This window comes from Uranotaenia lowii, chromosome 2 (genome assembly GCF_029784155.1).
Source record: "Uranotaenia lowii strain MFRU-FL chromosome 2, ASM2978415v1, whole genome shotgun sequence".
NCBI classification, from domain to species: Eukaryota; Metazoa; Arthropoda; class Insecta; order Diptera; family Culicidae; genus Uranotaenia; species Uranotaenia lowii.
The window spans coordinates 272,609,314-272,677,339 of NC_073692.1; the positions used below are offsets into that span (position 1 = coordinate 272,609,314).

The 68,026-nt window shown below is 35.5% G+C and overlaps 3 protein-coding genes across 3 annotated transcripts; all 3 read right to left on the bottom strand.

Annotated features, from left to right (window-relative positions):
* Window positions 1-643: 643 nt before the first annotated feature.
* LOC129742659 (peritrophin-1-like) lies at window positions 644-1,404 on the bottom strand. The gene is made up of 2 exons (XM_055734587.1): window positions 885-1,404; window positions 644-823 (listed from the first exon to the last, which is right to left on the bottom strand). Exons 1-2 carry the CDS (start codon window positions 1,368-1,370, stop codon window positions 644-646), a joined length of 666 nt encoding a protein of 221 aa, XP_055590562.1. The 5' UTR covers window positions 1,371-1,404.
* A 15,555-nt stretch (window positions 1,405-16,959) lies between these two features.
* On the bottom strand, window positions 16,960-29,272 carry LOC129742660 (uncharacterized). Its single transcript, XM_055734588.1, has 5 exons — window positions 29,136-29,272; window positions 28,504-29,072; window positions 27,102-28,361; window positions 17,539-17,641; window positions 16,960-17,477 (listed from the first exon to the last, which is right to left on the bottom strand). Exons 1-5 carry the CDS (start codon window positions 29,140-29,142, stop codon window positions 16,975-16,977), a joined length of 2,442 nt encoding a protein of 813 aa, XP_055590563.1. The 5' UTR covers window positions 29,143-29,272; the 3' UTR covers window positions 16,960-16,974.
* Window positions 29,273-48,241: 18,969 nt separating this feature from the next.
* On the bottom strand, window positions 48,242-60,407 carry LOC129745999 (peritrophin-44-like). Its single transcript, XM_055739415.1, has 2 exons — window positions 59,729-60,407; window positions 48,242-48,666 (listed from the first exon to the last, which is right to left on the bottom strand). The coding sequence occupies exons 1-2, from the start codon at window positions 60,368-60,370 to the stop codon at window positions 48,430-48,432; spliced, it is 879 nt and encodes a 292-aa protein (XP_055595390.1). The 5' UTR covers window positions 60,371-60,407; the 3' UTR covers window positions 48,242-48,429.
* Window positions 60,408-68,026: the final 7,619 nt, after the last annotated feature.

Consider the following 68,026-nt stretch of genomic DNA (forward strand, 5'->3'; position numbering starts at 1 on the left):
GAAGTTTATCTTTCAGGAGACTCCGATCCGTTATGTTGAGAGCCTCTGCCAATTTAGTGGCACTACGACGAGAATTTTTCTTAAAGCGCTGCTAGACGATCTTCGCCATGACAGGTCTCCAGGTATCTTTTACTGTGCGGTATACAAAACTTCTGCACACACTTATATCGGACAGCTCACGAACTATGTCCTTTGCCGTTTGCCAGCTACGAACAAAGCAACCACAGCGCTACGTTTCTGTTCGAGATCCGTTTTCCGGATAACACCTGATTACAAAAGTAACACTTACATCCAATGATAGCTAAGACTTTATGTAAACAAAGCGACGAGGGGTCGTTCAATACTGTTTCGTGTGCAACGGAATAATTTGAAGTAATGTAGCAGTTCAATTGCCGGACCCTGTAAAACTAGCATTCAAAAATGATTTTTGCAAACTTCTGGATAAAAAAAACAGGTTTACAGTTTTGGCTCCATCTCTAATAATCAAAATGGAAATTCAGTAAAGAGGATTACCTGTTTGAAGTTTTGTTCAAAATTTCTCTCAAATCATTGATTTCTATTTTTTAACCGAAAAAGTATGCAAATTCTTTGGACGACTTTCGGTTTCAGCAAAAAAAAGGTCTCATTCGTTACTTTTAAAACTTCATTTTAATAAACAACTACTGCCAGCTACACATGACCTTAAGTTTTCATCAAACACTTTGAAGAAAGCACAACTCTGTACCCTAGAAAATCCATCCCGACAGTAAATATATTTGCTGCAACTATCCGGATGCGGTAGAAACAATATTCCCTCGTCAGGACATCCAAAAGGATCGGTTCGCTAAAAAAAGAAAAGGGAAGTGAAAATAAGCTGTCATTCAACAAATCATTTTTAAACTTACTAGACAGGTAACTTTTGATGGGTCATCACAATCAAGTGTTTTGCTGTTCCAAAAAAGATTGTTCGGACATCTTCGAATTATCTCACGCCCGTGAAAGCAAAGAATATAGGCGCCACAGTCATCTCGTACGGGTAGAAATATCGGTTCCTCTGGATCTTCCTTGGGGCAGCTGCTGACTTCTGGTGCTGATGTTGTAGTCGTTGTTGTTATCTCAGGTTCAATCGTCGTGAAATCCGGAGGCAACGGAACATCTCCGCAGTCAACATTTTCCAGAAAATCACACTGTAATGAGTCTGGACTGAACAACATGTTCGGTGGGCAAATCCCTATATCACTCGGCATGCCACCCTCACAAACGAAAAATTGATTGCACTGAATTGGACTAGGTACACGAGCTTCATCTTCCAATCCCACGCACATAAAAGGGTCGATTTGTGCCTTGGTCAAATGCAAGAACGCGCAAACTATCACTAAGGTAACTATCATTTCTATAGCTAGAAGATACAAAATGATGTATAAATTATACAGTATAATCACCAATCTCGTGTAATAAACCGTGTCTGTTCTATTGGTGTCGAAAAATGAAGCCTTAAATGCGTATCTTTCAAAACCGACTTCTGATTATCAAACTTGTTAACGTGTCCCACTAATTGACAGTTTTCCGGTGGCTACTAAATGATTCATGGGTTTTACCTTCAACTTTTTGAATGAACTCCCGCAGGCAGAGTTCGTTCAAAAGCACGTGGTGTTGCGAAAATTTCAGATAGGGTGATACCTAGGGATCCTATCTATACTTTGAAGTACAACGGCATTTAAAAATAATACATTAAACGCTTTTTTTGGATTTAAAATCTTTTAACCTAAATCAGTTTACAAATTAAAATGTAGTACCAATTCAATTTAAATTGTCAATCATAAGACATGATCAATGTCCATTAGAATTAAGATATTCATTCGCTTAGTCAAGTCAGAGAATATTGACTATTGGATTTATGGTGGAAAATCAAACAGAACTTTTTTGAGTTATATCCCGCATCGATAATAACACCATAAATTATTGTAACAGGATCCAGTTTGTATAAACCATCCTAAGAGCTAAGCACCAACTATCAGATTTAGAGAATGTGTGACCAAAAAAAACGAAAGAATTTTTGGTTAAATTTTAGATTGTGTAGCTCAACCCGTTTCACAGCTTCAAATCGATGCTTTTTTCGCAGAAAATTCGCATTTTAGGCAAAACCGCTTACTGATATTTTTTTTAAACTGAAGAATTCAGTACAATGTCTGCTATTTTTGATAACAACTACGTGATCATTCTGGAAATCTGTCAAGCCACCTTGTCTATCAAGTCGATCATTTCGCAAAATTTTTAAGAAAGCATTGCTTTTCAAGTTATTGAGTGGCTTTAAAAAAGTTTCAGTGATGGCAGCAAAATGTATGGTTTGAGTTTTTAGAAATAGCTTTCAAAAGAGCTTTCACTACGTCGTATAAAACAAAATGTAAACAAACAGCTTTATTACGAAAAAAAATACAAAAACTAACATAAACTAGTAGCAACAAGTAGCCTTCCATTTAGAATATTCGTAGCCTGGACAACACAGTCTATGTATGAAAAAAACTTTTTAAGTTGTTTTGATAACTTTTGCAGCAGTTTTCTGTGAAATCTTAAGCTGTTTCATACGAAGTAATGAAAGCTCACGCGAGTAATCATCTTAATTAACCAGCAAAGATCTAGAGTTCTAATTCATAATATTTAAAAAGCTATTTGGATCAATGAAGACTCGCAAAGTCATAACAATTTTGTTAGCATAATTAAAATAAGTTTGGAAAGCTTCAAACATAGAATTTGTTTTCAACATAAGTTGCATCATTTCCATTAAATTTTGATGCAAAAATTTAGTTTTTCATCAGAAATTTTACCCAAGTTGAATTGAAAATTGAAGTAGAAATGTTGTTTAATTTTTTGGGAGTTTTCCAAGCATTCCAAGCATTATTGAAACAAATATACCAGATGGAAAGATTGTATTAAACTTACCAAAATAGCATAAAGCTACAAAAGTCGAGGCGATATATCAACAATGACGAGAATCCAACGATTCGATTTCCCCACAAAATGCAAAATAAACGATTTTAAGTAATTTGAGTAAAAACAAACAAAAATCCTCGACCGAGATTTGAACTCCAGTCCTCCGAGTTCACAGTCCGGTATCTTACCACGATGCCAACTGAACGCTATAGCTCTATAGGAGAGATTTTCTTTTTACCAACCGGTCAAAGGAAGAAAAGGAGAGATCGAATAGACTTCAATCGATAGACCGGCCATTTATCGTAAACTAGTTCACTCAAATCGTAAATGTCGAATAAGCATATTTTTAACTTTTTGGAGACATATTTCCGAATCGAATAAATTGCTATCCGACTCAACTATTTTTGGGCAATGCTTGTCGTAAATGAATGATAGAAAATCACTCAATACAATCTTGTTTACGATAGTTATTGAAAATGTCTTCATAATCTATTTGGATTATCATTTCTACGCTCGAATTTATTTAACCATTTATGTTTAAAAAATAACCATAATGGACCTTTTCCCGCGTTATGTCATTTTATGACTTCTCTTTGAAAACCCATAAAATGACGTTCCGATGAGAAGTTTAAATATGGTTACTTTTCAACCGTAAAGGGTAGCACTCTAGAAGTAGGAAAATGGTTGTTTTTTAACCGTAATTTGGAAAGCAGTTTGACAAATTTTAAAATTTTCGAAATTGAAGATAAAATTCAGAAAAGAAATTCGAGTTTTCAATATTCGTTTCATTGTTTTATTAGTTAGTTGATCGCACGCTTATTGACGGCTTGTTTGAATGTTTTCTAAATTGAATCTAATTACAAAATAAAAAAATTGAAAATCGTGATAGACGGTGAATCGAAATATATGAATATTCGAAGTAATCAGAACCTTTTTCGTTCCCTTGGTCAACATGTGCATCACCCTGCCCCGCTGCCGGAACACCAAAATTAGCCGACCATGTTCCAATTTCGTGCACCTTCTTATCCTTGAACGACACTCCCGTCTCAATGAAGTTCCATTTGATGCGCATCTGGTCCTGCTCGTCTTCCCGATAATGGGCGATGAAGAATTCCTGTTTACATAACTTTGTTTTCTGAATCTCGGCAGCGGCTTCCGGATTGTCCTGTTTCGCATCCCGCTTGATGCGGACCTTCCGTTGTGCCATGAATGGCGTATTTCTAAATTTTCGACTGGGTTTCAAAAACACAAACAAATAGTTACACAAATGAAATGCAAGAAATCGATTACAAGAAAAACTGCCAGTTCCTTTTTTCCTGGGAGGTTCCTGTTGTTGCAGCACAGATTCTATGTTCATCCGAAAAAGTAAAACGCGTTCTGCTTGCTCCACGGTAACTTTCAAAATGGCGAAGAAAAAACGTCAAGTTTTTCAACCGTTTTGTGGTTAATACCTGAGAACTACCAAAAAAAATGGTTAAAATTTCGCATAGAAAAATTCTTAACAGAAAACCATATTGATAGTTTTGGAGTAAAACCCTGAAAATGGTTATTCTCTTACCATAAATGGTTAAATAAAAACGAGTGTGTCTATTACGATTTCATGTTAGCTATGACTTCGAGCATTAACAACACGTGATTCTGAAGAAGACCAAGGCTGACTGCGTACCAACAGATTGTTTGCTGGTTTAGCACTACCAAAAAGGCATTTAGATTTTTTATGATCGAATGTGCCGCAAAGCATGCATCTGGCATTCATTCTAAATTTTTAGTGCCGTGGAAAAAAGCTTGACAACGACGACGAAGAGAATTGGTAGAATATTTTCGAGCCTTTTCGAGAATTTGCAAATTATTAACCTGATTCTCCTTCAAATGAGGAAAAAAAACCAACACGAATAATACCAGTAGGGTGTTGATTGCTCCTGAGCTTTTTTTGATCCATTTTAAAGATCAAAAAAAGCTCAGGAGCAATCAACACCCTACTGGTATTATTCGTGTTGGTTTTTTTTCCTCATTTGAAGGAGAGAAGACCTAACAAATAATTTAATTCGGTTGTGATTTCATCCGCCGGTGAAACCACGAGTATTGAAGTCAGGAATTGTCACCGTAATTGGTGGAACCTTTTCATTTTTAAGAGCATAAGAAGAAGAAGGTTTCTTATTACTCTTATCAAAATCAAATATGAATATTTCCTTATCACCGACATCGAATGAATTGAAAATTTCAACTTTTTTGGCCGATGGACCTGAATTAGGTTCGGCAATCCGTTTTCTTCCGGCTCTTGAGCCCGCCGTTGACTTCTCCATGCTGGAAAGAAAAGGGAAAAATATGAATAAAAGAAAATGAAAATAATTTTAGCACTAAAAAGTGCTATTTGAAAAAAAACAGGTAAGAAAATAAAATAAATAATGTGAAATGTTCCTGCAGGTAAAAATCCTATAGCAAATTTAGTAAGATTCATGCGAAGGTCATGAATTGAATTATGATTGAGTCATGCGATGAAAATTTGAAATATGAAAGCGATCAAAAGACAACTTGCGAGAGGTCAAGTTCAGTTCGATTCATGCGAAGGTCATGAATTGAATTATGATTGAGTCGTAAGATGAAAATTTGAAATTAGAAAGCAATCAAAAGACAACTTGCGAGAGATCAAGTTCAGTTCGATTCATGCGAAGGTCATGAATTGAATTATGTTTGAGTCATGCGATGAAAATCTATGAATGAAGAAAGCAATCAAAAGACAACTTGCGAGAGGTCAAGTTCAGTTTGATTCATTCGATTGGTCAAGAATCAAATTACGAGTGAGTTGGGCAATGAATGAAAAAAATGAAATAAGAAAGCAATCAAAAGACAATGTGCGAAATTTTATGAATTGAATTATGATGAAGTACAAAGCTGAAAATTGATAAAGGTAAAAAAAAAAGTAGCTAAAAGACGACTAGCGACATTTGTTTCAAACTGATTTGTCACTATCACTTGACTATACATTTGAAAACTTTATTGAAAACACGTTGAACTGAATTGATTATATTATTTCAATGGTATTAAGGTGAGATAAACTCACAAGTAGAAATTAAGAAACAATTTTAAATGAATAGTTGGATAGAGCTTGTGCACCTTGTAGAAGACACAAAGGTGGTAAATGGAAGCTAAGGAAATTTCTACTAAAAAATAAGATCGAAACTATCGGTTTGACATTTACTGCACACCGAAGGAAAAGTACTAAACTGGGGTAATATCTGCAAAATAAATTTCAAATTCAAATTTTAAAGTTATTTAGTACAGTATGCTGTAAAATAGGGATGATGTCATATTAAATCTTACAAATAATATCAGGCATGACATTTACATACAGAGTTATAAACAGGTTGGTATTAAATAAGCAATAGTCGTTTTCAATATAGGGCATTATAAAAATAATAGTAGTTGTAAATTAAAAGAAAATTACTATAGTAAAATAAAAATTGAATAAAACTGCATTTGATAGTACACCGAATGAAAAAAAAAAATAAAATAAAATGAATATTCCAAACAATAATCTAAAACTGTTTTTATAGAAGTTTTTATTTGTTAATTTTCGAGGTATTTTTTTATTTTTCATTACATTCAAATTAGATACATAAGGTTAATAGGAGTACAGGTTAGGAGAATGTGGTAGATGGAATACGAAGAATAATAAAAAGACAATGTCCGATCATAAAAAAAGTTCTAATGAATTGAGTTATAAAAAATATATGTATATAAATGTTGAATCAAAGGATTTAGTAGTTAATCTTTTATAATACAAAACCGATTAGAGATTTATAAGTATGCATTTCTATTTTGATTAAAGCGTGCATTATCATCAAGGGAGTATGGTAGTTCACATTCGGTGGTTTCTCAAAGCCCAGAAAAAAGGTAGGATTTATATTAAATCTTACAAATAATGGTATGCATGACTTTTTACAGACATATAGTTATAATAAGGTAGATATAAAATAAACAACATTCACCTTGAATACGGCATCAATAAAAAAGTAATTATAAATTCAAAAAAAGAATGACACCAAATTGAGGAAACTTTTTGAAAAATGCAAAATTTAATGAATATTCCAAACAGTAAAAGCAAGTGAAACCGTTTTATAAAGTTATTTTTAATTAATGAACCCATTAGAAATAACAAGTTATATTTGGAGTTTTTTTTTTTTAATTAATTTTCAAGGTCATTTTTCTAATTTTCATTTCATACAAATAAGAAACGCAACTCCAAATGGTTGATAAGAGTAAAGGTAAAGGCGAATGTAGTAGATAGAGCATGGAATGAGAAGAAAAACAAAAAAATATATCCGATTCTGAAATAAGATATGAAGAATTGAGCAAATAGTAAAAAGAAAAAAATAATAATGGATGTTGAATAATATGATTTTTGTTTATTATACAAAACTGATTAAAGATTTATGATCATGAATTTCTATTTTGAGTTAAGCGTGCATCATTAACAAGGACATACGGTAGTATGAGTGAATGGGACATTCAGTGGCTTCTCAAAGTCTAAACATGAACAAGATCGTCATTCTATAAACGAATTTTGGTAAGCATAGTCACGCAGAACGAAGAAAGAAAAAACAAGTCACTACAGTACACAGCAACGATACGATGCTCCTGTGTACGTGTCAGTGTTGAAATATATCAGTAGTACCCATTGAAAACGAAACAAACAAAAATTCGGTAAAAAAAAATTCACACGACTACTACTTTTTTCTTTTCTCAATACATCTATTTTCATTTGACAGAAGTTTATTGTCTTGTTAGTTTTTTCTATTTGCTTCATTGATTTCATTTTCAATGAACGTGCACCGAAAGAGTTTACCTTTCGCTTTCGTATCGGCCTTTCTCTTTCTGAATGTTCATCTAAACTTTTCTCAGTTCATCCAAGAGGTCAGTGAAAATTTCAAATCAGGATTTCAGTCTGTCACAAACTTCTTTGAAATTTTCAGTACGTTTGATGGACAGTCAAAAAAAGGGACTGCAAAGTCAAATTTAATTTAAATATTTCGTTTTCATATAAGAAGAAAGTCAATCGGGGAAGCCAGTCAGCTCAGCAAAAAGCCAAAACAGCGAACTGATCCTATTTAATTATAGTTCAGGTAAGTTAATGTACTATTTTTATTATGATTGACTGACAATCTTCAATAAATGAACTATTTTAGAGCCATTATGAGGACTTTGGAAGAGGCACTGATTATGGCTGTAGTGCAGCAACAACAACCGAATGAAAAAAAAAAATTTAGATTTGTGAGAGCAGTTAAAACCAGTAGCTGTGAGAGCGATGCTGAAGATTATTTGAAATTATATGTGCAAACCATAATTGTCTGCGTGTTTTGTTGATTGCTAATAGCGCTACCAATGTGCAGCTAATTGCAGGCTGTCGATTCAGATTTAGCCGCCATCGTTTAATCAGAGCAATGTTCTAGTTAAGAGTAAAAATGTTTTATCTAGAATCATATTTTAATCATAATATTTCTCACTACATACATGAAGAGAATCATAAAATCCAAATCATTCAAGACCACAATAATTTACATATGAAATTTGGTTCCCAGATTTTTTCCAAATCCTGGCCGGGCAAATCCGGGCTATCCAAAAACCTGCAAAATTCAAGAATCTTTCCTTTGAAACCAAGAAAAAAACACTTGTAAATTTATTTTCCCCAAACAAATCAATAGATTTTAAATTGTATCTGCTACCCGTTTTCCAAAAATTCGTAAACGTTTATTTTGAAAAAAAAATAAAAATAAAAAAAACTTCGGTTTTGAGTTTTCTATTGATTTGTTTTTTTTTTTCATTTTCAAATACATTCCGGCCAAATCTGTGCTTTTTTCAACAAAATTTGGGTATCCGGGCCAGCCGGATTTTTTGAATATTTTATATTCGGATAAAACCAGGTGTTCTGGCAAGTTTATTAAATAGTGTGTTACAGATCTTCAACCGGTTATCAAGTTGCTTCTCATCGCATAATTGTTCAACCAATTTGCCGTTGTATACCCTTATCTCTATCAAAAGATTTTACTGGTGTTACTCGTACAGCTTAAAAACTCCAATAGTCATTTCAAACTTAACAACATCCCTGATCTGTAATATACGAACTAAGATTAAAAATCCTGGATGTTTAGGAAAATGTGTGGATTAGAGTGCCCCAAATGACCCGACTTTTGAAAAAGTTATGCGCTGCAGGCTAAAATTGATCCTAGGCCTAGTACTAGATCCCATGCCAAATTTGGGCCAGATCGGATCACGGGAAGGGGTCGCTCAACGAGCCTCAAGTTTGTATGGGATTTTGAGACATTTTGTTCGGGAGAAACATGAAAAACCAGTTTTTCATCAATAACTTTGGTTCCCGTCGGCCGATTTCTTTCAAAAACGGGTTTTCTTAAAGCCTAAATTATGAAAAACATTTCATCCGAAGACTGCATATCGATAAGAGTTAAGACAAAAAAGTTATTGGACTTCCAAAATGGGCTAACTTTTTTTACGGTGGTATTCATCACTGCTAATGAGGCGTCAATAAGTTCGACCGCCCTGACTCATTTACAGTGATGAAATACCATCCTTAAAAAAGTTAGCCCATTTTGGAAGCCTAATAACTTTTTTGTCTTAACTCTTATCGATATGCAGTCTTCGGATGAAATGTTTTTCATAATTTAGGCTTTAATAAAACCCGTTTTTGAAAGAAATCGGCCGACGGGAACCAAAGTTATTGATGAAAAACTGGTTTTTCATGTTTCTCCCGAACAAAATGTCTCAAAATCCCATACAAACTTGAGGCTCGTTGAGCGACCCCTTCCCGTGATCCGATCTGGCCCAAATTTGGCATGGGATCTAGTACTAGGCCTAGGATCAATTTTAGCCTGCAGCGTATAACATTTCACAGGTTTTGAATTTCCCATACAAATTTGGGGCAGTCTAGTGTGGATTGAACCGTATTACTGTCACGCAGGGGTTGACAAAAAACAATTTTATTTTGATTGGTTGCAGCGCTATGAGAAACTTTTTGCATTATGTGAACAATATCAGCAGGCTGATATTTCTAGGAATGATTTTTATTTTCTTTCATTTTCACTTCGGTCACCATGAAAACGATTATCTCAAATGTTGATTTTCAGTGAAAACAGTATACGAATGAGTGTGGAGAAAACTGAAAAAAGAAATTTCGAATTTGAATGGAGTATGAATTTCATGAACGCACCTCTAGTTTGTTTATCATTAACCGCGAAAAAAAAACTGGGTGACTGAGGTGTTATTTCAAAATTCGGCGTTGTCAGGTAAACGAAAACGAAATTTTTCAAGACTGGTACGTGTTGACAGCTCAACGCTACAGATCAACACTTGCCCACGGTAGATTCATAGAAGAATGGTATTTCTTAAAATACAGTTGTTTCACAAGATTCATGCATCTGGAAAAAATAGGCTCTAAAAATAGGGTTGGAAATAAGTATAAAGACAAAGCACAGATAAACAGACATGACACTCTGGACAAATTTTCATCGATTCTTCGCAAAGCTTTGAAAGAGCTAGGCAATGTCGCCACCAGATGGCAATGCATGAAATATAAAAGAAATCAAGGTAGCCACTTTTATAACTAATCATCTCCATGGTGTTAACTTCGATCAAAATATTATAATAAACAAACATCCGTAGACTGCGAAAACGTTCGTTTAAAGACGAAGTTTCGATTAACGCATTCGGTTACGGTTCCGGTTAGGACTTCCTGTTCATTGGCGCTGTCATCAAGTGTACAAAGTGGAAGACAAAATTGAACTGTCTTTTTATAATATTTGGACTCAAGAAACGGAATTTGTTGCTACAGCGATTACCGTTTCTTGGAGATAAGGCTGAAGCACGCTGCAGTTTCTGTACTTTCTGAGCCTGTGAGGAACGACGGAATACCCAAAAATCAATAATGAAGGAATTAATTTGAATTATTGCCGGAGACGCCCATCGAGTGTGTGGAGAACAGAGTTACTCGGTCTCCCGAATCACGTCTTTTAAGATATGAAAAAGTGAATGTGGCGTATCTCGAGCCATATTTATATTTATTAAGCAGGGAAATTTATTGTAGTTGTGATCGAAAAAAAAATGAATAAAAATATATACTTTTTGTGGCCCGTATGCTTATTTGTGTGATCAGCCAAAGTTTCGACATTTAACAAATAGCTCTGATTCCATAACAATGGAATTTAGATTATAATTTTCATAAAGTTAACAAGCTTCTCTACATTCTTCTCTTAAGTTCTAGCAAGCTTCTCTACGTAGAGGAACAAATGACTTAACAAATATTTAGAACAATATTCCGTCACAAAAAAAAAACAAGAAGAGAATTCAAAACGAAGTGAAATGAATGTCTTAAATAAACTGTTATTCTTTTAAACGAGCTTTCGAATATTGTTCTGCATAACAGGAAAAAAACAGGATTTTCAGGGCGCCGTGGGGATGTCAACAAAAACTAAGTTTAATTAGCGAGACTTAGAACTTACAATTTATAGGACGAAAACAAGTCATATTTATTCCACCGAATGATCTACAGATTATTATCCAATCATTGCTGCTATATTTAAGTCCTGGAAACCATCCTACGAATAAACTAGTTTCTTCTTCCGCTTTTCCTCTCCTTGAACGATGTTTCGTTTTTTTTTTCTTGCGCCCCAGGAGCATCATTCAGTTCGAATTTTTTGAATAACCTTGAAATGGGAAGTTTATCTTAAAAATTAATGGCAATTGATGGCACCGAGATGAACTTTGGAATTTTGAGCACCGTAAACACCTTACGCTTACATCCGATGTGAAAATTTTTATAACCATCTCTCTGCTTGTGATTTAGCAGAAAGTACAGAAACTGCAGCGTGCTTCAGCCTTATCTCCAAGAAGCGGTAATCGCTGTATCAACAAATTCCGTTTCTTGAGTCCTAATATTATAAAAAGACAGTTCAATTTTGTCTTCCACTTTGTACACTTGATGACAGCGCCAATGAACAGGAAGTCCTAACCGGAACCGAAACCGAATGCGTTAATCGAAACTTACTCTTTAAACGAACGTTACCGCAGTCTACGGGTGTTTGTTTATTATAATATTTTGATCGAAGTTAAAACCATGGAGATGATTAGTCATAAAAGAGGCTACCTTGATTTCTTTTATATTTCATGCATTGCCATCTGGTGTCGACATTGCCTAGCTCTTTCAAAGCTTTGCGAAGAATGAAAAAAGAGTGTCCCGTCGGTTTGTCTGTGGACAAAGGTTTTTTTTATTAGAAAAACACGTTTTTATTAATCTTATTTCCAAAAACAAAGGACTTTAATAATGTGTAGCATCGCCTTTCTTGGCAATGACTTCTTGCAATCGTCGTGGCATAGAAGTTATGAAGCTTTTCAAAACGTTCGGATCCAGATCAGACCATTCATCCAGAATCGCCATTTTAATTTGTCCAGCCGTTTCATAACTTCGTCTGTGCTTGAAAATGTTACGGAAGAGAAGCCCCCAAACGTTTTCGATCGGATTTAGATCCGGGTTGCAGGCTGGTCACTCCAAAAGAAGGATGTTATGAAGTTCCAAGAACTCTTTCGTAGCTCTTGACTCATGGCAGGCAGCATTTTCTTGCTGGAAAACTATGTTTTCGCCCATCAAATTTTCCGAAAATGGATCATGAATTTCTTCTAATAGCTGGCAACCCGCATACTAAAAAACCGTATCTTAAACAGTCTCTACGATACATCTACGGTTTCAGAAATAGTGATTGTATCTGAAAACGTAGCTGTTCTTCCAAACGTTAATTCGCTAACGATAACAACGAAATATGAACGTTCATGTGAAAACGTGCGATGGTATCTGAAAAGGTGATATAACGATATGAACGATTTCCTTCAATTTCTCTTTAATCGTAAAACTGAACTCGAACCGTTTAACAACAAAGGACTGAAGCAACTGTCAAATCACATACAAACGGACCGTACCGACTTTTTGGAACCACAACGTCAGTTTCCCTTTGATTTCAATGGCATTTTGGTACCAAAACGTCAGTGCGGTACTGAAATGTCAGTTCGGAAACTTCCTTCTCTTTCAGCCCCTTGTTTAACAAACCATTCATCCCTTCTGTCAAACTTGTCATAGTCGCACGTCAAAATCAACGGAACACCCGGCTAGAGATGCCAGTTGGTTTTGTGCAAAATTAGTACACAATAATGAAAATAATTTATTTTTTTTTACTATCGGTCGGAACATCGCGAAGGAGGGGGTGGGGGGAGGTGAGGAGAACAAATAAATTGAAATAAATTGCACGAAAGCTTGTATGCAGAAAAATGGTTCTATATCATCGCACAAAACCTATAAATCAAGTAATTTTTAATCGAAAAATTCAATAAAATCAAGAAAAAAATAAAAAAAAGGGTGAAATAACTTCCATTTTCCAAAATTTGTTTTTGGGTCTTGTAATCTTTTTGATATTAGAATATTTTGTCAAAATTTACATAAAATACTTCTTTGTTACTTTGATTTATCGGCCTAGCGGTGAAAAGTGATGTCCTTTTTAGTAGGGACATCTAAAGATTATGAAATTTTTTATATAGATGGATAGAAGGTTAGAAGAAATGAAAGATGGTGAAAATGAGCGGGTAGAATTTGTCTAGAAGCATTACCATCACATACCAAATTTTTGTTCCTCACGAGCCTACTACTATGAAGTGGTAGATACAGATAGAGTTGCATCTACCACCACACATTAGTAGGCTTAGCGTGGTCCGCCCCACAAGCGAGAACTTGTAGTTCGTCCGCACTACAAGTTCTCGCTTGTGGGGCGGACCACGCTAAGCCTACTAATGTGTGGTGGTAGATGAAACTCTATCTGTATCTACCACTTCATAGTAGTAGGCTCGTGAGGAACAAAAATTTGGTATGTGATGGTAATGCTTCTAGACAAATTCTACCCGCTCATTTTCACCATCTTTCATTTCTTCTAACCTTCTATCCATCTATATAAAAAATTTCATAATCTTTAGATGTCCCTACTAAAAAGGACATCACTTTTCACCGCTAGGCCGATAAATCAAAGTAACAAACAAAAATTACGGTGGTTAATCTCTTCATAAAACATAAAATACTTCAAATTTTATTTATCCCCCCCTTCGGGTTTTTTGGAAATTTCGAAGGAGGGGTGACAAAAGAAGAAATTGATATTTGTTCCAGCCTCATTATACTAAATGAAGTTCAGCTCTTGGTTTAGAGGTCGATAACATAGTGCACGCAATGCTATGCGAACCAGCCGATGCGAATTAATGCGGTGAACCACATTTGAAGGAAATGTATGTGAATCACTTTTTTTCCTTAGCGGCCAACCACACTCCCCCGCACCAAAAAGCTCGATTTGAGTCCCTAGGTAATGGACGCTAACTGTTTTCAGCATGTCTGGCAGCAAAACAAGAAAAAAAATTAATTTGTACTTGAAAACGCGAGCAAAGTTTCACTTAAACCTGATATTAAATGCGACGAAGGAAATGCCAATTTGTTCCGTAGCTTCAGATCGCATTGATAGCGTTCGCCAATTCACTATGTCATCGGCCTTGCAAGATGTTTTTAACAATGCTGATTATGCAAGATGATTATGAAAATTTCCTTACGAATTCATGGACTCAACTACAATTTTAGTTCATTTGTCATTGAAAATATTGCATATTTTAAAGAAACAACCAACAATTACAAATTTGGTGTTATGCATGCATGCAAAAAGACGACTTAGAAACATCAAAGCTATAAATCTTTTTTTTACTTTCACATATTTCACATATCCGTACAATTTTTAAAAATCGGTCTGATCGGCACCACTGCCCACAACTGCAAAAGATAAACAAAAACACAACAACAATTTTTCGCCCCTCCGAAATCGGGATTCTCTGTTTTATTTCGTTCTGCGGAAGCTACCGGAAATAATTACCGTAAGTATAGAAACATAATAAATTCTAAATATACTAAAAAGATTAATGATCATAAATTAATTTCAGCTTCCTCGCTCATTCATCACCCGGGTGACGATGGCTTCCCAGAATTCCGTAGCGCTGGAGCTACGAGAATCTATATGCTATGCCCATGGCCGGGTAGGATCTTCCTGCAAGAATCATCAACCTGGGATATCTATCGATTTTAATTTCTCACCGCATGTAAGTTAATTAAGCTCAATAAAGATAATGTAAAAAAATTGAATTGATATCAAACATCCGAAAATTTCCAAAATATTCTTTTCTATGTGTGTGTGAGACCACCATTGACGTATACGGTTCTGGATAACGTTGGAAAAACGTTATTTTGAATCGTTTGATTACTTTTAATGTTACTGTTTAGATAAAATATTACTCTTCGAAAAACTGTAATATTAACAGTTTGGTTGTCTGACTACGTTTTTCAAGAGCGTTTTCTGGACGTTATTTAAACTGTTTCTAGTTACAGTTCCTCCATATAGAGGTTTTAATAGTTTTAAACAGTAACATAACTTAACGCCATATTCAACAGACCGTCGTTTTGGAATTCAAGTTAAGTGCAATGTTTTTTATGGTTTCAGATACCATTTTCTAAACGTTTTTTTACACTATTTCTAAACGTTTGATAACTACTATAGGAACCGTCATGTTACAATATTTTCGTATTCGGGAACACATCTGTGAGTCCATCCAGGTAGAGATGAAACAAACAGGTGTCTTTCCAGCCATGGTTATGCCGGCCCAGGTCATGACAGTTCCTCCACCAAAATTTTGTATTTCTCTCGTCAACCTCTTCTGCCTCTTGTCGTACCAGCGGCTGCTAAAGCCATCTTGCCCGTCTAGGTTGAACTCTTCTCGTCACTAAAAACCACGTTTGGTCCCAAAATTGGTACTTTTTGGCGAAAGCAAAACGGGCTTTTTCGTGACGAGGAAGAAGTCTTGGTACAGGCGTTGTTTTGGTGAAGGAAACATTAGAATCGTCTTTGAGAACTCGCCGAATCCGACGCCCAGATACTGTAAGCTTTATCTCCGCCTTGATTTCCTCAGAAAACAACTTTTGGTGGACCGCTAGTAGTTTCATTACCCTCTTACACCTCGGCATCAGGGAAGATGGACGTCCACATCGCTTCCTTGTGGCATATTTTTTGCCTAGCCGCAGATAGTTATGCACCACATCCTTACTCCTACCAATCCTGATGCCGATTTCACGCAAGGTTAGCCCTTGTTCTCGAAGAGTATCTACTCTTCCCTTGCCATAATCGCTCAAAGGGCTAATTTTTGGCATTTTTCCTATAAATATCAAATAATATGTGAAAACCTTCACCAAATGATGTTTTCTTTTTTTGTCACCATCAATTCACTTCGTATTGAGCAAAACTTTTCACTTTCTGCACAAAAAATTTCCCCCGTGAGAGAAATTAAACAGAAGCAAACAGCTGTCTTTATACTTATTTCCAGGCGCAAAACGGAAATATTCATACTCTGATACGCACACATGATTCTAACCCACTCTGACACACAGATAATATTCTACTCACCACTACATTTACATTCACTAACAGTTGGTTGCAGTTGTTTACACTGTAAACGTTAAAGCAGTAAAAACTATGTTGTCTTCATACTTATTTCCAGCAGTGTATTTTCTCTCCTCGGGAGCAAGGCCACTATTTTCAAAATTCTACGCGAAAAACGACAAAAAAGAAAACGCCTGCTTCATTTAGATATAAACCTTGTTGAACACTACACGCTCTTTGAAATGTGAGTTATTTTGAGGTGTATTTACAATTATCGGAACAATCAATAAGAAAAATGAATAAATGCTGGGGTATTAGACTGAATCAGTTTGGCACATTTCCGAATTTCTCAAACCCTGAGGTCTAAAAAGTTCTCTCATGCACAAATTTCAAACAAAAATGGTAAAATGTCCGTTGTTATATTTCATCATCATTCTCAAGTTTTTGAGTATTACAACTATAAAACTAGGGTCGCGCGTTTCTGAATTCTACTTTATTCGAGAGCTTTATGAAGCCACCGATATCGATAGCTCTGAGTCAACTTTTGAAGAATAACCTATGCGCGAGTATTTGGAAAGCACACAGCATCTACATAGAACAAACATTGTCCCGTCATGAAGTTGAAGAGATGTAGAAATGGACACTGCTGCAAACGATCGATTCCATCTCGGCAGTAGTAGTAAAGGGAACAATCCGAACCGTGTATCCGGTAGGCAGCGCCATGTTCGGGGCAATCTTCGTCTGGAAACACAATCGGCAGGAAACCGGATTCCGGAGGCGGTGGAATCGGCGTTGTCGTCGGCCTCTGAGTCGTAGTAGTGGTGGTAGTTGTTGTTGTTCCTGGAGCTGCTGTTGTCGTATCGTCTGGACATTGGTAGTCGGGATCGCATAAACCGGCATCCGGATTGAAAAATTCACCATCGTCACAGGTCAAAAGCTGACCAAATCCATCCGAACAGAAGTAAAATTCATTGCAGTTTTCAGCCGCTACGATGGCAGTTCCCGTTTCAGGACATGGCGAACAGATGGATAAATCGATTAAAACAATAACCAAAAAACCTACAGAGAAATAAGATAATCCTTCATTTAAATTGATAATGATTAATAAATTACTACTTACTTGTTAATTTTAGCATCATTTTGCCACTCAACGTTGAAGTCGGCTTTGCTTGCTTTGCAATTCTTGTGCTACTGCTATATGAACATAAGCTTTTATAACGAACCTCATGGCATTTTTAAGGGAACGTCTTGAAACCCATGATTGATTTGATCGATACGAAGAATTCGCAAAATTAGATGGAGAAAATAGCGAACTCATGATTAAGCTAGGACGCAATTTAGCTATTTATAGATAATAATAACAAAAGCCCATTCCGTACTAGCCCTGGATATTGATGGATATTGCGAACTGATTTGCAATGAGTCAAGGCTATCGATGTCACTTGGTAGAATTCAGTGATATCACTCATATCGTTTTTTTTGCTGACGAACGACCTTCATAGATGTTAGCTAAGGCGGAATCTTGAAATTGTATAGAGATTGAATTGCCAATGAATTTGGATTTATAATAGAAACAGATTGAATTATTTGTTTAAGTGAGTGCAGACCAAGTGACATAGTTATCAAGTGTTCTGTTGTTCATTTGTCTTTTTTTAGATAGGCTCGAAGGTTTAACCCTCCAAAGCCGTTCGGGTCAATATGACCCGAAGCGCACATTTCAAACATCTTTATCATCATTCCAATATACTGATGAACTGGTAGTTTTGACAGACCAAGTATGTTCTATGAAAATAATGATCAAGTTAACGCTAAAAGACTAAAATTTGAGTTTTTAAAATCGGTTCATTGAGAAATGAAATACAGCTTAGCAAAGCCAAAACTGGATGTCGTTTTTTTAAAGTAAGACTTTTTTCTACCGGAAGATCTGTCATTCCGGTAAAAACTTTCATTGGACCCCAACATATCTATACATTGTCGGATAGATGGATTCTTGACAATTTCAAACATCAATGAAATAATTAAATACAGATAAGCTGTCAGAAGTTATGAGTATTTTAAAAATAAAATCGATTTTTCGGACTTTTAACTTTCTGAATCAGTTTCTGAAAACCTGGTAATACATATTGAATTAATTTTGAAATGTTGAGTAATTAGAATAAATTACCTACACAATGAATATAATATCATCAAAATCGGTTAACATTTACAGCCAGGAGAACGAAATCAAATTACAACGCATGTTTCCCCGAAACGGATATTTAGCGAACGGCTTTGGAAGGTTAAAAAAACCGAACGAATATGTATAGCAGGTTTAAGTAGAACTTGATATTCCTTTGAAGAGGTCATTTTTCTTACATGTAAGAGAAAAAGAAGAAAAATATTTTGCATACTTTCCATAAAAATCCGTCATTATCAAATTGATAGCTGACAAAATCGTTGATTATTTAAAGAATTACTGTGTGTGAGTAGTGGAAACACTGTCAAAAATTTCCACGAAGTTCAAATCAAGCATTGGAGTGAAGCACATGATCGGCAACTACGGTTAATGGTCATTCGGGAAGTCAAGTCTCACACCAGCATTTTTAATTTTCAATAAGCGAAAAATTAAGTGTACATCGCTGTGATGTTCAAATTTTTTTCTCTGATAAGTTGAAAGTGTTGCCTATTTATGAGTCATTCAAACCTAGGGGAGGAAGACTGAAATTCGCTATATCGTTTTCTGTACCGTTTTTTTTACTGTTCGGCTAAAAACCAACAATTGTTGAAAAGGATTGTTGTAAGATTTGTAAAATTTTAACTTTAGATGATCAGTTTTGTGTAGCGAGTCATGTAACTCAGTTGTTTAGGTGCTACATTTAAGGCTTCTGAGTTAATTGCTGCAGATTCAAAAGTAAACATCGAAATCGAATACACCAGCTATATTATCCAATACCAGCATGTCAACTCTGTCGTAAATATAAACTATGAACTATATAAAAATGTTGTTCGGTCCATGAGAACTACCCAAAATCTAAATCTGTTATTTAAGCTATTTTTAAGAACAACCATTGATCCAACAATTTTCATTTATCAGCCTCAAAAACTTCAACAAAATTTGAGCGACTTAATGCGCATGAAAAAACAAGAATTTGCCAGAGTGAAAATAATTAAATAATTGTTTAATACAAAACAAGTGCTTTTCAGCATCAACAAAGTTTTATTGAAAATCTTTAAAAAAAAAGTCTTCAGTCTTCCTCCCCCCGATTCCCAAGTAGCAGAAATTGAAGGAAGAGGTTTCAGCCACCCAAAATACGAATTATATGTGGGAAAACTGATCAATAACATGCAGCGGCGGTCCTAGAGTTGGCTCTTGGGAGGGGTGATTTTCCAAATTTTCAAAAATCAGTCAATAAGAAGGATCGTAAATATCTGGCAAAAAAAAAGCTTATTTTGAGAAACAGGGTGGAGGATGGAGGAGGGGAAGGGCGGTTTGCAGTTGCAAAAAAGACTTGTATTTTGTAGGTTTGTAATTAAAAAAAAAATGAAATTAAAGAAAAATAGTGAGAACTTTTAACAAATTACCTCTATATACTTATTTTGATATCCTTTTATAAAACAATCTGTGAATCTTAGATGTTCACTGCGAAAAGTTGTAGAAAAAACGATAATTTTCGCAATTTTTTCATTTGGCAGTTTAAAAATTATAACTTCAAGAATTCTTCAAAGAATTTTCCGATATAAAAGTCATTTCACAAATGAAAATTATCGGTATGAGCCGTTTCAAATAAAGATATTATAAAAAAAAATTGAAAATTAAACAAAAAGAAAATGTTAAAAAAAAATCTTCAAGTTATCCACTATATTTTTACTGGTGATCTTCATATCAGAGTAAGACTCTCACCAAAATTTTATTGATTCTCATTTTGTAACGATTCCAAAACAATTATTTGAGAAAAGTGTTTGTTAATTATTGCTTTGAGTTAAAAACTGAACATTTAATTGTTTTTCTGAAGTATTTTGCTGAATCGTTGTTCGAAAGTATCGAATTATTATAAATTCTTATTCAAATTTTTCAGTTTTTTTAAAATAAATTAAATTTTAAAACAAGATCATCAAAATCATATTCTTAGGTATGAAGCTTTAGGAACTTCATTTTTATTTGTTTTTTCTTGTATTTCAAGCTCTTATACTAGATTTTTAATTTTGTTGGAATTGAATGCAAAGAAAAAGTAACCAATTTGCAACGAATTATTTATGAAAAGAGTGAAAAATCGTATGTTTTCTTCACGCGCTCAATATTTTCAAATTTTTTTTAATAATGTTTGAATAAAATTAAAAAATTTTGAATAAAGAGTTAATTTCTGAAAGCTAATACTATTTCAATTTTCCAGTGAAAATTCATAATCAATTGCAATTAAAATATCAAAACATAATAAGAGTGGATTTTTTAACCTAAATTATTATGCTGGATTATTATTATATTATTATATTTATCAAAATTTTGAATATGTATTATTGTGTAGATTAGCTTTAAACAGTATCGTGATATAATTGATGTGAGTCCTGAAATCCAGCCTTGTTGGTCGGAAATTAGAAAAATGTCTTCCAAATGTCCAACTTGAGCGATTGCCTAGTTTCCGAGAAAATAGTCGGGGATGACCGAATAGTTTTATCTCACCTGGGAAAAATTAAAGGAAAGGCAAGTTTTTGGAGTCTATACTTTAAAAACTGATTTTGGAAATAAATTTCTGTACTCGATTTCAGATTTCATCCATCATCTCTAGTTTCCGAAGAAGTATTTTCAGTATTTTTCTCAAATTGAATAGATATCATAAGAGATATACCGAACAGTGCGAACGAATATTCTGAACATGAAGAATCGTAAATAAGCATAAAATGTGTTCAAAAGCACCGTCTGCATCACCGATTATTCTGCAAAAAACGGTCTCAGAACAACTTTATCGCAACCATTTTGTACTAAATAAACTTAATTTTGAAGGTTTTAAATTAAAGAATGTATTTTTTTTTATCAGAACTTATGATCATTATTAAAATTGTTTAAATATGATATCGTCTCAAAATGTATGAGGCCTTTCGAGCCAAAAGGGTATAAGTGCATAAAAGCTCATGAAAGACGTAAAAGATCTCAGTAAATAAGCCTTGGAAAGAAAATTAAATTATTTTATGTGTTTGGCCGTTTCTGTATATTTATCTAAAATTTTTATTTCTTATTCTAACGTAAAAGCATGTAAATAAAAATTCTAAACGTCTGAAAAATTACTAAATATAGTTTTATATCAATAAATTAAAATCGATTATTTTTGCTACGTCGAGACAAATACAATCAAAGCTCATTTTTTTTTTAAACGTTCCAAAATAAGAAATTATTTTTGATAAAAATTGTGTAATTTAAATGTATCTTTTTAATTTAAATTGTCTAGACAGTTTCGATATCTTTAATTAAGAAAATATGGGCTTATGAGAATCTCAAATTGAGATGCATTCTGTAAAAATTTGAGCTTGCAATGTGAAATATGTAAATCAAGAAATGGAAATGTAGTATTAGATGTAGGCAACAAAAATCGAATCTATCCGGGTAGACATCTGGGGGAGGAGGTAGGGGTTGCCAAATGTCCACAATTTTGCACGGAGATGGAGAAGTGGGTGGAAATCTCATTTTTCTGTCCACGAGATATCTGAACAGCCCCATAGGCAATTTAACATTTAAAGACTCAACTCTTTTCTACTTCTTAGAAGGATCGAGATATGTTGATCCATCAAACATGGAGCCAAACTGATCTGCAATAACTCGTTAGACAATAAAGTTATGGTCGAAACAAGTTTGCAGGTATTTATTGAACATACCGACTATTTGGTGAACATTATCAAAAAATGATCAAACTATAGCTGAAGTTTTAGCGAAGTTAGTCTGAAAAAACATTTTCACTAAATATCCAAAAAGCAAAATCAACTTATGAGCATTAAATATAACTTTTTAGATTAGCGAAACGTTGGTTGATGACAGAGATATGCACGAAATTAAATTGAATGTTTCTTTTTTTTCCTGTAGGGGAGAGCCCACTACGACCAGTAGTTGATCTATTGTTGTGTTTACCCCGCGTTACTATATGCTGTCAGGTTCACCTGCACTATTGATTGGAGTGACAGTTGATTGCTGACTAAGCATTTTATCCCAATCGGGTATGATATCAAAGATGTACGATATAACCTTCTTAGGGCTGATATGCATCATATGTCTTGTGCGCTTATTAACTTTGCCCCAAGTACACGCTCTCTCCTATTAAGGAGGGCGCAGCAGTTTCTTTGAATGTTTCGCAAGATCCTAAACTTTTTGCCGATACACCATACTGAGGGGTGAGCCCAAACTTTTGATCGATAACTAAAGTAGCTATTTTAGCTGTTTGAAGCACTTTGCAAATTTTAAGCACGAAATTTCAAAAAATGTTTTTTGACATTTATGTAAAAAGATTTAAATGCAACTCGAATTTTTAAATTCGGCCCACCTAACCCTGAACTGATCGGGTTGAAATATAAAGTGTGATTTTATGGAATTTTACAACTTTAAGTCAAATATAAGTCATATTAAGTTAACATATACAATTTGCCAAAAAAATACAAAAAAGGTTTTGATCATTGACTTTAGATTGAGAGCAAAAGGAATGCAATATGTCATAAGATGACTGAGATATGACCAAACAAATTTTCTTGTGTTTAAGGGGGTGATCCCAAACTTATGGCCGCTAGCATATATGGTCAGCAAATTCTAATTCAACGCTGTAAGTACCTAACTCATCAAAAGCTATTTGGTGAAATTGGTTTCAGGGAATTGAAAGTTACAGCTGTTTTAGTTTGGCGGACCAATATTTTTTTAAATTTTAAGCTATTACGTGATTAATAAATTCTTTTATTAAACAACACCCCCACGGAGTGGAAAAATTTGAGAATAAGAAACTACACCTACTATATAGGAAAAGTTCTTAGTTTTTATATAAAATCCAGCGTTTGCGAGTATTTCGTAACGGATTTTTGCCGCTTGGGGGGGAGGGGGGGTCACCCCGATCACCCCCCCTCCCCACGCCCTTCCATAGGACCGCGCCTGAAAACATGACTGAAAAAAGTGTGCGCCGGGCGAGGGGAGATACCACGAATAAAGTAAAAAATTTCATCACAAAAAACGATAATTTTTGTTTACAATTTTATCATAAGATTATCTTCAGAGAAAGTCGGGTGTCGATACGACGTCCGCCGGTTGGAGAATCCAGAGGTGAAAAGGGCATACGTTGAACAGCTAGAATCCCGAGCCTCGGAGTTGCCGACAGACGGAACAGTCGAAGAACAGTGGTGTGGAATCAAGAATGCCTTTATCACGACGAGCCATGGTACTCTCGGTAAAGTTTGTGGAAGACGAAGTGAATGGATGTCGCATGAAACCTGGAGGATGATCGATGATCGGAGAAAGGCGAAAGTCGGAATTGAGCAGGCACGTACCGGGTCAGCCAAAGCAGCCACCCGCTTACGATATGCGGAGCTGGAAAAGGCAGTTAAACGAGCTTGTAGACGAGACAAGAGAGCCTGAACAAACTCCCTAGCCGAAGAGGGAGAAAGAGCCGCCGCCATTGGAGATATCCGATTATTATATGATATTTCTCGCCGCCTTAGTGGTGCAAGGACGCCGCAAGAATGCAAGAATGCCGCTGAAAAACCGAGCAGGTCAGCTGCTGACAGATCGAACAGATCAGCTCAAGAGTTGGACTGAGCATTTTGATCAACTTTTCCGAGTTACAAATAGCAATGGCCAACAGAACCCGCAGCTCGAGGCGCCCACAGTAAGTCGCATTAATGGCGTCAACTCGGAAGCGCCCTCGCTGGCTGAAATAGAAGCGACAATCAAGGACATGAAATCCAACAAAGCGCCTGGAATCGATTACATTCCTGCTGAAATGCTCAAAGCCGACCCTGCCTTGTCAGCACAAATGTTGCACCGTCTTTTCGCTGACATTTGGGATACTGCAACATTCCCGGCCGACTGGATGCAGGGTATTCTCGTAAAGGTCCCAAAGAAAGGAGACCTAACAGAGTGCGGTAACTGGCGTGGCATAACTTTGAACTGTACAACCCTCAAAGTACTCTGCAAAGTGATCCTGAACAGGATCCAGGAGAAAATCGACGCTACACTCCGACGGCAACAAGCTGGATTCCGATCCGGACGATCATGTGTGGACCACATTACAACGCTACGAATAATACTGGAACAAATCAACGAATTCCAGGACTCTCTTCTGCTGGTGTTCGTTGATTTCGAAAAAGCATTTGACCGACTGAACCACGAAAACATCTGGGCTGCTCTTAGACGACGAGGGGTCCCAGAGAAACTAGTCCATCTCATCGAAGCACAGTACGAGGCATTTTCGTGCAAGGTCCGCACAGTTGACGAGAACCTTGACTGGCAGCAAGTGAAGACGCTGGCTCCGGATCGCCAGCAGTGGAGATCTTTTATCTCAACCCTATGCGCCGGCCAATCGGCGCTGGACCCTTAGGTAGGTAGGTATTACCTTCATTTACTTTATAGGAAGTATTTTGCTCAAACGAAGGGTAAATTGTTTCTTATTCAGTAATGAAAATAATAATTTGGTCTGAGAAACGAGCTCTCAATAGTTTTTCAAATTAGCCATCCAAGTAAAAACAGTAGAAACCTGTTCCGAATCTCATTAATCTGTCTTTCATACATACCTATATTTTTGAAAAAAAAACAATTGAAAACTAAAATTATTTTATTATATAATCATTGAAAATCAGTTATTCATTAATTTGAGTAGGATCGCTAAATCTAACGTTAAGTCAGTTGTTATGACAGAACGATGGGCTTCAATAGGGGTCAGTGCCTCAGGCGCCGTTCCAACAACGCAATGGTGAGAAGCCGCATTGTTCACAAAAAGGAGATTCAATGTTCAATTTCGTATTTTTGGCCATATTTATTTGCCATTCGGCCAATCATTAACGAGCTAGCAGCAGATAGCGAAAATGTGCTAGGATGAGGATAAGAATTACCATTTGGAGGGGGTGCAAAACTTAAATTCGGTTGATTAAAATCTCCGAATAGTAAGAATTACTCGCGCTAACGGATTAAATATCACACGACTGAGGCAAACTGAGGTCGCGGCAGATTATGCGCAATCGCTAGATGCAGCGCCGCCGGCAGAGAGCGAGCTTGACGAAGCCCCACTCGAGGACTGTTGAGATACCATCAAGACAGCCATCAACAGTGCTGCGGAGAACGTCATCGGTCATCTGGAACGAACTCGATGGAACGATTGATTCGACGAGGAATGTAGGAGTGTGATAGACGAAGAGAATACCGAGAGTCCGAATTTTTCAGGAGAAAAAGTGCCACCTGGAGGAGGAAGAGTTCGAGGAGCTGCATCGTCCTCAAGATAAACACGAAAGTTCTATCAGAAACTCAACGTATCCCGCAAAGGCTTCGTACCACAAGCCGAAATGTGCCGAAGTAAGGACGGAGGCATCCTGATGGACAATCGTGAGGTGATCAAAAAGAAGAAGCAGTACTTCGATGAACACCTGAACGGCGCATATACAGGTGATCTAGACCGTGGGGGAAGGTACATCGCCAGCGTAGCCAACGACGTAGAGGAGTCACTCCCAACAATAAGTGGAGTTGAGGAAGCCATTTGCCAGCTGAATAGCAACAAGTCGGCTGGGAAGGATGGCATCGCAGCTGAACTCATCAAAATGGGCCCGGACAAGTTGGCCGATTGCCTACACCGATTGATAGTTCGGATCTGGGACATAGAACAGCTACCGGAGGAGTGGAAGGAGGGGGTTATACGCCCCATTTACAAGAAGGGCGACCAATTGGACTGTGAGAAATTAAATCGCATGTGTCATCAAAAAAAATCAATAGATATCGAAATTCGTAAGTGGAGATGGATTGGCACACGCTGCGAGATTTGTAAAGAAGCGCTTGAATGAAATCAAGATGGACATCTGAGAAGCGGCAGACCCAGAATTTCGTGATAGCCGTATCTAATATAGCAGCTGAAGTTCGAAAAGTCGACGAGATTTTGGGCTGCCAACAAATGAAGATGCTGATCGGATCGCTAGCTGTTGAGCTGTTTAAATCAAGTCGAATGCTTCGGACACTTGGTGCCGAACACTTGGAAACAAATGAAACAAGATTTACAGTGTCTGGCACAAAATTCGATATTCCGCTGAATCCTCTTAGCCTCTATGTAAGCCGTCGCGTTCATGATAGGGAATTTGGGAGTTTTTGGAAAGTTGTTTCCTGTAACACCAGACCACACATAGAATTCCCATTTTATTTGCTGTCCTTATCAAAACAACTTTCAAGATAATAAAACCAGTCGTACGACAGGTATGTCAATCAACTATCTGATTGGCTAAATGTTCGAAATCATTCCTTGTCAATGAGACTACATACAATGGAACATTGGAAACACAGTGAAAACATACTTAAAATAAAACCAAATGCAGGGATTTTTTCGTAACCTTACGTAAAATTCTAATATCATCTAGTTTATTTGAGGAAATAATTTAATATTATTCAACATTGACTACGTGCACCTCAATGGAACGCTAATAAAAATTGTCAACCTTGTCATGACAATCGGTTCAAACAACCCAATGCAGCGGTTAGCCTGAAGTTACACAGTTTACATTCCAAATGTGATCGCAATATTCCCGAGCCTGATTCCAGTGTTGATTTGGAGGACAGGTCTGCTCGAAGAGGGTTCCGAACACGCACCGATAGAAACGGGTGCAATCGGGATGTGGAGCGTAGAATACTTGTCCAGCGGGGCAGAGAGGAGCCGATGGAGAAGGAGCTGGAGGTGGTGGAGGTGGTGGCAAAATTGGTGGTGCTGGAGTTGGAGCAGGTGTTGGGGCAGGTGTTGGAGCTGGTGTTGGTGCGGGGGTTTCTGGTGCTGGGGTTGGTGGTGCAGGAGTTGGAGGTTCAGGAGTTGGTGCCGGGGGCTGAGGAACAGGTACTGTAGGTTGCGTAGGGGCAGGTGTTGGTGCAGTAGGTACGGGAGCAGGTGTGGGACCTGGCGTAGGAGCTGTCGGTACATTCGGAGGTTCAGTTGGAACGGTGGGTGCGGGAGGAACTGCAGTTGGTGCTGTTGGGATAATAACATCTCCATCGCCATCTCCACCTTCGTCAACCGGGGGAGCTTCTGGTTCTTCAACTGGAGGATCTACAGGAGTTTCTACAGGAGGATCTACAGGAGGATCTACAGGAGGGTCCACTGGAGTCTCAGGTTGCCCTGGTGGACCAGCCGTTGGTGGCATTGGTACATCTACAATGCAGATAGCAAGTTCCGCTCTTTGGCAGTTGCTACCAATCACGTCGAAGACAAGACCCGGCCCACAGTTCATTAAATGGGCAGTTTCACCCATGCAAAGATAAAACGCTGCGCAATCTTCTGGGTGTGGAATTTGCTTGACACCGGTGTTACCTTGGCATGGAAGCGTTGTGGGTACAGGTGCAACTGAAACCGCGCATATAGCATTTTTTTCTGCAACACATTTCTTAGATGCCGAATCGAATTTCTCGCCAGTTTTGCAAGTAAGACTGTATTCTTTGTCATTCATACACATAATATATTTGCTGCAATCGGTTTGGTCTGGCAGATAACTAAGGCCGGTATTTCCTGAACAAACTTTTATTTTTGGTGTAACATCGCGAACACAAACAGAATCAGCCGGGGCGTTACATTTAGATGTGATCGTATCAAATATCAAACCCTCTTTACATGCTACGTTATAAGACTGTTCATTCATACACATGAAGTATCGCTTACAATCATCTGAATCGGGAACATAGCTGATACCTTTATTGCCGTTACATTTGGCACTGGTTTTCGGAAGTTTAGTGTCGTAGGCTAAGGAAAGGAAACTCGATTTGGAGCGCTTGAGGAGGAAATCGAAAGGAAAAGGATTATTGATCAGGATTATATAATATGATTCGCAAAGGGTGAGGATGAGGTATCTTACAAAAATGGAAATGTCGCTTCAGCTCTTATATACAAGCTCATTTATTATTGAACTTTACCAGGGATGCGGGGCAATGGGCGAGGTCAGGCAAATCACAAACGTTCGACGAAGGGTTGAATCCGGTGTTTGGAGGACACCTATTCTCCAATGGCACTCCATTCAAACATATGAAGTAGATTTGGCAATCCGTTGGATGCGGTAAGAACGTTGGATGCGCGGGATCATCAACTGCTGGGCATTCAACGGCAACACAACCTACAACACTTGCCAAGTTGCATTGTCCCGTTGCAGGATCGAACTGGAATCCATTTTGGCATTGCTGAGGAATCTGATTTCCGTTGAAACATAGAATGAATCTATCACAAGATCCCTTCACCGGTATGCGATCGATTCCTTCCGCTGGACAACTAACACATTCCGCAGGATTTCCAGCATCACACATCTGTGTATCGAATCGGAAAATTGGATACTGTGTTGGACATTGGAACGGGAAAGCTTCCTGGTTGACACACGTATAGTACATAGTGCAATCCGTTTCATGAGCGACAAATCCTTCATTCCTTCCGGCACATGGATTAGCATGCACTTGACTCATCCATACCAGGATGAATGTAAATGGAACAAGTTCTGTAATGATAATTGAACGTTACTTTTATCCATAAGCAATGCACTTTTTTTTGGGAAACTCACTTTTCATCACTGTTTCTATTATTGTTCGTTTATCAGCACAATTTTTTCGAACTAATGCTCTTCCAAATTTGATAACGTTCGCACTTCTTCAGTTATATTCACAGAATAACTGGTTTCGGCGGAAGTTACAATTTATAAAGAAATTTTGAGACCGTGATATCGTGAGGTTTGTTCCACTGACAGTTTCGGATGAAAACATCCCGATAAGCTAAATTTTTATCAGTGACTGGATTCATTCATCGACTGCCAGTGCAGCACGATAACATATTTTATCAGAAGATTCATTACGCTACTGTCATGATCCGCGACTTCCCGTGGGTCACATTGATAAGATTTTAGCCAGTCAATATATCGGAACTTTAGGCAGAGAAGGATTCAATTGTGTCGGAGGAAATAAATAATAAGAATGCCTTCATTTCTCAGATGAATCATACAAGCGGCATTTTCAAATACCGTCAAGGAAGTCTGCATTTCTTTTTCTTCTTCATGTTTACTTCTGTAGGTCTTTAATTTTGCTTAAAACTCATTTACCGTAAACTGGCGCATCATGCAACACTTTTCAACTTCAATGGCTACTAAAAAATAAATTTCCACAGATAATCAATCATAAAACTTGTACATCAAAAGTTTTAAGATTGACGGATCATCAAATAGACGAAATCTGAAAAATTATTGGTTTTACCAATTATTTTTAAATCCACAAAAACATGCGATTTTCACCCTACTAGGAAAAAGGGGTAAGTTTCCAAAAACTTTGTTTTTAATAAAAAAAAACAAAACAAAACGTTTGAAAATTCAAAGTTTTTTATATATTTGTGATGTCAAAACGCTTAAAGCACCAATTGCAGTAATTTTCCATTTCGTTCGAATAAAATTTCACATTTTTTCTGTCAAAAATGTTTTTAAAGAAAAATCATAAGGGTGCTGCATACATATCAGGGTAAAAAAATATGATAAAAAGTTCTACTAGCTGAAATCATAAAAATAAATATTTAGATAGATGAAATTTTGAAATTGACCAACGCTCGATGCATAACAATCATATTCCAACATATGGAAACGAGATTCAAATGGTGAATCACTTATTTGTATTGGCATGCATTTAAAGCCAGACTGGTAACTGAATTATAAAAATATTAATTTAAAAAATTTGTATATCGTACGAAAACTACTTTTACACCAACAGTGTATCACGGTGTCTCTGGAAGAAAACTTTATTTTTCGAAAATTAGCATCGCTAATTTTTGTACCATTCGAAAGCGGGGACCTTCCCCTTTCATTTGAGCCCAAATTTGAAATATTCCACCGAGGGGTCTAGAATATTTTATTTTTTTGAAGATTTTATAACCTTTTAAACGGTTTTTCAAAGACAAAATCATACTAATCACTGTGAAAACGCTCGTCTTACCTTTGACGTAAATCCAACATCATATGTCAAAAGTATGATTCAATAGGAAATTTCTCTGGCTACAATTTTGTAGAAGACGTCAAAATGATACAAATTGAGAGAAAAGAGTTGGAATGTCACAAACAGAGTGATTATTATTTCATTTGAAAAATCTAATTAAACTTCTCACCACTGATTGTACTAAGACCAGAAAAAGTATTCTACGAGCTTAGTTACTGATTGTAGAGTGTAAAACGGTTTATTTACATTAGTTCAAAACGGTTTATTTACATTAGAAAATCAATATTTTGCATAAAATTGATCTGGATTATTTGAAGTGATGAGCATTTGTAGAGTTTTATTTTGGAAAAAAAGTCTCCCGCCTTTCTTGAAAATTTAGTTATTTATATTTTGAGCTTAGTAAGTTTGAATACTTTATGAACAAACATTTGGGACTACTCTTACATTCAAGCTCAAATTTTAAATATCTCATCTGGATTTCAAAATCAAACATCTTTGTTGAAAACCTTTCATCCTATTTGATGATTTCTGAAGGTTTTCATACTTTTCAGTTTTGATTGATTGTAAAACTTTACCATCACAATCACAAGCATGGTAAAGTGTCATATATAAAATTTTTAAAAAAATTCAACCTATTGTTTATGCTTGATAGCATAAATTAGTGTTTTTGGAAGCACTTGTTTATGTAAAAATGTGGTCGAATTTAAGTTTTCAAGCTAAAATTCTAGATTCTTCGTTTTTCTCAAAAGTACACGAACTGAACCTAATGTCTTTCTTGGTTTTTTTTTTTTGATAAAAAGGTTAAAGAAGATTACAAAATCTCAACATCAACTTTGTTTCCAACAATTTTAAGAGAATGATTTGATGTAATACTATTATCTGAAAATATTCTCTCAATTTACTTTAAGTTGTCAGATCTGAAGTCTTCAGATTTTTTTGCGAATTTTTTATATCATTTTCTGAAAATTTTGCATATGTTCAAATTGTTGATTTTTGTTCAAATTTCCTAGAAAAAATAAAAAAAAAAGATGGGTTTGTATCTGATAATAAGAAACACTGCAAACATTTGCCTGTGGATTCCTGCATTTTTGGCTTTACGCTGGAAAGTTATTTTCTTACTTCTTTGAAAACAAAATATAACATCGTGTTATGAACAGTATTTAAAACAGTGACGGCTACCAATGCCTAAAATAATTTTTCTACATATATTTGCCCACATTAAGCACTTATTTTGAAAAAGTGCCTAACATTGCTTAAAGTATGAAATGAGTTACCAAATTTGCAAGTCAAGCAGGTGACATCTTTTTTTATATGGCCGGAGCAAATTTGGAATTTATCTTTTGTCATTAGGAGGACATCATCACGAGGAAGGAGGGGGGGGGTTTAAAATAAAAATTGATTCAAATTTTCAATACATTGGAAAAAAAATGAACCAAAGCTGGCTTGCAACAAACTTGTATACAATGTACATTGCACAAAATCAAACAATCGAGAAAATTAGAATCAAGCATTTGAAAATTTTTTCTAAATGACAGGTGATATTACTCCCATCTTCTACAGTTTGGTTTTCACTCTTTTAACTGTTTGAATTTTCGAAGAATATATCAAATTTTTGTTTAAAATACCTTAAACTTTATTTATTCCCCAAATCGGTTTTTGGATAAATCGGAGTGACAAAAAAAAATTTTTTTGATATTTTTTCCGGAATGAAAAAACTCCAAAAACGCTCATAACATCAGATAATCCTGATCAATTTTATGTGAAATATTGATTTTTGATGTAAATAAACCGTTTTGAACATTTAGACACTCTACAATCAATAACTAAGCTCGTAGAATACTTTTTCTGGTCTAAGTACAATCAGTGGTAGGAAGTTTTATTAGATTTTTCAAATGAAATAATAATCACTCTGTTTGTGACATTCCATCTCTTTTCTCTCAATTTGTATCACTTTGATGCCTTCTACAGCCAGAGAAATTTCCTATTAAATCATATTTTTGACATATGAGGCCCTTAGAGCCAAAGGGGTATAAGTGCATAAAACCTGATTTCGAGAAAAAAGCCCTTGAACTTCGTTGTGTTCCAGTAAATTCCATAGATATTTTTTATGAAATTTTTTCATGTGAATGATTTTTCTAAATAAAAACAAAGCATTTTACAACATTTTCCCAAAAAACAACGTTTATTTGACGTTTATTGAGGCGATACATATTTTTTAAATTTGGTACTTATACCCCTTTGGCTCCAAACACATGTACTTATACCCCTTTGCCACCAAATAAATTCACTTATACCCCTTTGCCACCAACAAATTTTCACATCCAGGTTTTTTTATCTTATTGATATGGGTAAGAAACTATAAATATTCATTGCTACAAGAGTCAATTAGTTTTCGTATAAATATATTTTTTGTTGTTTTGATGAGAAATATACTCTGGTACAGTAGGTTAAGAGATTTTAAGGCTGAAGATCGACCTGGTCTTGGCAACTTCTACTAAATCTCTCCAAACATCGTTTTTTCATCAAGATTAATTTATAATAATTCGTGAACGGTATTTTCCACTAAATTCCAATCACCACGTGTTTTGTACGGCTTTGCCTAATCAATTGGGTATTGGAATGGGACTTGCGGTCACTCTGAGTTGGTTTTTTACAGTAAATTAACGATAGGCGCTTCAATATTAACCCAATTATCTCGTACAAATACATTTTTTTTGTACTTTATAAGCCTTTAATCCGTGACACACTTCATATATCCAGAAATCAGGAATTTGTGATCCGCTTATTTGTTATTGAAATAGAAAAAAATAATCAAATATATTAATTTTTTTTTCTACTAGAATTATCACTAAATGCAATCAGATGAATCATAGTTGATGGTAAATTTTAAACATCATCAGCTATTCAAAAGAAAAGTGAATTACATTAATTTTAAAATTTTTTGGTCTCGATGAAAAAACATTACTTTCATGAAATCAAGTTAGGGTTGGTGGCAAAGGGGTATAAGTACATCAGTTTAATGGACTTTGGAGGCAAAGGGGTATAAGTGCAGCACTTATACCCCTTTGGCTCCAAACAAAAAGGAAATTTCAGTAAGCACGATTTTTTCAACGAGATCTAAACATAACAAAATAGTGAAATAAAATTATGATTAAAATAGCATATGATGATTGACAGTCAAGGATTCGTTCTAGATGGTTATCTCGACTTTTCCCATTTTGTCACTTATACCCCTTTGGCTCCAAGGGCCTCATATGATGTTGGATTTACGCTAAAGGTAAGTTGAGCGTTTTCACAGTGATTAGTATGATTTTGTCTTTGAAAAACCGTTAAAAAGGTAATAAAATCTTCAAAAAAATAAAATGTTCTAGACCCCTCGGTGGATTATTTCAAATTTGGGCTCAAATGAAAGGGAATAGTCCGAGCTTTCGAATGTATGTATGTATGTATGTATGAAAACCCACCAGTGGCTGATAGGTCTTTCGACCCGAGTCGGTACGGGAAGTCTCGATCGCAATCACAACCAAGGGGTCCGTTACCACTGGCTTGGGACAGGTTTGACTCATCTTCCTTCCTTCCAACTGTTCGAAACAAATCAAGAATCAAGAAAAGGTAAGTAACCTACACATGATTCCAAATTTGCCGAGATACTCCGGCTGGCTTGAACCCACAATCCATTGTATATCAGTTTTCCGATCGTTTGATGTCCTGTCCATTCCCCCAACAAACCAACCCCATAATAGAGTTAAGCTATTTAACATGTAGTTATTTAATCAATCATCATCATTTAAACTTACCATACCATCAATACAAAAGAAATTATCACGAATACTTATCTTTGTGTAGCAAACTAGTAATCTTCCAGGTCACAGTAAGCCGTGATTTAGACGACATCTAGAAAACCGCATGCACAGTAAAGGAAAACAACTGTTTCCAAGCCATCACAAATTTTGGTTTAACGAAAGTGATTATTTGAACAAGCAAATGTCCACACATACTGTTTCCATACTTGCACCCTTGACCCAGCGATGAAATACGCTGCCACATAATCGTCGTACCTACAAGCTTTCATTATCAAATGGAACCTCTTTCAGGAGAGCATTGCACCAGCTCCCACACAAATGTTTTCTTTTCCAAAGGAAATGTTTTCATGATCACGTTAAAGTATCTTCTCTATGCTCCTTTCTCTCTTCTCTATCAGTAGGTCAATACAAAATAATTTTCCAAGAGTCACAATTTTAATTTTCAGCACCATTTTCGATGGAATCCAGGGAAGTACACATCCGAAATTTATGGGAACAATTTTGGTCAAACTATTGGCGGACTTTTCTTAGAAAACAGCGACAGATTTGGGGGCAAATCACTAGCAAAAATAGCTCATTCAAAAGCTCACGCACGCTGGGGGAGTAAATCGTTGCACTTATAACAATACCACTATCACAATATCACGATCAAAAGAAACGCCCCCGAAAAAAACTCAAAAATAATTTTTTGAACATATTGATTAAAAAATTTTACGGAGCTCGATTAAAACGCGTGCGATGCTCGAAGGTCATCGCCTGCTCCTCAATAGTCCGAGCTTTCGAGTGGTACAATAATTAGCGATGCTAATTTTCGATAAATAAAATCGTTCCATCAGAGACACCGTGAGTATAGGATAAAAAAGCCATATTAAGTTTGTAAGTGATATCATTAAGTCAATCTGTCATACTGGGTAAAGTTTTTTATAGTATCGAAAAATGTAAAAAATTGTTATAGACTTAGATACTAGATTATTTAAATTTTCTATGAGTATCAAAAACTTTAAAAAACTATCCCACTATGTGAGATACTTTGAGATACCACATCATCATTTTGTTAACATTAAATGATAACTTTATCACATTATATTAAAATTAAAATTGGATAAGTTTTGTGGTTTAAAAATGTTGCATCTAACCCTGCTGTTGCATGATGCCCCGTTTGACGGTATAAGTTGCTCATTTGTTTGATTGAAAGTCTCGCCAATCTGTATATTTTAATTTTGTTCAGCTGAAATTTGCCAGAAGCAAGAATAAGAAAATTGATTCATTAAATAAGAGTTAAATTCAAGAGCAAAGTCCACTTTCTCACATCTATCTTCCTCCCACAATTTTTTTTTTATTTGCGTTATCAAACCCATTTGACGATTGATACCAGTTCCCAGGGCTCGCTGTACTCCCTAGTGACCATTTTGTGATGAGTCGGTTGATAAAGCAATACGACAAATCATTTGGACACAATGACGGGCGATTGGAAGCATGATTGATTATGTTGCCAAAACAATGAAATTCCATTGTCGAACAACCCGACCCATTGGACTTCGAACTATATGGGATGTTGGGAAACATCTGACGCGATTTATTTTATCATTTTAATTTCTTTACTTTGAACTACGACAAAACGATAGGGTTTGAATTTCTAAACAAATTTTACGTCACGAAAGTCTGGCACTCTAAAAGACATCTCGCGATAAATACTGTAAATGCTTTTTTCCCTTTTTAACATGCTGTATAATTCAGAAATGAATAAACTTTTAAGTTTAAAGTTTCTCTAATCAAACAATCAATCAATGCTGTATATTTTTTTTTTTTTCGAGAAAAGCATTTGTAAAGCTATCTTCTGAACACACTGACCCAAATTTGGACAATGATAAAAGCCAGGATAAAGAAAAGATCCATAATTCAGATTTATGTAAAAGGATCAGCTTCAGGATGGGGGATCAGAATCCGGTATCGACACCAAAATTACGATATAGTTTAAAACCTATGGACCAATACTCCCGGGAACTAGCTCAGCTGCAGGAGAACCCTGAACTGTGTCTCAGGGTCGGCCTACTACTGGGTAAACGGAGGGAACGCGGATCAAATTTTAAGAGGCAAACTGTGGAGTTTCTTGCTAAATAAGAAGTTAGAAAATTAAATTCTGAAACTGGGGTTTTTATTTTTACTACAGTGTGGGTGTGGGTGTGGTTCAGGGGTAGCTTCACTGGCTTTTGAGGGTGTACATACCGTCGACGGATTTTCTCGTTGGCGCGCTTGCTGGATACTGGTCGTGGAACTGCTGGATGGAGCTCTGGTGTTTCTCAGGTAACTATGGTGACCGAGACGTGGCGATGTGTACTAGGGTGTCCCAAAATTGCATAACTTCTGGGAATCTGGGGGCTCACCCTCCAAATGGTAAATTATGATGTGCAGAACAAACTTTTGTATGGGGCCGACTAAAAAAATCATGTTTAGAGGTTCCGCAAGCGCGATCTTTAAAAAAAGTCCACTTTCAAAAGATTTGATTTTAAATAAATTCTGGGTCCAAAAATTTTCATTAAATTTATATATTTTATATTTTTTTAATTTTGTTTGAGTTAAAAACTACACGTAAAAGTTACAAAATGAACCAAATTTGTATCAAAATGTAAAACTAGCAAGCTATTTTCAAGAAAAAAAAATTTTTGGTCCAAAAATTTTGAATTCAACTGACCAAAATGTGTACCAAGCGTAGAATATTTTTGATACCAATGCCATCAAAAGATGCGGATTTTTGTGCACTTAAACTTTGCTGAACAAAACATGTGGTTTGTATCAACGTGTGAACAGATATTTACGATTTAATGCTTAACAAAAAACACAACTTAGGATATTTTTTATTTAATTTATCAATTTTGTCTTAATAAATAGCTACTTTAAAATCAAAATACTTGCAAAAAAAGACTTTGATGGTTTAAAGGAGTCATCAGAAGGGCATATACCGAATTTGAGCAGAATCGGACAACAGGAAGGGGTTGCACTGAATCTCAAGTGTGAAAGGGATTCTGAGACATAGTGTTCTGAAGAAGCATAAAAAACTGGTTTTTCATCATACATTTTTGTCTTTACCAATCGATTGCTTGATTATGTAAGTTTTATTAAAATTTAAATTAAGACTAACATTTCACCTGAAGACTGCAACTCGATTGGACTTAAAACAAAAAAGTTATGGCTGTTCCAAGATTGTATTTTTGTGGCAAATTGTCGTTTAACACACAATGAGTACTTTTTACTCATTGCGTTTTACAGGACAATTTGTAACCAAAATACAATCTTTGAACAGCCATAACTTTTTTGTTTTAAGTCCAATCAAGTTGCAGTCTTCAGGTGAATTGTTAGTCTTAATTTAAATTTTAATAAAACTTACATAATCAAGCAATCGATTGTTAAAGACAAAAATGTATGATGAAAAACCAGTTTTTTATGCTTCTTCAGAACACTATGTCTCAGAATCCCTTTCACACTTGAGATTCAGTACAACCCCTTCCTGTTGTCCGATTCTACTCAAATTCGGTATATGGCCTTCTGATGACTCCTTTAAACCATCAAAGTCTTTTTTTGCAAGTATTTTGATTTTAAAGTAGGTATTTATTAAGACAAAATTGATAAATTAAATAAAAAATATCCTAAATTGTGTTTTTTGTTAAGCATTAAATCGTGAATAGCTGTTCACACGTTGATACAAACTACATGTTTTGTTCAGCAAAGTTTAAGTGCACAAAAATCCGCATCTTTTGATGGCATTGGTATCAAAAATATTCTATGCTTGGTACACATTTTGGTCAGTTGAATTCAAAGTTTTTGGACCAAAAAAATTTTTTTTCTTGAAAATAGCTTGCTAGTTTTACATTTTGATACAAATTTGGTTCATTTTGTATTTTTACGTGTAGTTTTTAACTCAAACAAAATTAAAAAAATATGAAATATATTAATTTAATGAAAATTTTTGGACCCAGAATTTATTTAAAATCAAATCTTTTGAAAGTGGACTTTTTTTAAAGATCGCGCTTGCGGAACCTCTAAACATGATTTTTTTTAGTCGGCCCCATACAAAAGTTTGTTCTGCACATCATAATTTACCATTTGGAGGGTGAGCCCCCAGATTCCCAGAAGTTATGCAATTTTGGGACACCCTAATGTGTACCCAATTTGTAGCTTTTGGGCACTAGAAATGGTAAGCACTGGCGTCTTCCCTCTTTGACACTATCGGCGGACCACAGCAAGGCCGTATTGGTCGCGCCGAGAGGGGGTATCCTTAATAATTAAGGCTCATCGGGCCTGAGACTTCTCTCCTTTACGATGATGGTTCCACGGAACCAGAGAGTCGGGTCTTTTACGGATTAGACGTAGGCAGTCAAAGACTACCTAGGACGAATCGCGTGCGCGTGTGAGGTCTCGGAGGACGTTTTTGTGATCGAAAAATCGATCCAAGAATACAAGGTCCTGTAATCGAGCAAAAATGAAATTGCAGGACTCAATTTTGGCTTTAATAGGTCTCCATTACCTGAATGATCTACGTTGATCTCAACCGGAAATGCCACATAAACCGTACTTTCTATTTTTTTAGACACTCACAACATTCACACACGAACGCCAAAATGAAAATGACCTATAGCGGAAGCTAGGTCATCTTCATCCCTTCCTTTTACCATTTCTTCAATAGTTATGCCACCCAACATGGTGAACCACCCCTACTTGTTCATACTACTATGAACATTTTGTTGAACACCCCCGCTGAAGCCCGCCTGATTATAAACTTACAATAATGTGTACTTGTTATTCAAAATTTAAACCAAACTAGCTAATACATGTAATTTTCCCTATTTCCCTTAAATTTAACAACATACACAACAGCCCACCTATAACAATTTAAAATATTTGAAAAACGAATTAATACCTTTTGTAACAACGGTTACAAGTTATAGAAAAATCAGGATCAATGATCAAAGCGCAAATCGGGATCAATTCAGAGTCCGGGATCATTAAATAGAATCGGAACTAATATCAGAATCCATAATCAGAATAAGAAATTCTAGGATCTGTGTGGGTCATGCTCAATATGAGAACCGCAGTGCATATTAGGCGTCGTACACAAATTGCGTAACGCATTTAGGGGGGGAGGGGGATTGAGTCTGCGTTACATGCTGTTACATAGGGGGATAGGGGGTACTTGGTTCAGTTACGTAACAAATTAATGGAACAAAACATAAAGAAAAGAATTGTAATTTTCTTCTACGCACCCCTTGTTCGAAAGCGTCAATGGTGGTTAAGTATTTTGTAAATAAAGTTTGATTCAGAAAAACCGTTTATGTGCGAGCAAACTGTGCTGCGCCCGAATTGCGAGCTGGAAAAGCTGCGCTTGCGAGCAAACTGTGCTGCGTTGTAGTATGGCGAGCTGAAAGCTGTGCTTGCGAGCCGATGTGGTTGCGCCTAATTGAGAGCTGGAAAAGCTGCGCCTGCAAGCACACTGTGCTGCACTGAATTGCGAGCAGGATAGGTTGCGCTTACGAGCCGAATTGGCTGCATCAAAATGCGAGCAGGAAGAGCTGCGCCTGCGAGTATTCTTTGCTGCGCCTTATTGTGGGCCGGATGCATAGATGCCACACCTACCGATTTTTCGGTATTCATACCGATTTTTGACGAAAATGTTGACCAAGAATCGGTATTCACAGAATACCGATTTTTGGCAAAACCTACCGATTTCATACCGATTTTTGAAAAATTCGTTCTGACAGATTTTTTTTTCAAAATATAACTATAACTATCTTTTTCCTTATTTGAATTATGAAACAATATAATTCTAGTGCCTATTTAGCCAGCAAGTCTCAGATTATTCGATAGCATCTTTGTCTCGTATGCCAACTCTCTTGAGATCAAATTTTGATTATCGAATAACATGGTAGATTAGAGATTATAGCAGTTTAAGATATAAGCAAATCATATCTTGAAGTTGTGGATTTAAAATTTAGGAACCAAGATAAGTGCACGCTCTTGATAAATTGCACAAGTCCACAAAATTTAAAAAAAAATCTATGTTTTTTGTGATAGCTTTTGCTGGTGAAAATTTAAAAAATTTGTGCGCTTTTTGGCAAAGCTTTGAAACATTCCAAATATTTTGAAAATATCCACAGAATAATCAACATTCTCGAAGACCACGAGTAATTTTGATTTCTAAGAAAAAAGTAATGGAAGTTTTCATTTCGTTAATTTTTCCAAACCACAACCACAAAAAACGGGAATATTGACGAAATTTTAGAGAAATTTTAAACGAAATTGAATTTTTGATATTCAAATACACAAAAAATCAAATCGTTTCGCTGTCTTCAACAAAGTTGTTCAATGAGTTATGATCTTTAATATCAAATACTCAATGATTATCTTGAATGATGTCATAAATAGTTGTTATCTTATTTATTTCTATTTTTAAAAATTGTAGAAATTTATTTTTTCTCAACGTTGTATTTCTGAAACAAGAACATCCAGGCAAGATCTGGATTCATGATTGTAATAGTATTCAGTGTAAAGATTTAGGGGCATAAAAATACTAAATAATAAAAGTTTTTAGAGTGAACACCACACTAAAGTCGCAGTGGGCAGAAAATATCATGTTTAAAAATTAAAATATCAGCAAAATAGTAATTTTTCAATATTCTTTCAATAAAAAAAGTATTAAAAGTTTCGAAAAATAATCGGTATTTATATCGATTTTTGGAATTTTATACCGAATACCGATTTTTTCGGACTCAAAAATACCGATTTTAATGTGGCATCACTGGCTGGATGAGCTGCGTCTGCGAACCGAATCGGCAGCGCCAATTTGCGAAAATGTGGCAACCGTGAACAATTTATACTTGCGAGCTAACTGAACTGCGCTTAGTTGAAAGCTTAAGGGTTGTTCATAGTTAGTTAGATGCGAACTAATTGTGCTGCGTTTGAAAGCGAGCTATGTGCTGCGCCCAACGTGAGCCAAAAAAGCTGCGCCTGAATTCGAGCTATGTGCTGCACCATGTGCGAGCCAATTGGGCTAAGTTTGAATGTGAACTGTCAAATTGCCTGATTGCGAGGTATATGCTGTGCAAAAAGCAAGTCAAATGGGCTGCACCTGAATGAAAGCTTTGTTATGCGCCTGAATGCGTGCAGCTAAGTGTGCTGCGAAATAAAGCATTGGTAACCATTTATTGCGACTTCTCGTGAAGGCAAATTCAATTATTTTGCGTCTGTTTAATTTAAACAAAATATACAAGTTAAGTGTGGTGCCCAATGCGAGCTCTTTTGTTGCTCATCAACACGAGATTAATCAAAATGAAACCCAAAACCCAACCAAGGCAGATAACATTGTGATTTGCGAACGTTGCCCAAATTTGCGGCACAGAAAAATCAAAAATCTGTTCAAAATCTATGAAATTAAATTGCAATGCCAGAACTCAAAGTCAAATGAAAGTAAATGTTTTGCTTTTCGAAGAGAACATTTAAATCCTGTTGGAATGACAATATACATATGTCAACTTAAAAATGTTAATTTGTGAATTATTGTACATAAGTTAAACGAATAGATCAAATTTTAAGAGCACTGGCAACTCTAAATATCTAATTTCCATTGTGTCGTTTAGTTGAGGTGTAATTATTTTAGTTAGAAGATTCAAGCAGTGATAGTGATTCAGTTTGAATGATCAATGCATCATACACATCTCATCAATCGCATGTTTGAGCAGAAAACCCTATGCTTGGAAACCAGTGAGAATCTATTTGATTTATTTTTTTTTCTTCGCTTTTTTTCGGAGAGGATGGTGAATGTGTGGGTCATGCTCAATATGAGAACCGCAGTGCAATTATATGACACATCTACGGACACGGGCGCTCATCATGAGTTCGTCGTTAGCTATCGCTATCGTAATGAACCTCTCCCGTACCTATACACCGCGGACGTTCCTTAATCGTCACTTTGGTATTATGTGGTTTCCACAGGATCCGGATTCTCTATCTTTATCGACTCTAACTTAACTGGCTTTTTATTGGAAAAGAGACTAGCAGGAAAGGTTCAATCTTCCGCTCTTCCTCGAATTCGCTGGGTATACTACAGAACTCTAAAGCATATATAGGAAACCAGAGATTGCGGGTTCAAATCTGGTACAGCGCATTCAGTAATTTTTTCGACATTTTCCATTTTTTGCTCATTTTCTGTAACTTCTCTAATAATCTAACATTTCTAGATAAACTAATTTCCAATCTCAAATTACAATTCGATGTGTGCGTCCCGTATTCACGAAAAGGGTCCAGGAACAAGATTCACGATCACGACAGGATCTGAATAACGGTCCAGAATCATATACCGGCAAAGCTCAGTTGACAAGTCTGTTGTCTCCTGAGCCGATGTCCGCGAGTTCGAGCCCACGGACATCGAACACAGTTGTACCGGATAAGTTTTTCAATAACGATCCGCCAACTGCAACGTTGATAAAGTCGCGAATGCCATAAAGATGGTAAAACGACTATAATCGAAACAAAAAAAAATATACCGGCAAAGTTTAAAAACCAAGATCAATTGAGCGAGATTCGCTGCTCAATTCTTATTTGGCCCGTTCTTAATCCGGACGTTAAGCTTCAAACTGTTTTTCCGCGAAGCATCATTTCGATGAGAGTTTGTTTGCAAGAAAGTACTGGTCGTTATTGTCTCGAGAAAACGTCAGCTCTTACTTTTGAAAAATGCTGAGCCTGTTAGTTCAAAAATCTCCAAACAAGGAACGCAATTAGAATAAACGAAAAATAAACCGTGTTCAACGGTGTATAGCACGCTGTTTTTGTCAAAATTTTCAGGGCTAAAATGAAGGTGGGTACTATCTGGTGTTCGTTGATTTCGAAAAAGCATTTGACCGACTTAATCACGAAAACATCTGGGCTATTCTTAGACGACGAGGGGTTCCAGAGAAACTAGTCCATCTTATCGAAGCACAGTACGAGGCATTTTCGTGCAAAGTCTTGCATGGCGGTGTCTTGTCCGAACCAATCCCGGAAACTGCTGGAGTGAGACAAGGATGTATTTTATCACCACTGCTTTTTCTTATCGTAATGGCTGAGATCTTGACTGGATCGATCGACTGAAGACCAAACCGAGGATTGCCGTGGAATCCTTCGACAATGGAGCAGCTAAAAGACCTTGACCTGGCTGACAATATTGTTTTGCTCGCCCAAAGACAACAAGACATACAGAGCAAACTCGATGACCTCAGCGAAAGCTCCAAGGCAACAGGTCTCAAAGTCAATGTCGGAAAGACCAAGTCGTTGGAAATCAGGTTGAGAAAGTGGAATGCTTCCAGTATCTTGGTAGCCAAATAGCTCCTGATGGTGGTAAAGGGTGATACGGTCAAAATTTGGTCAATATCAACATGACGTATTTCTTTCAATTTTGCATTTAAAAAACCTGAACACCCCTCATTTAGAAGATGTGTGTGTGTAGAATGTTGCTCCTATTTTTATTTTGGAAATCACTCTTCAGTTGTCAAAATGCCGTCCAAAGAAGAAGAGCAGCGTATCAAAATTTTGCTTGCGCATCGCGAAAATCCGAGCTTCTCGCACGCAAAGCTGCCAAAATCACTAAAAGTTGCCAAATCAACCGTTACAAATGTAATTAAAGTGTTTGGGGAACGTTTGTCGACAGCACGGAAGTCTGGATCGGGGGGAAATCGAAAACCGGAAGCAGCTGGGACGACAAAGAGAGTTGCCGGTAGTTTCAAGCAGGCTTGACATCAGTCATCGTCATTAGTCAAAAAACTGTGACTGTGAAGCCTCTTGGTCCGTCAAACTCATTTGACTGTTCCTTATAACACCAGTCACTTCGTTCGCCAGTCATTCAACCCCCAGTCGTTTGTTGAAGCTAAAAAAATTTCATAGTGAGCATTCGCCAATCGCATTCGAACGAGTCGTCGACCGAAGCGAAGACGAAAAAGAAACGCATTTATTATTATTGTTACTCTTGCCAGCAAGCCGAAGACGACCGAAGACGAAAAAGAAATGCATTTATTTTTCTTGTTGCTCCTGCCAGCAAGCCCGTTTCCAGTTTGTTATTCCTATTGTTGCTCTCTGACAGCAAGTCGTTCAATTGGTTGTACCTGCCGGCTGCAGCCGATCGAAGTGTAAAAAGCTTTGCCAGTCACTCTAAGGAGAAATTTGACCAAGTGTGGGAGCTTCGCCAGTCGCATGACGGCGAAATGTTGATTGTTGTCGTGCTTTATCCGCCATGCGAGTATTGAGGCTCCGTCATTTGAGAACGGTGCCGGTCGTTTGATGAAACAAAACTAGTCGTGTCAAGCGTGACGGGCGTGTTTTACCTACCCTGGTTCCAAGCGGAGCCCTAACCTCTCGCTCCGAGATGCCGCAAATGAGCTGGGTGTATCGTCTACAACCGTGCATCGAGCCAAAAACGAGCCGGACTATCGACTTACAAGAAGATAGTGACTCCAAATCGCGATGATAAACAAAATACGACGGCCAAAGCGCGATCTCGGAGGCTGTACACGACGATGCTGACGAAGATTGACTGCGTGGTAATGGACGACGAAACAAACGTCAAAGCCGACTACAAGCAGCTTCCGGGACAGGAGTTTTATACGGCAAAAGGAAGGGGAAAGGTAGCAGATATTTTCAAGCACATGAAACTGTCAAAGTTCGCGAAGAAATACCTGGTTTGGAAAGCCATCTGTACCTGTGGTTTGAAAAGCAGCATTTTCATAGCTTCCGTGACTGTCAACCAAGAAATTTGTAAATTTGTGAGTGTTTGAATAAACGTCTGCTGCCTTTCCTGAAGAAACACGGTTGTTCCGTACTGTTTTGGCCGGATTTGGCATGTTGCCATTACGGTAAAAAGACCGTGGAGTTGTACGCCGCCAACAACGTGCAGGTGGTTCCCAAGGACAAGAACCCTCCCAACACGCCAGAGCTCCGCCCAATCAAGAAATACTGATCTATTGTCAAGCGGAACCTAAAAAAGATCTAAAAAACTGCTAAGGACGATCAGCAGTTCAAGGCAAACTGGCTTTTTGCGGCGAAGAAGGTGGACAAGGTGGCTGTACAAAATCTGATGGCAGGGGTTAAGCGTAAGGCCCGGCAATTCGAATTTGGGAAAGCGGAAGCCTAACTGAATATTTTTCCTGAATTTTATACTAATTAAACTTGAAAAAGAAATTTAATTTGATTTGTTAAATAAACGATTTCACCGATTTACACGCGTTTTCCCTTGACCACATTTTGACCGTATCACCCTTTACCAGAAAAGACATCGAAACCTGGATCAAAAAGGCCCGATTTGCGTTTGCGAGTCAACGGAACATCTGGCGGTCACGCCAGATCTCTCAACAACCGAAAATCCGAATCTTCAACTCTAACGTCAAATCCGTATCGTACGGGTGTGAAAGTTGATGCACATATGCGGTGCCGACGCGAAAACTGCAAGTTTTTGTGAATCGCTGCCTGCGGAGTATCAGCAGCGCTTGGTGGCTTGGCAATTGGATCTCAAATGGGGAACTACATCGCCAGTGTGATCAAAGGGCGCTGGAAATCGAGGTTCGGGAACGTAAGTGGAGATGGATTGGGCCCACGATGCGAAGAGATGAGAACGAGATTTGCAGAGAGGCGCTTGAATGGAATCCAGAGGGACATCGAAGAAGAGGCAGGCCCAAAAGCCCGTACAGGAATACGGATTTGACGTTTGATTGGAAGATTCGGATCTTAGTTCGTAGAGAGATCTGGCGTGAGCGCCAGATGTTTCGGAGACTTGCAAACGCAAATCGGGCTTTTCTGATCCGGGTTTCGATGTCCTTCTTGGTACCACCACCAGGCGTAATCTGGCTACCAAGATACTGGAAGCACTCCACTGTCTCAACCTGTTGTCCAGCTACCACGAAATTTTAACGATTTTGTGTGTTGATTTCCATCGACTTGGTCTTTCCGACATTGATTTTGAGACCTGCTGCCTTGGAGCTTTCGGTGAGGTCGTCGAATTTGCGCTGCATGTCTTGTTGTGTTTGGGCGAGCAAAACAATATCGTCTGCCAGGTCAAGGTCGTTCAATTGCTCAATAGCTGAAGGATTACACACTAAGTATGCAAATTTTCCCCTCGGGATACTGATTAACCAAACCAGAGGAAACTGACTTAATTTATACGAAATTCGAATGAAAACCCTCCCGAATCTCGGGATGCTTCATTTCTCCTGATATCGAGGTAGAAATTTATACGAGTTAGCAGGTATTCGAAAAATCGTCCTGTAATACGGGAGAACTACAGCTGTCAACCGTTTTCTGTCTCGTTTTTAATTGTTTATCCTCTTTCATCTTGAAGGAACCGCTAGAATCAACAACACCAACAAAGAGCTGACGCAAGTATTTTTTATAATTCATCACTGACTGAAAAAATAACAATCTATCTTTTTCCAGGCAAAATACCGGACAAACAGCATAAAAACATTATGATTAAACGATTAATAAAACACTTATAAAACTGCTTTTGACTAAATAAAAGTGTTTGTTTTTTTTCCTTCAAAACAAATTCGTAATTACCTAATATATTTCGAAAACAAACCGTCTCAAGCCAACAGGAAAATTTCACTAAATACTTCTTGCAAAATTCAGGAGAAATCCGTTTCGAACCTAGGGGTGAGTTTGAAAGTTGTTTTCCTGGGATGTTTTGCTGTCCTGAGATTTTCCGGTAATGTTCAGTTGTTGCAAATTAACCGGATTTTCTTCAGAGTGTCTGTCTGTTTGTCTGTGCTTAAAAGTTATTATTGTAAACCCCTGTTCGGGAGCAAACGGGTTCCCATGAATCACCCTAAGAATCAAAACGACCCAGTAGCAATATGACGATGCTGCAAGCATTAACGGCAGTAATGGGCGCCAAAATATTCGGGTTTTCCTCGGAAACGAAAAGTTGCCTTTCCAAAGGGTCAAGCCAAATTTAGCCCTTGTCTCGGCCTCTTTTACCAGCCAACCATCATCGGAGCAAGTAAGGTTCATCGGAGGCCACGGGACCTGAGTCAGAGGCCTATACTGCCAAGTCAGAGGCCTATACTGCCAAGTCAGAGGTCCAAAGGGACCATTGTGTCGGAAATCTTAATTGTCATAATTGTTACAGTCCACTTTTAGTAAGGCCGGAACAAATTTCAAATCCTTCTTTTGTCGCTTGGAGTTGGAACATCGCAAGGGGGGTATAGTAAAAAAATAATGAGAAAATCAAATAAATTGGAATAAATTGCATGAAAGCTTGAATACAACATTCGTACTACATCATTGCACAAAACCTATAAATCCAGTAATTTGGTAACGAGAAATTTAATAATATCAAGAATACAAAAGGTGAAACGACTTCCATCTTCTACAATTTATTTTTTGATGTTGTTATCTTTGGGATATTTGAATTTTCTTTGAAATCTACATAAAATACTTCAAACTTTATTTATTCCCCCCTTCGGGGTTTTGAGAAATTTCCAATGGGTGGAGACAAAAGAAGCAATTGATATTTGTTCCAGCCTAATGTTGTTTAAGAATGAGTGTGTACGGTTATGAATCGAGGAATAAAATGACTGATGCTTTCGATCCGTGCCATCAGGGGCGATTCTGAACAACCCCTGTGACTGTGTAGAACCCTCGATAGGTTTTTTCGTGAATAGTGGTTTGGCTATTCTATAATTTTACAAACTTTCGGAAATGTTTCTTTAAGATAGATAAAAGTTGATTTTATTCAATTAATAATAAATAATTGACAATAAAGAAATCAATATGGGTCATGTTCAATTTTGTATACAACGTTGTGTATCACAAATAACTTTTCTATTTACCTATATGAATCCAAACTTCGAAGGTAAAGCCACTTTAACTGTTAAGAGCAAAAATATAACACAAAAAAATATTTTTTTAAATATCTGAATCCTTAAATTTATTTAGAAAATAGGTTATTAACACATTACACATTTATTATTTCTAGGCATATTCGAAAGTACCAGAAGCAGGACCTTATATTTTCTCACAAATACACGCTACTAAGAGCTATGTTTACGCTAATTAACCAGACTTTATTTCTCTACAACAGGTAGGGAGTAAGTTTTCTTGTGATAGCATCCAGAATGCAGGTGGCTTCTTCCGGTCTTCGGCATGACGAGGTTTCGATATCAAACTGCAAACCGGGGGCACAAGCAGTTGGGGTCTCATTTTGTACCCCGTTGATACAGATGTAGTACAACGAGCAGTCCTCCAAATGTGGGATGAATGCGAGCCCGGTAGCTGGGCATCGATACATAGACGGGGGCAATCCTTCAACCTGTAACGATAGATTAAAAGAGTTTTTATACAGTTTTCGCACTTTTTGTCAATCCAACAAGGAAACTAATAACTAACAGTAGAATGCTCTGCTAGGGCGGATTAAAGGGGGGGGGGGCAAAAGGGGCAATTGCCCCGGGCCCCCCGGTTCAGGGGGGCCCCCCGAGAAAAAAAGTTTTAACACTACTACTGATCCATGAAAATAAATCAAAACTAGAAAATCTGGATGAAAACTTGAAATATAAATACTAAAAAGCCCCCGTGGAATAATATCTAGATTAGTTTTTGTCTTATAAAAGATAAGGGGGCCCCTAGAGTAAGCAGTGAAGGAGCTCTCCCGCATTTTGCGAGCTGAGAATATCAAAATCTTCTTAACAAAACCGAATTCGAAATAAAATTAAGAAAAATACGAGGCAAAACACCTCAAATTTTCATTTTTTATCGAAACATATCAGTTACGATATTCTGTACAGAACAAGTAAAATAAAGAAAAAAAACATCTCCTCATTTTCATTACATTCAAACGTCTTGCACAACAATAATGTTTGTTGTTACGTTAAATTTCCTCGTTATGGTTTACTGCACTAAAATAACAGCTATTTTCGCTGTATGATAAACATTTCAGAATTTTACCCGGGCAGTATCCGGGTTAATACCGCGTATTATAATAACTTTTCACTTTTCATTCATTTTTTTTTTTAATTTTCATTGGTTTATAAATTTTAAACCCTTTTGCCTCCCTATTTTTGAAAGTAAAATATTTTAAAAAAAACTGTAGTTGCTTAAATTGGACCAATCGACAGTACAGGGTTTCTTTATATAATATCCATCCCAATTTCTATTTTAGACTTGAAATTTGTATTGGAACATTTTCAACTGATTCAACCAAAATTTTACAATCTACTGAAATGAATATCCTGAATTCAGTATATCATTTTCTAAATGATCATTCTTAAATTATCATAAAAACGATCGGATAGTTGAGTTGCTAGTATCATTGAGTGATTTTCTTTATATGAATATTTCTATGATCTTAATCTTATCTTTTTCCAGATTCAATTCGCTTGGATTTTCAAGTCCTGGCTAAGGTACCAAACTCATTTGGATTCCTTATCTGATTTTTTTCAATGATAACTGATTCTGTATTTTAAACATTTAATCTTTATTCTCAGTTTTTTTCAATCGATCATTTTTGCAATACCCCTTTACCTTTGAGGGCATCGAATGAAACTTTCGTCACATTTAGAATAACAATTCAAAAAAAAATTATCTGATGAGAATCATATTAAAAAACATCTCAGAAAATCAATACTGATGTTATGAAACGCTTTTTTTCGTTCATTAGTGAAATAAGCATTTATGTTATCACTATTTTAACTAATTATGGAGAAATATGAGTTATCTAATTTTTTCGCTCTCCGCAAGTGTGTTACACTTACAAGCATAACTCAAATGATATTAATTTAACAATGAAACTATTATCGACAAATCTAAACACAAAACTGAACTTTTTTTCTCTCTTAAAGAAGTTTCTAACTTAACCAAGTTCTCTTTTATAGAGGTTTAGCAACATACAAATGCATTAAAGTTATCTAGAAATGCAACTATTCAATATGTATTTGATAAAAATCCACCTGACACCAGTTGATGCATCAGTTCGAAGTTTTCTGAGTAAGTTTCAATACGGTACAGTAGTGTTATTTTCTCTAATTTTCTTGGTCTAGTCTGGGAAACGACTCTAGCTTATGGAGGTATTACACTCTCACTTGAAGAGGTTTTGTGTTTTGCAAATCTTGAGACTTGTTGTTTTCTCTCACTATAGAGGTTTCTCGCACATCCAGGTTCGGCTGTACCAGTTTCAGTTTCCACGTGAAATTATTCAGTGTTCGATATACATATTTCATAAACCCGAGCAGACTTTGATGCCTAAATCGATAGCAAACAGTAACCAAAATGAGCTATCAATGCCAAAATGATAGCATAATTAAGTATCCTGTTTTTCCATATGCCAAAATTAGGTTTCATTGAAGCATCAACATGTCGAAATTTGATGCCAAACCTATACCTAAATAAGGCATTGAGACCCAAATGAAAGCACTTTTTGGTTTTGTTTTTTTCCAAGATAACAAAAAATGGCATCATTAAGGTTTCGTTTATTACGATAGAACAGAAAAGTTAGATCAAAATGATAGCATGATTCGATACTAAATTTTGTGTGATGAAAAATCATATTTACTTTGATATTCAAAATTAAATCGAACCTAAAGCAAACATAAAATTAGGCGTATTGTGAGCACATTTGATTGCTGATTTTTGTGTCATTCCAAAATTAGGCATCATTAAGGTATCATTTTTTTGAAATAGGAAATTGCACCCACATTTAGAAACCTCCTCTCTTCGCTGTGACTGTTTTGGCCCTCTCCCCTACTAACCTAGGAAAACGATAAAAATCCCAAACTTGGCGCTCATCACATGTATTCGGGAAAGCACGTACATTGAAATGAATAATAAAATATACATTCCTAATAAACACATCTAGGACCACGAACAATTAAAACTGTTAATACCGAAATTGGAAATTCAACAAATTTATTATATTTCTGTTTGATAACGTGTCGTGTTACGTTTTGTGCAATATCTACAATTTAATTGTTAAATTTATAGTTTTGTGTTATCTTCCTGTGTAAATACTTGATTTGTATTGATGCTTGATGATCCTTTTTATTCATTGAATTAGAAAGTCGTATTTAACTTATTGTATAACGTAATTTATTTGGAAATATCACGTAAAAAGATAAAAATCAAAGATATTTAGTATTTTTACAAACCAGCGAACGCTTAAACTTTGTTTTTTTTGGTGTTGAATTCATTCAACAGAAATATCAAACTTCCATGAAAATAATAAAATAAAAATATTAGCAACCCAAACGTCAATTAAAAATTAAAAAAAAAATTAGTTAAATTGAGGATTAATTTCAACTTCAATTATTGAAGATGACCATAAAAAACTCCGCAATGGACCGAGCTCGATAGAACCATATTCAACTGTTAATCATTTTAAGCCCTATCCAACAAGACCGATGCAAATCATTGAAAATCGTACATTGCAGTTGTAAGCACTAGCACATGAACTATAAAAAACAGCTTCAAAGACATCCTCAGTTTTCATTAATCTTCTTCCCACAGCTGCCAATTCCCCTGGATTGAAGATTTGTTCACGATAAAGAAGGATTCCAGTTTTCACAAGTTTCGCAAAAACTGCAATTGCAACGACCAAAGATCACGAAATCGATGTTTTGTCTGTTTTGTTTTTAGTTGAATTCTGATGTCCAACGAACAGTGGTGCCAAATGATTTAAATATACAGTATTTGTTTTATGTTTAGGAACCCAACCTGATTTATATAGAAACCAACAGTAATATCAAAAAAATACCATATTTTAAAAATGTTGCTTAAGAATAAAGTTTGTTAGGAATTCAAGATAAAGTAAAATTTGTTAGAGTGTCAGTCATGTAACCAAAATGAGTGAACTGCTTAAAATTAAAGTGAATCGATTTATTCTATATGTGATTTAAATTTAACTAACTTCTGCATATGAACTTAATAATTAGTTTTCACAAATAAACATCAGTTAAAACTCTTATCGAAGCGGTACTATTTTTTTTAAACAAGAAAAATATTGGCACCACTGAGCGTAGTAGAGAAACAGCAGAAATAGAGAAACGACAAAAAACGCGGATAACGCATCAAAACAAAACCAGTAAAAACTACACACGGTTCAGGCAGTTTTCGTTTGGGATTGGCCACAAATGTTCTGGTAGTTTTAGCCAGTCATCAGTTTTTTCCCGTAATATACCATCCGCGGTTTTTAAAACTCCTGATTTCGTTAGTTAGTTGTATATGTGCCTTTTTCTCATTGTTTTCGCGAATATTTAACGGCTGGATGGAATAGATCCCCGCATGTCCATCGGATGCGGGTGGCCCATACCCGGAGATTCCTGTTTCCTATTTCTTGTCGATGGCTGCTCATAAAAAGGTCCTGCTGGAGATTGTTGGAGAATGCTCTGCTGAGGATGGCGTGGCACATTTTGAGGTAATGCGGGCTCCCGTAGTTGATTGGGAATTTGCGGACCTTGTGGAAATGGCGGACTTTTACCGGACCGAGTACTAGAATTTAGCGTGGAGCCAGCGTAGAGCCCAAAGCCCTCGGTTTGGTAATTCTTTAGCACCCGCATTAGACAATCAAGTTGGCCCATCAGCTGCCGCCGAGAGTCCTGCAGAGCTCCTACATTACCTTCCAGTTGGCCCTTCCGTCGCCTTAGGGCTTGCAGCTCATTCATGAAGGGCGGACATTTTGAGGCAACCTGTTACGACTCCTGCTACTGGTGGAGGTTTTGGATTTCACGCATGATTTCTTTGTTTTCATTGGATTCATGTTGGATTTGAGCTGCATTTCCTCGTTTATTCAACCTGTTTTGAAGAAGGAGAAGAAGAATTGTGTGCAAAATTGCAGTTTTGGCTGCATTAACTCCAACCACATTTGTGTGACTGGTTCATAATATGCGAGAAGCACGGAGTTCTCCTGTCAGTGTGTTCGGGCCGGCAAGTCACGGCGGTCAGCGAATGTTAAGGTGAAGTGCGCTGATCTCCTTTCTCCAAGGGCATTGGACAGACCTGCACAATATCCAACTACCACTTATTGGTCTACTGATTTTTCATTCAGGTATGTCCTCAATTCTTTACAAATGTAAATCATCAATTGCTGTCAGACTGTTCTTTTTTTCTAAATAATCTTTTGTCAATTATTTTTACACAAGCGATGTAACTCGAACTTACCGTAGTTGATGCTGATATTTTTCATGAAACCAGTTTCTGTATAAATTGCATTTCATAAATAAATTGCATTCCATAAATTGCATTCCATAATCTTACTTTAAAAACACGTAAAGTATTCTATTCATGCCAATGCTATAAAAAGAGATAAAATAGATATCTATTTAAGGCAAAACGGAATCATTAAAACACTTACCCTGCTGAAGCAAGATCTTCATTTCCGGGCACTATTCTAGTTCCAAAACTGCTTCTTTTGCATATTTTGAGCTTGCGCAAGAATTCTTATTATGATACATTTCTGAGAATTTGAATTTAGTGCTCGATTGGGAGAAATACAGCTCTGCAAATGATCGTTAAATTTTCACCTTTGATTCACTGAATGAAGATTTCATCAGAAAATATTAACGTCCGTTTGAATTTTGGTGATTTCTAAAAAGTCCATCTCGGAATTTCGACATTTTGGTTGTTCTTATGATGTTGCTTTCAATTTGAGCTTAGAACCGTAAAATCAGAATAAACATTCGAAGGTTTTTTTTTAAATTTGGGCAAGCTCAGGTTACATCGCCACGATGTGAATTTTTTGTATCTGACTAATAATTTTACATCGCGAGTCATGAAACTCAGTTCTACAACACTAAAATATAAATCCATGGCAATGTCTATGAATTGGTATGTTTTAACATATGAATTTAGATTGATTTCAACTTCTGTTTCAGAATTTTACATCGTATTGGGAACTAGATTCCATGTTCCCTGTAAATTTAATATTTTTTTGCTGTGTACATTTATGTTGCAAAAGAAAAGGCGGTTTCGTCTATGCGTTCACATTTTTTTTCATAGTTTGTATGAATTGAATAAAATATGTAAAATGAGTTGTATAATTAAAGGCGATTTTTAAACTACGTTTTTCATATTTTTATAAGGGATTTTCAACCTCTGGGATGATTCATCCCTATGCAATACGTTAATATTGCACATTGTCTAAATAACATCTCAAATACTTATCAAGAAGTCTTTAATAACTTATTGGCAAAATATGAACAATTCAAAAATATAAACCTCTGTCAAAACTATTATCAAAATTCCAAAAAAATAACTTCATAAAAGCCAATTTATGATTGTACGATGCGAAATATATACAAAAGATTGTCAAATTTCTTATTTAGCTAGCTTTAATTTTACATAATTTATACATTTGGATTTGATTAAAATTTTAAGGTCAATTTGTGAAATGTAAGAAAAATACCAAAATATTTTTGTATTGTTATGCGTTTCCATTTGAAACATATGCATAGCAAGTTTTCAAAGCCGTTTTTACGGATTCATAGGTTTTTGCAATATTATTAATCAGCATAAATGCCCAAACAGACTGAATAATATGATAGCTCAAAGAAAAAAATATTTAAATATTATATTTTATTATATTTTCAAGAACGATTTTTAACATATTATTTGCAATCTAAAATACATAGATACTCTTTAAAATTAAATATCATTTTTGGTATTCATCAAACATGAACTACTCGATTTCGATTGGATCCGTTACGCTGAACAAAAATTGGAAGTATTTTAACAGGAAAACAATTCACAAAGTTTTACAAGAGAAAAAATATTTCAATGGAAGGAATATTATGAAAGTATGTTTGTAAATTAGTTATTCATTATTTAAAATGTCAATACAAAAGCTTAAGTGAGTTAGAAAACTAAAAAAATAGAAATTCCGTAACTTATAACAGACTGCCAAAAAATAAATTTAAATTTGATAATAATGTTATACTAATGTTGAAAACAAATTATACTGAACTTTAGATTTTATGATTTGGTCGAACTGTTATACTCTTTGATCAATTCGATGCCTACCCAAAGGCGTTAACGCTATGAGATTCTTATTAGATTTTGTTTGTATCAGTTGTCATACCTGAGCAGAATTTAAGGATAAAATTATTGGAAATTTTGCTATCATGCCTTGTTAGCAAAATTTGAAATCATTTTGACTGAATAAAAGGGGTTTAATGCCAAAAATTTATCTCTCATTTTCTATACATGGATAGCACAGTTCTGCCAAATTTTGGTTTCACTGAACGTTTTTTGATACCTCGTTTAGCCATCCTTTTCAATAGAATTTTGAGGGCACAACGATGCCAAATTATGGTTCTAGATAAAAGCAAAAATTGGCATCATTATGCCCTCAAAATTCGTTTTAAAACGTTGGCCAAACGAGGCATCATTAAGGTTTCAGTGAAACCTACACTTGGGATAATCGGGGTATCCATATATGAAAAGTGAGACCCAAATTTTGGCATTGTACCACCTTTATTCGGGCATAATGATACCTCATTTTACTTTCATGGCATGATAGCAAAATTAGGTATAATTTTGCCATAAAAGTCTGCTCGGGAAATTATTTTATGCAAAAAGCCAATAATTTGGCAGCGTGAGACGCTTTTAAGCAGAGTTACACCTCTTTTTCATCAGAAAAAAATATTGGTTTTCAATGTTGTTATTGTTGTGTATTTCGTTTGAATTGGCCTGAGGGAGGAAGCATTACATCGCAAGTGTTTTTAGTTTTTAATTCATTCTACGTTAAGCTGTTGCTTAAAGTTTCCGAAGCCTAAGGTCTTAACCCTGATTAAAATAATATCTTACACTCAAACAATTAAACCTCAGCCCTGTTTTATACTCGGTTTCTATATTTTCACGAATCTTTAGTTCAAATGACTATTACTATAGTTATTCATTGTTTCGTTTTAAAAAAACATTTTTTTCAAAAACATGTATGTGGATTTGTAAAAAAATATAACTGGATTTAGAATATAACTTAATATTTTCCTGCAATCTGAGATTTTAAGTTTTGAAGGACAAATCCAAATTCAAGTTGATTTTATAGTATGTTTCGATGTATTGTTAAAATGATTCTGTATCAATTATACTTTTTTTTCTAGAACTCTATAGAAATTACAGAAAATTTATATTGGCTGAAAAGTACTACATTATAGTTTCAAGATCAATTTAACCGGACATATTTTTGCAAAATTGTTGAATTTGTGGAGCAAAACAGCGAAAACCTGTCAATTTGAAACGAAAAAACTACGCGTTACAAGACGCCGAAGTGTTTGCCATCATTTCTAATCGGTTAACAAGTTTTGAGATACAATTTTTAGAAATTTGAAATTTTATATTGATTTTGTTTATTCTCCATGATTTTAAATCAAAAACGAGTATAAAAATATCGACAAAATCATCATTTATAACCGGAAAAAAACCTAGGAAAAATCGGGAAAAACTTTGGAATTTCAAAACGAAAAATCGCTAGCAACCCTGTTTAAAGTTTTGAATTCTTAAACTCTTATATACAGTTGCGTTCAAAAAAGAATGAAATCGCGTGAAGCTGCGCACTCACTTCCAACTTTGACAAGCTGCCATTTCTCTCTCGGTTTATATTATTTCATGAAAATTTCACACAATCTAGTTCAACTACTTAACTAACACTCTACAAAATTTGAAGTCTTTACAATTACGGGAAACAAAGATAGAGCTATTTCCGTAAAAAAGGGAAATTTGGAGTTGCTTCACTAAACTTGCTGTATCTTCAACAATTTTCATTGAAAATGCTTGAAATTTGGTCCAAAGATGTAAAAATGTTTGATCTAATACCAAGCCAAGTTTCGTCAAAATCGATGAACGTGATCAAAAATGGTGCCGGGTAGAAAATCAGGTTCATTATCGCCCAGCAGACGATTTCATTCTTTTTTGGAAGGATGTTGGTATGGAAAACATCGTAATCCATGTATTCTTGGTTTTACCTTTCACAAAATCAAAATTTATTTCAAAGAAGGTTGTAAATTGATAGAAACTTCATTCCTGCTTTGTTTAGAAATAAAAATTGTTCCAATAGAGCTGGTATTGAAACAGAAAGAGCGAATTGAATACTCGCTTTAATTGTATATCAAATTAGTTTATCGGAATAATTAGCAGGTCATTTCTGAATCACTGTTCTTCTTATTTCGAACTCTGTTGAAACATTTTCTCTTCCGATCAAAGCACGAATGAAGTTTCTATCAATTTACAACATTCTTTGTGATAACATTTTGATTTTGTTAAAGAAAAAACCAAGAATACATGGATTACGATGTTTTCCATACAAACATCCGTCCAAAAAAGAATGAAATCGTCTGCTGGACGATAATGAACCTGATTTTCTACCCGGCACCATTTTTGATCACGTTCATCGATTTTGACGAAACTTGACCTGGTATTAGATCAAACATTTTTACATCTTTGAACCAAATTTCAAGGATTTTTAATGAAAATTGTCGAAGATACAGCAAGTTTAGTGAAGCAACTCCAAATTTCCCTTTTTTATGGAAATGGCTCTATCTTTGTTTTCCGTCATTGTAAAGACTTCAAATTTTGTAGAGCGTTAGTTAAGTAGTTGAACTAGATTGTGTGAAATTTTCATGAAAAAATATAAACCGAGAGAGAAATGGCAGCTTGTCAAAGTTGGAAGTGAGTGCGCAGCTTCACGCGATTTCATTCTTTTTTGAACGCAACTGTATGTATCTCTATGGAATGTAGATTTAATTATTTTGTTTATTTTTTTTTAAATTTTGTTTTCTATGTTTCAAATTTTCATGATACTTCCTGATTGTCACTAGGTAAATATTTTTCGCATAAGCACAAACCAAACGATCAATGATGATATGATAATCATTTATAATATCTATCGGGTAATTATTTTTTTAATTAGAGAATAATAGTTGGTGATGAGGTTTTAATAAAAAGTGAGAATTATTTTTTTTCATTTTGCAGCTTAAATCAGAGTTTTCATTTCTAAGATACTTTTAATCTCTTCTCCAATGTTTGCACGTGATTGATAACCAACTTTTATTTGAAGATACCAGAAACTATGTTCTACGTAGACAACATGGCTATTGGAAGATAGTTTACTAGACTCATCTCCAGTTTTTTTTACACGTTTTGTATTTTCTGGGTAGCATTTGAAAAAAAAAATCGAATTATAGCCCCCCCCCCCCCCCCCCCCCCGAGAAAAATTGCCCCGGGCCCTCCGATGGCTTAATCCGGCCCTGATGCTCTGTTATCCTACGATGCAGAGAATAATATTGAAGCAAACAAATTCTTGAAATAGGGTACATAAAGTGTGGGGAATTTAAATCACCGAAGTAACTCTGAAAAACATGAAATTTTCCACCTTTATCATCGATAACTCAGTCTATAGTTTGAATTTCTAAAAACTGTTTTCGACGTTTGAAAGTCTATGAGTTTTAAATAGGTAAACTTGGGTTTGTATTTGATATGTTCACTGTTATTTATATTGATGTTTTAAAATCTTAAAATTTCTATTTTTTCGAACGTTCGCAAACAAACATTTTTTTCTGATGAAACCAAAGTTTTTTTCTGTATGAGCAAATCCACTTCAACCAATTTATTTGATCTATGGTGGAAAGTTTTAGAGGCAAACGGGTTATTGTATATGCAAGTATTTTTTTTTCCTTTATACATGTAGTTGTACATGGTATTGATTAAGTGCTATTTTTATATTCATTATTTCGAAAAAAAAACGTATTAAAAATAGTTTGGTCTCAACAAAAGATTGATATAATCGATGTTCTTAGGCTGTTTTGCTAAATGGTACCAAGATAAAAAAAAAACTTGTAGATGTTACTGAGAAGCAACCCTTCCCAAAATATTCATGAAATTAATTAAAAAAGTGACCGAAGTTTACCGTACATAAGAATCCCGCTCCCGATTATGGATGATAATGCCAAATCTAATTATGACATAGTAATTTTTCATCTGAGCGCATAGCTCGGTAAATATTGAATATTTGTATGAACTTGGTGGCTCGAGTAACGCGGAAACTCATATAACTGGAACTTGGATATGCGAGGTTCTACTGTAGTTATATATTTTTGCAATCGATGAGGTGTTCAGAAATTTCCTTAAACCAAAACTTTTAGTAGGTTATTATGAAATAACATTTATTCAGAGTAAGGGTTCATGATACCTTCCTCTGATTTTTTCATACTTTTTTCGTATTTGAGGTTTATTGATTGTTCATGTGGAAAAACGTTTACATTTAAAGTTCAACGAAGATATAGTTCAACAGAAGATATAAATAACAGTAGGGTAATAACTTCGGCGTGTTAGACTTTTCATCATGACTTATATTTTGCAACCGGTTGCTCAATCTCAATGACAAAAAAACTTACCTCGCATTCCACATTTTCCGGCAAATCGCAGGTACGCAGCTCGCGATTGAACAAAAGATCTCCCAAGCATGTGTCGCGAAGCAGTGGCTCCCGATTCATGCAAATGTAGTACGCGGAGCAATCGAACGGGTCATGAACGAACGTCGGTTCATTGGGATTGATATTGTTGGGACAGACACTTTGCTGACAGTTGACATTGGCTTCCACATCGCATTGTCGCGAAACGGGATCGAACATCATTCCTGGTGCACATTCTGCTAAAAATCCTACATCGCCACTGCACACTCCAAACTTCCGACATTCGTGCTCAATCGGCACGAAGAAGGGTCCTTCACGCTTCGATTTGCGCACTTCTGGTGGTGGATCTTCCGGATCTGTAGGTTGTTCGCCGCCTTCAACGCAAACAATGCACACCACATTCCAGGGATGGTCGCACTTTCTTTCAGCTTCGTTGAAATGAAATCCATCAGGACAAACGCCCGGAACTGGCGTATTTCGAACGCAGGTGAAGAAGGCCGGACATGAAGTATAATCGTTAATCCATGTTCCGTCTGGCTGTCCCTGGCAGCGGTTTGCCTCTGCTCCGGGAACAAAATAGCTCCCCAAAACACTGAAAATTACCAAACACGCTATGCGCAGCATGTTGCTCTAGATTTGTAAACCGTTACGATGAATATCTGCAAATGTACTGCTTGCTGTATGCAATTTCGCGTGATATATTAACTGGACCGGCACAAATTAACTTATCTTTTGATTGGGACTTAATCCCCAAAAAATAATCGATAAGACTAATCTCGCAAAGTTCAAGTCGTAATGAATGTTCAGTTTTCATTAATCTTAACTTTTAATCAAGGCAAGGGTTCAAAATCACACTAGGTATGCAAACCGGAAACAACCTTGTGAATGCTGGTTGCGAAATTAATTGTTCGTTGTTTTTTCAATAATTTCTTTATGAAACCAAAAAACAACCGTTTGAAATGGTTTGTTCTTTTCTTTTCGTACATTGAGGGCTACATACATTATCAAACAGAAATAACATACCAATTAACACATTGAGCAGTTTGTACAAGTCTATAGTATCCAGCAGGCTCTCTTCCGGAAGAATAGCTAACGCAGTAAAGAGTTTTCGTGCCGTCAACTCATAAAACACTTTACACTTCTCACTTCCATTTGTACCGTTGAGCCGTCAACACGTACGCCGGAGCATCGTATCGTTGTGGTGTACCTGCCGGAACATTTTACATTATTTATTTTATTCTTACCCGTTTTTCATCCAGCACTTTCAGTGCTAAAATTATTGTCATTTTCTTTTATTCATATTTTTCTCATCCCATTTTAAAAAGGAACAGGTTAATAATTTGCAAATTCTTGAAAAGGCTCGTCTAATTTTTTATTGTCGAGTAAAATTTCAACCTTTTCGAAAACCTTCTACCGATTTTCTCCAAAATATTACGCAATGTCGTCGTTGTCAAGCTTTTTGTCATGGCACTAAAAATTGTAGAATGAATTCCAGATGCATGCTTTGCGGCTCATTCGATCATGAAAAATTTAAATGCCTTTTTGGTGGTGATAAACCACAAACAGAATTTTTCAAGAGTGCGAATTGCGCAGGTAATCATCCCTCGAAAGTCGAATTCCATATGCTGTCTCATTAGGGCAAAAATTATTGCTTCTAGGAAAAATCCCAAAGTCGTCAGAATAGTTTCTTCCTCTCCTCTTTCCTCTTTTTCGTCTTCACACGTCAGGCCGGCAAACAATCTGCCTGTTCGCGGTCAGCCTTGGCCTACATTAGAATCATATCTTGATAATGCTCGAAGTGATTTTAATGTTACCTGTGTTGATTCAGCGCCACAGACTCGTTGTTTAACGTTATCAGAGGTGGTTGAAAATGGGTTGCCCTCTTCAGGTTTAACTAATAAAAATGGGAAAATAAATATAATAAAAATGGGAAGTCTCAACGTACATGCGAAGGCTTGGGAAAATCCCCGAACTTCAAATTCAAATACCTGTTCTTCTCCTTCATTATCTGATCCTTACAATTTTGTTAATTTGGGTGAGATTACTGAATAAAAATTAAAATTTTTGCATAAAAATTTAATAGAAATGATGCAACATATGTTGAAAGCAAATTCAATGTTTGAAGCTTCCCAAACTTCTTTTAATTATGCTAACAAAATTATTATGACTTTATGATTCCCTCAAGGATCCAAATAGGTGTTTAAATCTTATGAATTGGAACGCTAGATCTTTGCTGGCTAACCTAGATGAATTCTTTCTTATTTTTGAAAACTCTAAACATACATATTGCTGCCATCAGTGAAACTTTTTTAACCTTCCTAGGCCGTTCGGGTCAATATGACCCGAAGCGAACTTTAAAATTGTCATAACTCTCTTGAAAAAAATAGGAAAAATATGAAATTTGGAACATATTACTAAAACCACGAGATACATAACCTGTAGGAAAAGCAACTTCCTGTGACCACCGGAAATGCCACAACTGGCAAGCCGAAAAAAAAAGTTACACAAAAGCCGTTCGGGTCAATATGACCCGAGAGTTTATGCGCGTTCCCCTGATGATATATGTTAACCGATTTTCATGATTTTACATTCATTAGTTAGGAAATTTATTCTAGTTTCTGAATGTATAAAATTTCAGTTGATGTTACTTATCCGAACGTCTGGATTCTGCTCTCAATGGAAAAAACCCCGAAAATAATGACTTCTCAGAATTCCCATATCTTCTAATTGCTTTGACGTATTGAAATTATTTAATAAGTTTTGAATTTATGAAAAATAAATCTTTTTAAACATATAGAAAAATTGATGGTCATATGAAATTTTTAGTCGCTAGCGTGGAATTTCTGAAAAAAATGTTTTTTTCATGAACTTTTGCTTTGCAGTGTTGTGTCTCATTCTTAACTGAACCGATTTCCAAAATTTAAATTTTAGTTTTATTTTGATAACATGATAATCATTTTCACTGAATACACTTAGTATCTCAAATATTACTGTTGTTCGTAATACGACAATGAAAACAAGAAAAAAATCGTGATTTTCGAACCCGTCTGTTATGATGCGCACATTTCTCATTTTGTTATCGTGATTTCTTAAAACTTTTCATCTAACCTGCCCATTTTTTATATACCCAATGATAGATTTTAATCTCTACAATCGATTGATATGCTGTTTATGTGATTTTTCAAAAATTTGTAGCAACGTTTTCCGAATTTACTAAAAGATATCGGAATTCGTCCAGATTTTCAAAAGTTTTGTAGCAAGCAAGCACAACCCCCCGGGAGAGCGTAGGAATCGAACAAAATCCATGGCTCTCCCAGTCGTGCTCTCGAAATCTGCCGTTCTATGGCAGACTGAAGGAATCGCCCGCATGGTTACGTAGGGTGGTTTGTGCTGATACGTATGAATATTTTTACGTACCTAATTCATAGCTAAGTCATTGTCTTCATCATTTTGATTGTTTTTCAGCTTTTCAAAGTTACAGAGACCTAGTTCAGAAATGTTTTTAGAATTCTCATTTGGCAAAATAATTTCGGTGGCATCTTCTTTGATTTTTATTTGTAACATAAAATTTACATACTTACATACATAAGACTTTTACACAAGTGTGAATGATTTCGATGTTAATTTTTGAATTATTTCAAAACAATACGTATTAAAATAAGATTTGCTGTTTATATTTCAGATTACAAATCTGAACTTTAAATCCGGATGAAGAATAAAATTTTAGAATAAATAATTCAATATTCATGATTCATTTTTCTATGTTCACAATTTATTTTTTCTTAATTCAAAACTCTTAAATCGAAATCATAAAATTGTTCACAATACTAAGCTTCCAATGGTGAATTTTGAATTAAAAGTCCACAATTTTCAATTCTTTTTTAAACCCTTATTTAAAAAATAAAACAAACTCACGATTGAAAACTCGTACTCAAAAATTGTAAGTTTCATATTTATGATACTAAAATCGAAACTATCAAATTTAAATTTGAATTCTGATTTTTGTTGGGTTATGAATTTGAAATTAAGAATAAGCAATTCTTTTGTCTTAATTTTCAACCACTAATTTATTCATTATAAATTCCAATTCTGAACTCTTAGAAAAATGTTGATTTGAATTGCAAAATTCATATTTGGAAATTCAAAAATTAAAATAATAAAATCCGAAAAACTAGTTTAGATCTCACAATTCGAAGCACAGCATTATGAATCCATAAAGTTATTTCTGAAGTTTCAATCATAAATTAATAAATTAATTAATTAATTTATTTATTTATTTATTTGGAGTTTTTTTTTTTAATTTTTTTTAATTCTGATAATAAGTTAAAATTATGAATCTTTTTGAAGAGAACATGAGTAAAATCATAAAAATCACACTTATGTAAATGAAGAATGTCGATTTCAAATAATATCACTGAAACAAAAGATGTCGATGACAATTTTCTGGAACATAATGTCTTAACCTTTTTAAACACGACTTTTTTTTAAATTGATATGGCAATCACTAATTCATTCAAAGCTTTTTTTAATTCTCATAACACCACGAAGAGTTCAAATTATGATTTAAATTACTTTTATGCATATTTTGTCTTATATTTCACATGTAAAATAAAACTCGATATTTATAGTATTATAAACTTAAAGATTTAAATCGTTGTAATATTGGTTGTGATTGTTTTTCATATAACAATATCCACGCGCTTCCGAAATAATTTAAATTAAGTGTCGTTTTGAAACCACACTATGCATTAAAGATAAAATAAATTCTGCACTAGGTCTCTGTAACTTTGAAATGCTGAAAAACAATCAAAATGATGAAGACAATGACTTAGCTATGAATTAGGTACGTAAAAATATTCATACGTATCAGCACAAACCACCCTACGTAACCATGCGGGCGATTCCTTCAGTCTGCCATAGGACGGCAGATTTCGAGAGCACGACTGGGAGAGCCATGGATTTTGTTCGATTCCTACGCTCTCCCGGGGGGTTGTGCTTGCTTGCTACAAAACTTTTGAAAATCTGGACGAATTCCGATATCTTTTAGTAAATTCGGAAAACGTTGCTACAAATTTTTGAAAAATCACATAAACAGCATATCAATCGATTGTAGAGATTAAAATCTATCATTGGGTATATAAAAAATGGGCAGGTTAGATGAAAAGTTTTAAGAAATCACGATAACAAAATGAGAAATGTGCGCATCATAACAGACGGGTTCGAAAATCACGATTTTTTTCTTGTTTTCATTGTCGTATTACGAACAACAGTAATATTTGAGATACTAAGTGTATTCAGTGAAAATGATTATCATGTTATCAAAATAAAACTAAAATTTAAATTTTGAAAATCGGTCCAATTATGAATGAGATACAGCGCTGCTAAGAAAAAATGTTACCTCTTTTGAAAAGTGAGAATTTTTTTTCCGGTAATTCCAAGATCGCGACCAAAACTCCCATGGGACCCTAAAATTTTTATATATGTTTAAAAAGATTTATTTTTCACAATTTCAAAACATATGAAAAGAAATTATTAGACCAACCTGTACTGCAGATATAAGAATTTTAAAATGATGTCTTTTTTCTGTTCAAAGCGTTCTATAGGTCATCTGCTAAGTCAAATCGATTTAAATTTTATATATTTAAAATCTTGAATAAATTACCTAAACAAAGAATCTAAATTCATAAATATCGGTCAAGAAATGTGACCAGTGGAACGAAATCAATTTACTAGTCAAAACAAGCGAAAAATAATTTGTTCAAAATTTTGCGAACGGCCTAGGAAGGTTAAAGCCGGATAATAACATGAAAAGCAATGCTTTCTTTAAAATTTTGCGAAATGAGCTATTGTCATCAATAGTCGTCTCAAATTTAGACTTCTTCCTTCTTTCAATACAAAAGTCTTAGAAACAATTGGAATTGAATTAGAAACGTCCATGGGGAAAATTATATTTATTGCCGCATATTTGCCTTTGAAATGTAGCGGTGAACAGAAACATTTTTTGAAGGAAGATTTACAAAAACTCACCAGAAATAAATTTATTTTTTTATTATTGGTGACTTTAATGCAAAACACCGATCTTGGAATAATATTTCATCAAATTCAAATGGGAATATTTAATTTAATGACTGCTCTGCTGGTTATTATACTGTTGAATATCCTAATGGGCGTACTTGTTTCTCTTCGATTAGAAATCCTTCCACAATTGATTTGGTTCTAACGGATTTAGGCGAGCATTGTAGTCAATTAGTTACTCATGCGGACCTCGATTCAGACCACCTTCCAGCTTCCACCTTCCACCTTCCAACTTTTCTTTATCCCAAAGTCCCATTAAAAACCCTTTAAAATCAACTTTTAACATTCAAAAAGCTGACTGGGAGCGATATAGGAATTTTATTGAACGTAATTTAGATGTAAACGTTCCACTGAATTCAATTGAAGATATTGATTTGGCTGTAGAAAATTTGACAACTTCAATAATCAATGCTAAAGCCGCTTCAATACCCAAAGTTAAACAAAAATTTAATCAACATTTGATCGATATTTGATACGACTGAAAAACCTTATTATCCTTATTTGAAATTCATTTATTGCGACCTTCAAAAAGAGATCAAGCGTCGTTTAAACTTCATTCGTAATGAAATTTTGCTAAAGCAGTAGAGGACATAAAACCCTACTCAAACCCATTTTGGAAAATAACTAAAACTCTGAAAAAGCCCCAGAAGCCAATTCCTACTTTGAAAGATGAGGATAAACTTCTTTAAACCAATTCAGAAAAGGCTCAAAAATAAGCCCAACAATTTGAGCCTACTCATGATTTTAATTTCAACGTTGTAAGTCCAATTGATGCTCAAATTTCCCTTGAATTTGATGATATTCTTTCTAAACTAAATGTATTTGAAAGTTCTTGTGAGACAAATATTGATGAACTTAAATTGATTTTCAAAAAAATTAAAAATAGCCCCGGGGGAAGATGGGATTTTCTATATTCTTATTTAAAAGTTGCCTGAAAGCACTTTAAATTTTTTAGTTAAAATCTTCAATAAATGTTTTCACTTTGTTTATTTTCCCAATAAATGGAAAAATGCCAAATCAACTCCAATTTTGAAACCTGGAAAAAGTGCTTCAGAGCCTTCAAGTTATCGACCAATTAGTTTGCTTCCTTCTTTAAGTAAACTATTTAAGAGAGTTATTTTGAATAGAATGATGATTCACATTAATCAGAATTCTATTTTTCCTGATGAACAATGTGGTTTTCGTCATGGACATTCTACTACACATCAACTTTTGAGTGTAACTAATATGATTAACGCTAGCCAATCTGAAGGTTATTCACCTGGTGTTGCTCTTCTAGATATTGAAAAAGCTTTTGACAGTGTTTGGCACAAAGGTTTAGTAGCTAAATTAGCTCGATTTGATTTTCCTGTATATGTCACCAAAATTATTCAAAATTACTTGACTAACCGAACCTTACAAGTAAGCTATCGAAATCCATGCTCTGAAAGGACACCCATTAGAGCTGGTGTCCCTCAGGGCAGTATACTTGAGTCAATTTTAAACAATATTTTTACTTCTGATCTTCCTGATGTACCAGAAGGAAAAGTCAGAAGATTTTTTGCTGACAACACTTTGCTTGCAGCCAAAGGAAGGAATTTACGGGTGGTACGCAGTAGATTGCAACAAAATTTAAATTCCTTTTTGAATAACTTGAAAATGTGGAAAATTTCTCCTAACGCATCTAAAACTCAACTTATTTTATTTCCCCTTAAGCTAAGCTTGCCAGATACTTACAGAAAAAAGCGGGACATTTCACGAAGAAAAAGCGGGACACAGTCGAAAAAAGCGGGACATCTAAGAAAATCTTTAAAAAACCTTAATTGTGTAGCCAAACTTATAAGTTAACCATCAGCCAAAGTTGTGCATATAAATTACACGCAGATTGATTTCACTCAGTTTTTTTTACATGACTTCTATTTACACGTTTTTTTTGCCATATGCACTGTTATTTTCCGCGAATTATTACGTTATTTGAGAGAAAATATTTCAAATCGTACATGGAAACGACAGATTTGATACCGTGAAAAAAAAAACCTTTGTGTAATTTGTTTAAAAAATAGTTTGTTTGGCCATTTGTTTAAAAATATGAAAACTAAAGAAAACTTCCATCACTTTTTATCTTTATATACTTTGGACAATTGAGTCGACAAAGGTGGTGTAAAATAATGCAATTTAACTAAGATTCCAGCGCAAAAATAAATCTCTTTAATTCTATAATCTGTT

Excerpts from the sequence above, each read along its gene's own strand:
- LOC129742660 (XM_055734588.1), bottom strand. Across the intron at positions 28,362-28,503 it reads CCCATTGCCCCGCATCCCTG|CGCTCCAAATCGAGTTTCCT; the intron begins GTAAAGTTCAAT and ends TTCCTCCTCAAG. Across the intron at positions 17,478-17,538 it reads AATGATGCTAAAATTAACAA|GTTTTTTGGTTATTGTTTTA; the intron begins GTAAGTAGTAAT and ends ATTTCTCTGTAG.
- LOC129745999 (XM_055739415.1), bottom strand. The coding sequence starts at position 60,370 with ATGCTGCGCATAGCGTGTTTGGTAATTTTCAGTGTTTTGGGGAGCTAT. Across the intron at positions 48,667-59,728 it reads CGGAAAATGTGGAATGCGAG|GTTGAAGGATTGCCCCCGTC; the intron begins GTAAGTTTTTTT and ends CTATCGTTACAG.
- LOC129742659 (XM_055734587.1), bottom strand. The coding sequence starts at position 1,370 with ATGATAGTTACCTTAGTGATAGTTTGCGCGTTCTTGCATTTGACCAAG. Across the intron at positions 824-884 it reads CATCAAAAGTTACCTGTCTA|CGAACCGATCCTTTTGGATG; the intron begins GTAAGTTTAAAA and ends TTCTTTTTTTAG.